Here is a 72089-nt window from a genome sequence, read left to right as displayed (position 1 = left end):
CTCTCATCATTTGGCTCCCACTTACAAGTGAGAACGTGCGGTAGGTATTTTATTCGTCATGCCAAGTTTGAGTCTGAATGGCTTTATGAATTGGAGGAGAGGCAGCAAATGATTCTACTTTCTTCGGCTTCTTGAGGACTAGTCTGAGCTCATACCTTGCCTATAAGCATTTGTCCTAGAGTTGGTACATAATAAGCACCTGGTAGGTGCTGGGTAGTAAAATTGGGTCAATCAAATGAGATAAATGAATAGATACCCAATGACTTGGAGACATATTGGTGGAGGGAAAATTTCTCAGGTATCCTGAACTACATCATGGAAGAGGCGACTGTGTTAAACCAAGGAGCTTGGCTGCTGTGTGACTCCTAGTGAGCCTCCACAGAAGTCTGGCCACACAATCTGAACTTGAAATTCTGAGGGCAGAGAAACTAAGAATGTCTCAGATTCTTATTTGCAAAATATACATATAGATTTTAAACATTTGTATGTACTAAAAATATTTAATGAAGTTTTAGTTTTAGTTAGGATTAATATCATTATTTAGTGCAATGAGATGTGAAAAGCTCACTTTATTTTGTTATACTTAGCCCAGCATATGGTAAAAATTTCAGTTTGTAGATTAATTTACAAACAAATTAACACTTTGAACTCAAGAAGCGAGATGTGAGAGGAAGAAGCGTACTATAGGCTGATGTTCAGAAAAAAAGGCCGGAATAAATTTCTCTTGCAACGGTTGTCCACTTTACTTAACCTCTGGCTTAGAAGACCATTCAAATGAAAATTTTAAGCAAAGGACAAAGTGTTTCCTCAAAAGCTGCAGTAATCTAGAGTTTGAGGGGTCCTCAGTGTTCCAGAATCCCACATTCCTTTCTTCCTTATCTCCTTTGGGAGAGTTTTGATTCACTCCTACAAAGCAATCTCCCCTTTTCTTCAAAAACTGTATCTCAAGCCTTCTCTTTGAATGCCAGGTCTTAGATGCAGCCACACTAGAACTAGTTTAACCAAGTTGGCCAGTTCTGTGGTTACCAGGCAGAAGAGTCTCATTAGCTTTCCTCCTGTCTTGTACACAACAGGGAGGTGGCTATGGGGGTCTCGGTGGTTCTTGGTGAGAGATGGGGCTGTTTAAGCATCATCTGGGGTGGAGCTAGAATTCCCAGGAAGACTGGTTGGAACGAAATGTTCTTTTGTTCAATCTTGATCTTACTTTAAAATCTCTCTGTAACAAGGGAGATGGTGCTGGCTAAGAAACACATGTATTTTCCCTTTCCTGTATATGGTATTCCCATTGAAATAAAAGTGATTGGCTAAGCTTACCATTTTGCATCTTCACTTGCCCTTGCAAGCATGTATCAGTCCTTGTTTTCCTTGTGCCAAAGACCTCTCAGTGCCCTTTCAGGTAGAGAGATAGTCTCCTTTTTCTATTTGCTGCTGACTCCATTTCTCTATTTGGTTTGCTTAATAAACATTGAATTTACACATAACGGGGGATAAGGTTCAGGACAAATAAACAACCACAGTTTAAGGAAGAAAGTGACACAAGACAGAAAGGTTATGGGGTAACATGCACACCTATCATTCAGTTAAAACTATGGGTTTTGATGTTTGCGTCATCTGTGGGGCTTTTGGGGCTTTCTTTTCATGGCGGCAATATCGCAGCTGTGGAGGTGATTTGTGTTCTTCTTCTTCTTTCATTCCGTCACTAATGGTTTGGGAATCTAGTGCATCCACGCCAACTCGGGAATTGCTTGTGTTTTCCAAATGTTTAATTAGAAATCAGAACAAATTTACAGAAGTAAGGCTGAAATAAATTTCTCGGACATGTAAGGTCTTTCTTCAGTTTATTTCTTCATCTCTGTGAATAACGAGAACTGCAGAGAAGTGAAACTGAGAGGTTGAAAACTGACTAGCCAGCTGATAATGTTGCTTTCTCCAATAGCTAATATTTGAGCACTCAGTCTCTCCTAAGCAACTGCTTTTTGTTTTATTTTATTCAATACTCAGGAATCCTAAGAAGAGATATTATTACTTTTTGTATTTAACAAATAATCCAGAGAGATTAGTCGTCTGCTAAGGCCACACAAGGATTTAACTCCAGGCAGTGTGAGCCCAGAGCCCCCTGCATTGCCATGCCACAGCTTTCCCAGGGCCTTTCATTCTCCACCAGCCATTACATTCTTGTCTTCAAAAAAGAGTTAGGTGTTAACCCGTGCCTTCTACTAGATGCTAAATATTCTCAGTCTAAGGATCATTTCCTTAATCAAATGGGTAATCCATGGGCTCTTCCATGCTGACAAATGAATGAGGCTGAAAGCTATGTAATCCCATTTAATTAATGAAATATTTAAATTGATTACTTCAAATATAGTAGATGCTCAATACATTTTTATTAAGTTGAATTTAGCTCTTACCTCAGTCCATCTGGGTTGTTATAACAAAGTAGCATAAACTGAGTGGCTTATAAGTAACATAGATTTATTGCTAGCTGTTCTAAAGGCTAGAAAGTTCAAGATAAAAGCGTCCGCAGATAAAGGCTGATTTCCTGGTTCATCAGTGGTGCCTTCTGGCTGTACCCTCATGTGCTGGAAAGACTGAAAAAGCTCCCTTAGGCTTGGTTTATAAGGGTGCTCATCCCATTCATGACATAATCCAGTTATATCCTGAAAGGCCCCTCTTTCCTTCCTTCCTTCCTTCTTTCTTTCTTTCTTTCTTTCTTTCTTTCTTTCTTTCTTTCTTTCTTCCTTCTTTCTTTCTTTCTTTCTTCTTTCTTTCTCTCTCTCTCTTTCTTCTTCTTTCCTTCTTTCTTTCCTTTCTTTCCTTCTTTTCTTTCTCTCTTCCTCTCTCTTTCCTTCTTTCTCTCTCTCTTTCTTTCCTTCTTTTCTTTCTCTCTCTCTTTCTTTCCTTCTTTCTCTTTCTTTCTTTCCTTCTTTTCTCTCTCTTTCCTTCTTTTCCTTCTCTCTCTCTTTCTTTCTCTCTTTCTTTCCTTCTTTTCTTTCTCTTTTTCCTTCTTTTCCTTCTTTCTCTCTCCCTCTTTCTTTCTTCTCACTGCAAACTCCACCTCCCGGGTTCAAGCGATTCTCCTGCCTCAGCCTCCTGACTACAGGTGCCCACTACCATACCCGGCTACTTTTTGTAATTTTAGTAGAGATGGGGTTTCACTATATTGACCTGGCTGGTCTCAAACTCCTGACCTCGTGATCTGCCTGCCTCGCCTCCCAAAGTGTTGATATTACAGGCATGAGCCACCGTGCCCAGCCGAGGCCCCACTTTCTAATACCATCACCTTGGGAGTTAGGATTTCAACATAAAAATAGGGGTGTAATGAGATGGGACACAAATACTTATATCAAAACAAGTCCTTGGTACTATTCCTAGTCTACATGTTCTCAACATAATGATAAATTAACTCCAAGTTTTCTTTTGAGCTCTCAGCCAATTCTTAAGCTGCCTACTAGACATTTCCAGCAGAAATATCACAAAACTAGTACCTCCAGTGCAGTCTGTCCCAAATTCAGCTCAGGGTCTCTCTCTTTCCCTTTCTTCAGAGTAGTTCTCTGCTGTGTTCTCTGTATCAGTTTATAGACAGTATTCCTGTTGATAGAAATATCCTGCCCTATCCACTGTGGGCCCAACTAAAACTTAGGAGTCATCTTCCACATCTTCATTTCAATACACTTTCCCCATCACCCAGGAAAAGTGAAGCTTTTTGGAAACGCTGTCACACATATCTCATTTTAACATTGATTCATTCCTTTGAAATACATGTATTGAGCACCTGCACTGGGCCAAGTGCTTTTCCAGGGACACAGATGAATCAGATGAGGCCACCCAATGAGAAGACACAATATAGTGAGGAAGGAAAGGTTGGATGTAAAGATGGATTATAGTTATTTATTTCTATTACTCTTGAGAGAATATAGAGGCACGAAGGGAGGATTTTTTAAAGTCTTCAGTATCTAGCACGATCCCTGACATGTAGTTGGTGATATACATAAAGGCTTAACTGATAAATGAATTAAACTACTACCACTATGGTATATTATGGATTCCTTCATGTGTTCTTTTCATAATATGATACTGATGCTTGCACCCACTGAGTTCTTATTTTACCCTGATTTATTCTCTGGTGTGTTGCTGGAGATCATCACTCTATCTATATTGCTAGCTCTCTGAGGCAAGAGGTGGCATCTGTAAACCCAGACAGGTCATCAGAGTGGTTTGGGTCAGCAGGCACTCAATATTTATCAAACTGAGTGGGCTCATGGGCCCTGCTGGTTTGAGGTGTGGGAGTCGCTGGGCACTGAACATTCTTACTTTACCATGAGTTTGTGCTATGTCTGAGTAATGGGTCATTAACATTAGGTTGGTCGTCAGGGTTTCCACCTGAATAATTTTATAGGATTGAGGGTAGGAAACAACCAATTTAGAACAGGATCACTCGCCGAGTTGAGAAAAAGTCACATGCTTCTTTTGAGTTGACATTGGACCCCATTTAGTTAAATGGTGGGTAAACAGTAAGTAGAATGTAGGGAGAAGCTTGATGGTGTCTGCCAATGCCCCTGCTGTTTGCAAGTGAGATCTGCTGCAACCTCACTCGTGTATGAAACAGTAAAGAGGAACCAATCAAGGTATTTATTTATTTAGCACGAGAGTCAGCAAAATCCTGTCTTCCCTCAAGTAGTTAAAAGGAATAGCACACTGGAGAGAGAATTGCAAACACTGGTTCCCATAAAAGAAATGTGAACTGGTTCTGATGATGCCAACGGTTACCTGACATACATTCTTCCTAGAGTGTTTTAACAAGCGGGACTATTTTTAGGGAAATTCTTTGCCTTGAACTAAATTTATGGCCTTAAAGTCTTCTCGTCTATTTTTCGTGTGTGCGTGCTCCAGCGGTCCAATTTATAACTGACACCTTTACTACCTACCAGCATATCAGTTTCATCTCCCAGAGGAAGAGAAAACCAGACCCTGTGACTAGTGAACTGGATTGAAAATCTAGTCTAATGCTGACAGATAAATGCACTAATTTTCTTCTGTGACCGGTTCTGCATTGCAGGGTGAGCCTGCTTCTAACAACTCCCTCAAAAGGCTCTGTAACCCGTCCAAAAGATGATGTCAAGTGCTACAAGGACCCAGGTCAGCCCTGCATCATAGGTAACAGTTACCCCAGTGATAAAGTTACCAGGCAGGTTTTGAATGAGATTGTGTTTTTAAATGAAAGACTGGCTGGAAATGTAGACTTGGACCAAGCCTTAATAGGGGAAAATTTGAGACAAACAGAGGTTAGCATTTGGTTTCTTTGTGGTGTTCAGCAAAGGTCAGGGAAGGTTCTAATACAGAAGGAACCCAAAGTTTCAATGAGGAGTCGTGGTGCTCCAGTAATACACGAGCATGTAGCCTAGACAAAGTGAACTCTAGCTTTAGCCAAGAGCAATTTTAGGACATGGGAGCCCCAGTCATCCAACTGAAACTGGTCGCTTATCTTGGATAAATCCGTGAGCAGTTGTAGACCTGCTGAGTATCTTATTTAATTTTATTCTGAGGAAGAGGTGGTACCCCTCAACCCCCATGCCAACTGTTTAGATCAAATGAGGAGGGAGGACATAAACAGCAGGCATGAGACCTGTCAGTAGCTTCAGAGATTAACTTTATGGGTTTTGTCCTGTACACCAGAGTCATGGCTGTAGAGGCAGCTCATGAATTGACCAGACCCCAAATGGCAACTATGTTCCCATTATCCATCTGTTGTGTTCCTCACAAAGGTTTAAGTACAAGATTGATTATGCATGTCTGACAACGTGAAGTACCTCTGAGTAAAGAAACTAGAAACGGTTTCTCACTCTGGACAAAAGAAAGATGTACATCCGGAAGACAAATGGTGAAAATCGCGGCACTAAGTACATGGGGGATACCTGTGTTGCCATCAAAAACATATGAAAAGTTTTTGAATGGTCTGAAATGTTTAATATCTTGATTTGAAGTGCCGATAGAAGTTGATTTTAAAAACAAATGCGTGAAACTCTCTTCAAAGCAAACACAGTGAGAAACCGCATCCTAAAAACAAGCTTTATGTGGAGAAAAGTAAGGAGTTGTTACGGCACAAATCTAAAATTAAACTCACTGCAACTAAAAGGAAAAACCAGATTGTTTGCTCAAATGAAGAGTTTATTATGTTGGCATGAACAAAATGAAAATATTTTCAATTTTGAAAAGACAGCAGGAAAGGGGCTGTTTTGCATGAATGGTCATGAAGACGGGGATTATCGGCAGAGAGGTGTGGGGCGTAAGAGCTGTTTGGCTTCTCTCTGTGCAAGGTGATTAGATTCGCGGAAACTCTTGCTGCTGTAAACCCGAGGGGACGCGGTTCCTGACTCCTCCACCAGCTGCTGCCCAGCCGGCTCCAGAGCAGGCTGCCCAGGCCATGCTTCCTGGACGAGGGCCCTCCACGTGGGCGCCAGCCTAGTCCGGGAGAGCTGGCGGCCCCTCGATGCTGATGTCTCACCGTGCATCCTTCCCCGGGTGCCACCTGTTTCTTTCTCTGTGACCCTTTTTGATTGGCAAGAAAGATGTTTTGTCAATGATTCCTGACTCCGGAGGATTTTAGAAGGGTCTTCTTTCTTCCCCTCTTCATCCTGAAAGGGGACTTTGCTTGAAATTTCCTCGGTAGGAAGAAGAGAGAAGTCAGAAAAATAATACCTTCGCAGTACAGAACTTTACCTACTTCAAAGCCCTTTCCCATGCTTTATCGCCTTCAATGCTACCCTGTGAGATGGCCGGGCAGGGTTCTTAGGTCCCATTTTGCACATGATGACCCTGAGGCTCAGAGAGGTTAAATGTTTTGCCCAAGCTCGCACAGTTGGTAAGTGATGTCCAGGGCAAGAGCTCTGACTCCTAGTCTCCTCGTTTTTCAGAACAGACCAGATTTTATCACAATGAGCATGTGCTGCTTTCCACAGAGATTTGGAATAATATGGATGACGAGGTGTGTTTTTCAGTTCCTGTTGACTTCTGTGTGTTGCTCCTACTGCCTTATTTTCACATTCCAAAGTAACTTCTTATTATTCACCGTCTTGAAAAGTGGGTAACTGTGTTTTCTCTGTTTTCCTTTAGATAACCATAGCCCTGTTGTAGGTAATATGCTACTTACGTGTCCTTGAGGTCTTTCAGTCGATCAATTGATCGGTCGATCGATCGATAGATGACAAAGATATGCAGACCTGTCCTTTTGGATATTGACAGCACTATATCCTTTTGTATTTGTTTTCCAAAGAAATACTTGATAGTATTTTGTGTTTTTCTCTAACTCTCATTCAAAACTTATACAAACTGTTAATGCCCAAAGGTTTTTGAAGAAAAGAATTTAGGAGGAAACTTCAATCACGTTACACCCAATATCTTCCAATGATTTTAAAGTTTCACTAGAGGGCACTCCCACTTCATGGCCAGAAGGTGGTCAGGACAAAGGACCATAGTGGTTTGGATGCTTAACTTGCTGTACATACTATTTTGTTTTCTCTTTCTCACTCTCTCTCCTCTCCCTCTCGCCCATTGTATAAAAACTAAGTGAAATTATACAGTTCTTCCTTTAAACATATAAATAGAAATGAACTACATTGAAAAACTAGCAAACATTTACAACTGTGAATTATGGTTCACCTTGCAACATAGAGCACATTATTCAAAATCTTCTGCATTGAATTTTTGGTTGTCAACATAAATAAAAGTATGAAATAGAGTGTGAGACATTGGCTTAGTACATTAAGAAATGTGCCTTATTGAGCAACCTGAGGAAGAAAGCCAAGAACTGCCCTGCAATTCTGTCCAGCTTGCACGATCTTCATGGTCATCTTTGCTGGTAAATCTTTGAGTAAATCCAAGTCACAAAGATGTGTGGGGTCAGGAAATGAGAATTCAAGGGAAATCCAAGTGGACAATCAAACAATATTGCTTTAGAGTAAATTAAACTTAGGCCTCACTTTTTAATGTATATATTTTTATGTATAGAAGAATCTGAAGGTTATTTTAAATACAATTTTAGCAAAACAATAGAGCATTTCTTGTGAGAGGAAAATAAGGTATTTCAAAGTTAGAAGGGAAGTAGCTGTTTGCCAAGTATAGAACCCCACAGAGCCCTTGGGCTGGAAGTTTCAAACTGATTTCAACCCGTTGGGGGTTTGAATTTCTTTACTGTTGGCAAAACACAACTTCCTGCTTCAAAGAGAAATGGCATTAAGAAGGCCTGTTACAGAGAGACTCAAAAGACTTGTTGGACACCAAATCACTCTTACAAAACACCATTTTGATGAGTTTAGTAAAGATTAATCAGAAACATATGGATTAAGTTTTTCTTTAAAATTATATTGGCTTATAAAATAAGGGAAAGTGGTCATGGTAAAAATGCTTTGAGCTTTGCAAAACTCCAAAACATTTGAAAAGTGGGTTAAGATGCTGATGGACTCAGGGAAGCAACTGGATTTTCCCTGTGCTAACTTGAACCATCCTTATTTAATTTAGATTTCTGTCAAAGGCAAAATAAACAATACGACTGTGCCATTTTTATCCACATTTGCTTCTTAACCATGCACTTCCATACTTCAGTGGAAATGTAGGCATATGTGTTTATTTCACAATGATGTAAAACTTAATCATTCACATTACCTAAAAGGTTTCATATTGTATGAATAGAAAGTCGTGCCTCTAATGTAGCCTAAGTTGAGGACTCCTTGGGAAACTTATCTCAAACAATTAATTACTGGAATTAAATTCTTCTCCTTTTTTTTTTTTTATTGAGACGAAGTTTCACTCTTGTTACCCAGGCTGGAGTGCAATGGCGCGATCTCGGCTCACCGCAACCTCCGCCTCCTGGGTTCAGGCAATTCTCCTGCCTCAGCCTCCTGAGTAGCTGGGATTACAGGCACGCGCCACCATGCCCAGCTAATTTTTTGTATTTTTAGTAGAGACGGGGTTTCACCATGTTGACCAGGATGGTCTCGATCTCTTGACCTCGTGATCCACTCGCCTCGGCCTCCCAAAGTGCTGGGATTACAGGCGTGAGCCACCGCGCCCGGCCCTGGAATTAAATTCTTTTCGGACAACTCTACAAGTGAAGTGCACCTGCCGTGAAAGACCTACAATGGCCATCGTGTGGGGAACATTCTCACTCCAATGGGCGATACCAAAACAACTTTACTACCAATCACAAAACCAACTAACAGTGAGTAGGCTTAACTATATCGTGTTTTAAAGGCATCAAGGTGAACAACAAAGCAATCGCAGGCAATCAGGAATTGATGACAGAAGTGACTAAAAATTGGCAGAACCTAGTGACGTTTCTCCCCCAATCCAAGTAATCAGAAATGAAACACAATGTTTTTAAAAAAAAGAAATTTGAGATGCAACTAATGGATTTTATAAGTCATGAGATACAAAGTTTCTCTCTTCTGCCAATTAGTTAAGGGATATTATATGAAGTTACCTTTATCATACACACACAGACACACAGGCACACACACACACACATACATACACACACATGCACACACACATCTTTACTCTTATAAATGTTTAATAATCATTTGTAGCAGGATTAGATAAATTTCTGAAGTCCTCTCTTTAGATATATATCTAATACATGTTACCCTTTTATCTAACCAAATAAAAATGTTTTCCCCAGGAAGTGTGGGGAGAACAGTTAGTCTATAATCAAAAGGTTCTTGCTATGAAGCATGTTCAGCTTTCCTTTTAAACATGTACATGGAAAATAATACCAACTTCTATTAAGCGTTGGATTTAGCCTGTTATCATGTGCAAATGTACCTGCCTATTAACTTACAGATTGGGCAGGTATTTTACTAAGGTGCAGTATTTCTGTCCTGGGTCATAGCTTGAGTTATTCTCCCTTTCAAGGTTCCCAATGCTTCATCTGTCACTCTTATTGTCAAATGTTCTATTTTTCCTGTCCCTGCCAGCAGTGATTTCAATTTGGGCTTGACTTCAAGACAGGCCACATTGTATCTGTGATGTCAATGGAAAGGGGATAAAAGTCATTAAAGATATTTGTTATTTTGAAAGGTTAAAAGAGTTTTTCTTGGTGGGTAACACTTTCTCTGGAAAGAACCTCAACTAATTGTCTGGCCAGGGAATGGGCACCTAAGTGAGAAAAAAATATACTTAATAAAGCATTGGCGTCTATTATTTTTCCTCTTTCATTGTCCAGTGCCTCTGGGCCTGGTGGGCTTTCTGGAGGCATCTGAGCTCAATATTCCTTCAAACAGCAGAGCAATGATTACACTGCTGGGCTGATTCTCTTTCTGTCTGCCCTAGGTAAGGGATTCTTGCTTCAAACACCATGTATTGTAGAAACTGTTGCTAGGGATCTAGAAATTGTGTGTGTACCCTTAAAAGAGTCCCAAAAAGTCAGCACTGGAGATTCATATAAAAATACCATTTTGCTGTGCTTAGTACCCGCCTCACCTAACACTCGCTGCTCTATAGCAATAGTCAGAAATTAAGAATAGAATGCTCTCTAAAGGGCCAATGGTACCCACATGATTTGAGTTCTTCTAAGAAAGGCGATGATGGTAAAAAGCATAGGAACTCAAGTACAATGAACCAAACCTACACCAGTACACAACTTCCAACTGTGTAACGCTTTGAAAAGAAGGAAGAACCAATTTGTGTCCTTTCCTTTTGTCAGATTACAGGGCAGAACGCACAAAACAAATAGCATACGTTTAGTTATGTTACATTTGGGGTTTGCTTTAAAAGACCCTCACGGATTAAGAACATTCACAATGAAATAAACTCATCCTTCAATGGGAAAAGTAAGATTTTTCTCTTGATGTCGTGCACATGTGGATGGCAATGAGTCTCTGACAGTCACTGTTTTCTAAAATGTAGTTACCCGAATACATCTGAATAACACAAAAGAGAAAGGAACATTTTGATGTGTTGAGGAAAGTTGTTTTGACAAATGTCAGCGCCTGGGTCTCGCTGGCTGAGGCCTGCTGCTGACGGTGCAGGGCTGCCTGACTGCTATAGCTTATGCCACTCTGTCAGGGGGATTGGACATGCCCAACACAATTCATTTCCATTTCTCTACAACATTACAAGCTTCCTTGGCAGCAAAATCACATATTCTTATCACAGAAATAAATGAGAGAAAAGAAGACATACATTTCTGTCAAGTTATGTCAAGACATATTTGGTGTGTATTTCACTTCACTATCACTGACAGCGAAGATGTCACGTATTCTTCATACAAAGTAAAGAAGTATTTTCCTTTCTTTTTCCCCGCAAGGCATCAATTTCATTTTATTCACTTCTAAGCACTGGTGACAGGAAGGTGTCTTTTTAAAACAAAGCTTCAAAAAAGGCAAAAAAAAGGGAACGGTTGTTGTGTTTTGCTGGATTTCTGAATGGACATATTGTACAGGAGTTTAATTTGACAGTATCACAACAACCACGTTAATAGGCATCTATCACCACTTCGTTATCCATTTTCACAACACACGCTCATTGCTCTGATTTACTCCTTTCTATGCATGTCATAGGATGGTTTAAAATCAGTCATAGTGTTATTGATTTTCCTTTAAAGAAGCCAATGGACTAAAAAAGAAAAAAGAAAGGACAGAAGGAAAGAAAGACAAAGGTAAGAAAGGAAGGAAGGAAAGCAAGACGAAAGGAAAATGAATTAGTTTTCTCAGAAAGAGATACAAGTCCCTAATACTAAGTAAAACAAAAATCTTGGAAGATCTAAGTGTGATATATTGGAGAAAGTTAACATTAGATTATCATTTGGGCAGTTAATATTTGGGTCAGTATTATAATGATTGACCTTTATATTTTACTTCACGATGTTCTAGTTAATTATATTTTGACAAATGCGTGTAAGAATTCAATTCAACAGAAGGATGCTTCCTCTAGCTACCTCACCAGAAGTGGGTGGAGCTCCTACTTCTGCAGTTGACAACCAAATCACACTGAGCTGGGCCACTATCACTCAGAGCAAATAGGAGGTTTCCCAAGCCATTTTTACTCCTGTCTTCAGGGAGAGCCTTCCTTAAGAGTGTTTTGCTTATTGTTCTTTAGATGCCACTGTGCTCATATCTACGACACTTATAAATCTATAGAATGTAGGAGCTAAGAGTTATTTTAGAGATGATTTAGTCAAATAACCTCATTTTACAGCTTAAAAGGAAAACCCCAGAGCAGGTGAAATCAAACAGGCAGCTTGTCATCGAGTTAGACCTAGGAAACAACATTGAACCTGATGGTAATGAAAGATCATCAAAGATTTCTGTGTAAGGAATTAATATAATAAAAGCAATGGGTATACATCACTGTGTTCTAGGCTTTTCAGTTATACAAAAAAGTCCAAAAAAGTTCTTAGAAGTTCATGGACAGCCAGATATACACAACTAAAAACTGGGAAACCAAACGTAGTGTTGCAACTTTTTCACCAAGTGGAGAAACAAAAACAAATACATTACCACTGAATAAATATTTATTAAAATTCTATATAAGAAACATTTTTAGTGGAAAAACTGTTGAGGCCAGGCCTAGGGGCTCATGTCTGTAATCCCAATGCTTGGGAGGCTGAGGTGGGAGGCTCACTTGGACCCGAGGAGTTGGAGGCTGCAGCAAGTTATGATCATGTCACTACATTTCCAGCCTGGATGACAGAGTGAGACCCTGTATCTAAAAAGAAAAAGAAAACATTTTCAAATTTTGAATCTTTTCACAACTGAAATTTAAATCACTCCCTGGAGATTCTGAGTCCACAGGTCTGGGATGAGGCCAGGTATGGGGGAACTACTGATTTATTTCACCTACCCCTCTAAAGCCGGAAGCTTTTCCTAATGTTTGAGAGACAATACCAGAGGTTCTGCTGGATGTCTGTTCTATTTGGGATCCTTCCTCTTTGAAAGAGATTTTTAAAATCTGTCTCTACAAAGGGCTGAAGATTTGGGATCTGAAGATGGGCATACAAGTTCAGCTCATTTTCCTCACATTAAAAAAAAGGGGGAATTATAGTAAGGAATTCCCACTCTACAGGACTGCATGAGGCCTAAATAGGAATATAAATGTGAGAATTTCTGCGTAAACTGTAAAACACTCCACAAATGTCAGTCACTGTAATAGTATTTAGGAACTGGCATTTGATTTGTCAATTTTTCTCAAAGGCTAAATTAAAAGCCAAATAATGCTCCTTACCCCATACCTGAGTACAAAAATTCTCAAAGTAGAACATGCTAAACCAGAGATATTTTGTCCCAGACAAAACCTGAGTTTATTATTTGAGGTTTCATTTCAACATTAAAATGGCTAGAGAACAAAGGGACATTTTAAAATTGCACAGCTATTTCTTGGAATCTTCATCAAGAAGAAACGCCATAATTGTGCCCTTTTCCTGATGCATGTCTATATTGTAGAATTAAAGGGCATTCTTTTTCTAAGAAAACAAAAAGCACAAGAGAATCCAAAGCCAAACTTATTGGCACCTACACTATCAATCGCATTAGAAGCAATGACTGCAATCCATGTTGGAACTGAAAGGTACTTTAGACCTCACAATTCAGCTCCCTTATTCTGTAGATGACGAAACAGAGACCCTTTCAGTGAAGGGTAATGAGGTGCCTAATATACCACAGATCTCCCAGTCTGGTGTCCTTTCTTTTTTTTTTTTTTTTTTTTTTTGAGACGGAGTTTCGCTCTTGTTACCCAGGCTGGAGTGCAATGGCGCAATCTCGGCTCACCGCAACCTCCGCCCCCTGGGTTCAGGCAATTCTCCTGCCTCAGCCTCCTGAGTAGCTGGGATTACAGGCACGCGCCACCATGCCCAGCTAATTTTTTGTAATTTTTAGTAGAGACGGGGTTTCACCATGTTGACCAGGATGGTCTCGATCTCTTGACCTCGTGATCCACCCGCCTCGGCCTCCCAAAGTGCTGGGATTACAGGCTTGAGCCACCGCGCCCGGCCTCTTTTTTTTTTTTTGAGACGGAGTTTCGCTCTTGTTACCCAGGCTGGAGTGCAATGGCGCGATCTCTGCTCACCGCAACCTCCGCCTCCTGGGTTCAGGCAATTCTCCTGCCTCAGCCTCCTGAGTAGCTGGGATTACAGGCACGCGCCACCATGCCCAGCTAATTTTTTGTATTTTTAGTAGAGACGGGGTTTCACCATGTTGACCAGGATGGTCTTGATCTCTTGACCTCGTGATCCACCTGCCTTGGCCTCCCAAACTGCTGGGATTACAGGCTTGTGTCCTTTCTAAGACGATACAACTATGAAGGACTGATCCAGCTGTTTCTATCCCATCTGTGAATGGGCAACTATTGAACACACATAAACAATGCATACACCATCACACATTCATATGTCGGACACACAAAAGCAGCAAAATGGCCCATGATGACGCTGCCCCTTTCCTCCCTCCCTCCTCTAGGGACCAGGTACATTCATTTGTTTGTTTCTTCCTCTGCTGATTCTTTCACTGGTTCATTCATTCAACAATCAAGCGATCCTCAAATATTTGGTGAACAGTTACTATGTGTAAAGCAACAAGCTCAGCAAAGCAAGAAACAGGAAAAGTAAAGCAGTATGAAAGGGGAGACTTATGTTTGTGGAAAATAAACCAGCGCTGGAAGTACAGAGGTCCAGTGTGAAGTGCACGAGTTAGAGCAAGACAGCATATTTCAGTAGCACGAAGAGCGGCATAGATGAGCAGAGAGTAAATTTACAGCAGCTTGGAAAAGAAAAGCTTGGTTAGAAATGAAGACTCATTAAAGACAAAGAAGCAAGAAAAATCAGTGAATGCAGGGCTCCGCAGAAGGGGAGTCCCACGGTGTTGGCCTCTTGTCTGTCTGATGCACTGATGTGCGTGCCGTGAGTGTTGGTAAATGTTCGTGAACAGAGCGGTACAGTGCAGGATGTCTTCTCCTCGAATCTGGACTCTCAGCTCCTAACCTGAGATGGGAACTTTGACCCGCAGTTTAGTGGACTTAAGACACTGTATTCGTTAAAAATTTGGCCCAGAGCTTTCATTACGGTTGCTTTTGAGGAAATAAATCACTGAATTTGAGGAGTGATTTTTGTATTATTTCATTCCTTTAGGAATAAAAATGCCCCCATATTTCAATGTTTCAATAGGTTTAATGTCCCAGGAAGAATTAACTGCTAAAAAGGAAGATAAAAACATGTTTATAGGGTGCACTTTTTTTTTTTTTTTTCACCTTAGGCTCCAGTGTGGCTTGGCGTCTTGGCATGGTACTGGCCTTTTTTCCAAATGTTGATATTTGGTTATCATTGATTTTTACATCAATTTTGATTCTTAAAAATATTACATTAAGATTGTGTTGAGCTGGATTATGATGTCTGTGCTTCCCCCACCTCCTAGCCCTTAAAGTTTACGCCCAAAGCAAGTGTCTCACTTGCCTTAAGTCAATCGCAGCCTCAAGGACAACCCTTTCCAGGCAGTTTCACTGCAGCTCTGCCTGAGCTTCTTTACACATTAGAGCCTTGTCAGTTGGCTGAGGGGAACCTGCAGATTGACAAGAAATGGAGGAAGCCATGGATCCTGAGAAGAGAAGCTGAGGAAACTCATACCTTTAAGAACCATACTGTGGTTGGGCACTGTGGCTTATGCCTGTAAACCCAGCACTTTGGGAGGCCAAGGCAGGTTGATCATTTGAGGTCTGGAGTTCAAGACTAGCCTGGCCAACAAGACAAAACCCCAACTCTACCAAAAATACAAAAATTAGCCCAGCATGGTGGTGGGCCCCTGTAATCCAAGCTACTCAGGTGGCTGAGGCAGGAGAACTGCTTAAACCCCGGAGGTGGATGTTGCAGTGAGCCAAGGTAGTGCCACTGAACTCCAGCCTGGGTGACAGAGTGAAACTCCATCTCAAAAGAGAGAAAAAAAAAGAATCAAATTGTATGTTAAATTCATTGCTGTTGTTTCTAAAGGTGAACTTATAAATGTGAATTATTTGTAAAGCAAGGGATCGATTTTTTTTTTAAATCACGCATTTGTTTTTTAATACTGTTCTGACTCAAAACAAAGCATCCCCTGAGATGGGCAGATCATTCGAGGTGAGGAGTTGGAGACCAGCCTGACCAACACGGTGAAACCCTGTCTCTACTAGAAATACACACAAAAAAATTAGCTGAGCGTGGTGGTGCATGCCTGTAATCCCAGCTATTGGGGAGGCTGAGTGAGGCAGGAGAATCGCTTGAACCCAGGAGGCGGAGGTTGCAGTGAGCCGAGATGGTGCCACTGCACTGCAGCCTGGGCAACAGATCAAGACTCCATCTCAAAACAAAACAACAACCAAAAAACCCCTCAAAGCACCCCTATAACCTTCTCGCTCAGTGTGGCTGTTTATTATCTTTTTTTCTACCTCGTTAATATAAGAGAGAAAGAATAAGGTGGGTTCTAAGACAGAAATTTACCAGTAGATGGAGAAAAAAATGGGGTTGGGGTAGAGTGGGTGGTGCAATTTGTGAATAGCTTTGGAAATCAGAATCTCTCAGGGACTGGGAGATCTAGGGGTGTGAGTGGACTCTGTTCAAAACTCATATTTTAAATAATACAGTTTAGTGGAATTTGTTATCAACAGAAATAATTAATTCCTTTTATAAGGCCAACTATAACTGTGTAGGGTAATTTTATTGTGTTTCTAAACCAATTAAAAAGTGTTTCATACGTATAATAAATAAAGTTAGGAAATACTTACAATAGAAAATAAAATAAAATAAAAATCGTCCATAATCTTACCACCCAAAGATAAGCGCTGTTAAACATTTTAGTGCGGTAGTCGGTAATCCCTTCCAGGTCTTGCTGCTGTAATGTATATTATATCATACTTCATTTGCCGTTCTGCTTCCGTTTTATTTACTATTATATCTTGAGCATTTTCTCATATCTTTAAGATCATTTACATGTATCTTTTATTTTTTGAGATGGAGTCTCACTCTGTCACCCAGGCTGGAGTTTAGTGGCGTGATCTCAACTCACTGCAACCTCTGCCTCCCAGGTTCAAGTGATTCTTCTGCCTCAGCCTCCTGGTAACTGGAATTACAGGCATGCGCCACCACACCCGGCTAATTTTTGTATTTTAGTAGAGATGGGGTTTCACCGTGCTGACCAGGCTGGTCATTTCTAATGACTGTTTAACATTCTATTGCATGGGTTTAACGGGTCTCCTGTGGTTGGACATTTAGTCTAGTTTTAATAATAATTATAATAACTCTATAATAAATATTCATCTTTGTACATAATTAATTGCTTTAATTTCTCTCCATTGGCTTGGGCTAGATTTTTAAAGGTGACTATCAAATGTTTTTATTTTTGAAGAACATATACATTTTTATTTATGTATTTATTTGTTTAGCTCTGTTTTTTAAGGTATAACTTAAATACAATTTCACACTTTATTATATATGCTCTCAACTGATCTTTCTACTGATTTAGTGTCTTTGAGAAATACCAAGTTTCTTACAGTAATTGAAAAAAATGTATCAGTGCAAATGCTGGTGAGTAAATATTTCATTCAAATTTTTTCTGGAGAAATCCATTATATTTTTTCTTTTGAATAAAGGTTCTTTGAGTCATTGAAAGTGAGTAAGAATTTGTCTGGTTTTCTACTACTTTTGAATGCCTTGTTTACTCCTGTATGTGACGTCCACATCCACGATAAACAGGATGATGGAAGAAATCCAGTCCCCTTTGTACTTCAACTCATCGAATTTTCCTGGGTCACAGTTAGGGCTGATGCTCTGGATAGGCTGCCTTTGAAGAATGACTCTATTTCTTTTGCTTCCTAGTTTGGGTTAGTCTGGTATGTTTTACAAAATAATTATGCAGACAAATTTCCAAGCGTTCCCTCCAGCTGCTGGCTGTTGCTTTCGTGGGTGGCCACCTCAGGGGTTCCCAGGGCCTCCCGTTGGTTCTACTCGCTGGCCGTGGCCAAGGCCTTCCCTCTTCCAGGGATCGTTACAGTGGAGCCCGATCCCTCAGCCCCACCAGGAGCAGATATAGACAGAAGGGCAGTTTCCCAAGAGCCATCTGGTGGCCAATTACGAAGTTTTAATGTCGTTATTGAGAAATGCATCTCTGAGGCCATCAATTATTGGTTCCATGACCGTCTCCCCTCCCCAGCTCCTGAGAATAATCAATACAAATGTTTTTTTCCTTGCCTAACTTGTGTCAGACACTTATGCTGAACTCTTTACAAACATCATCTATTAACTCTTCAGAGCAACTTTCTAAAGTGGGTATTATTATTTCCATTCTGCAGATGAGGAAACTGAGGCCAAGGGATCCCAGAGCTCAGATTCAAGAGCGCATGCAGCCCTGTGCCATGCAGCCTTTGCTACCTTCGTATACCTCACTTCTGCATTCTGGGTAGGCAGGAGCTGGTGGGTGCTGATGACAAAAGGAACTCACTAGACAAAGATGGAAGGTCAAAAGCTCCTCTCTGCCTTTTGGGGAGAGGGGTGGGGAGGGTGCAGATCAGCAACAAAATGTCAGAGCAGGACTCCTCCTACCTCCTAACCTAGTTTCCTCCTACTTTCTAGAAAATTCTCTGTCTCCCTCCCACCTCTCCCAAGAGCTTAATGACCTCTCTCTGACTCTAGATTGCCCAAAGTCCTCCTCTTTAGCAACCTACTAGCTGCAGCTTCTGAATGCCTCACACTCTCACAATGCACTGGAGACTAAAAGGAACACTTGTCTTTTACCTCTTTAACCCCTCTCAACACTGGCCTGCTCCACTCATTACTCACGAAGGGTCTAATGGTGCTGGGCTTTGCCACACAAAACTGCTACCCCCGCCTTTAATCATTTCCAAAATAAAACTCCCTTGGGAAACCACTGTGTGGGTACAGAAACAGCTCTAGGTCAGAGCACTGGAAAGCTGATTCCTCACCCTAGATTTGCCATTGATTCAGCAGCCAGTTTGCAAGTGCCTGCTACGGACTAGGATTGTCTGGACAAAGGAAAACACTAAGGTAAAAAGCATGACTCCCTGTCCTAAGAAGGTCCACTGCGGAGCCTTGAGAATTTGGCTGTGAAACTAACAGTCCTCGAACATGCATCATCTGCAGGATGGTAACTGATAGTGTTTTCATTGTCTGCCTCACAGACTTGCGGTATCTTCCTGCCCCATCATCACTTCCGCTTTTCAGCTGCCAAAAGATTGCTTTAAAACACAATACTGATTATGCCACTTCCTTGCTGAAGACCTTCAGCGATGCCCTATTTCCTTCAAGATAAAAACTCTGTCTCGTCGGCCTGCTGGGCAAGACCCTTGATGGCCTGGTGTCTGCTTGCCTGTCCTGCTTCAGCGCTCTGTCCCACATGTCCTCACACGCAACCACGTCAGCTTTTCCATTGTGTTTTCTGTCTCCTCTGCCAGGAAACCTCTCCTGATGCCAAGGTACACTCCTCTGGCCTCTCTCCATGTTTCATGCTTATTTCTACCAGTACTTCTCACTCTTAACCCTGAGCTTTTGATGATGGAAACCGTACCTAGCATTATGTTTAGCTCATAATAGATGCTTAATAAATGTTGGATAAAAGAAGGGAAACTCCAGGCCGGGCGCGGTGGCTCAAGCCTGTAATCCCAGCACTTTGGGAAGCCAAGGTGGGTGGATCACGAGGCCAAGAGATTGAGACCATCCTGGTCAACATGGTGAAACCTTGTCTCTACTAAAAATACAAAAAATTAGCTGGGCACGGTGGCGTGTGCCTGTAATCCCAGCTATTCAGGAGGCTGAGTCAGGAGAATTGCCTGAGCCCAGCAGGCGGAGGTTGCGGTGAGCCGAGGTCGCGCCAATGCACTCCAGCCTGGGTAACAAGAGGGAAACTCCGTTTCAAAAAAAAAAAAAAAAAAAAGAGAAGAGAAACTCTAAATGAGTGGAGTGGTTGTATATTTCAATAGCTTACTCTCTCCAATGCCACTTAAATAGCCTCACAGAAGAACTGCTGTTTGGTAATGTTCAGTCCCAGTGGTGGGAGAAGCGGATGTCCCCAGGTCTCTTGACACTAAGGGAAGAAGCTCATGATGGCTCATACTTTTTTTTCTTCAAAGGAGCACTGGTTAGACTGAAGAGCTTCTGAACTACTGGAGCTCAGAGATTACCATCAATAAACATGGATAATTCCATGAGATAGAGCCTTGGATGACCCTGTCCAGAATGATCCAGAACCTCAACAGCTTTCCTGTTCCTGGCCTGGCATGCAGGGCAGACAGCCACACCAGCAGGGATGAGCCAACACAAGAAATGACTTAAAGAAGCAGAGGACGTGCTGGGCATTGGACTGGGATTTAGGGGTCTTCAGAAAGTCTCAAAGCAGTGCCTCGAACTAGTTCCTTTCTCCCGGCCAGTTCCAAAAATGCCATTTGTGTCCCAATCCCCGTAGTCCTTTTATGCTCCCCCCAGACCCAGTGCTTGGCTGATGGGTCCTGCTGCAGAGGCTTGGGCCCAGATGTCTGCATTTGCTTTCCTGGCTAGTTTCTAAGACAAAGCCTTGATGAGAAAATCAACTCACACAAAAAAAAATCTCTCTTGGTTCCAGCCGCACTCTGGTCGATCCCAGCAGCCTGTGAAATTTCTTTGAGAAGGAGTGTGTTCAAATGTGAGTAAACTGCATAGCTCACTTGCTAAAGCCATACTCTCAAATCCTCAGCCTTCCTAACCTGCTGACCATGACCGTCATCGTGTGGTCATCAGCCACATCAATAAAAAGAAAGAGAAGAATTTAGAATAAGTTCCTCTTTAAGTCTTGGATCTAATTTTACACCTGTGTGTCTGTGTGTCGGGATGCCCCCACCCCATCCTGACATACAGACATACATGCACACACAGGGTACCTGGCTGGTTTCCCCACTGCTATACCTTCGTTCATGCTGATCCATTCGCCTAGGACTTACTTAGACCCAATTCATCCTGCAAAGCCAACTGAAGCCTTTTTTCCTCCACGTTCTCACAATATTCTCCTTCCCAAGAACCATTCCTAGCACTCACTACACAATTTAAAAGCTGCATGTTAATAGTCTTTCTTCACTGGTTCCCAGCACCTTAGGGCAACGGCTGCACCTTACTTGGCTCTGCCTCAGTATCAGGTTCACCGAAGTCACTCACTGTGAGACACTCTCCAAACCCAACATTTCCTGTGGCTTTCCCTGATCACGGCAGCCCATGCCGATCCCCCTCCTGGCTCTCAGATCCCACTGTGCACACTCAGAACTGTGCAACTCGATGTCTACACTCTTCTTGAGTTGGGTCATGCTCTTTCTATGCTGTTCTCGCAGTCAGATCCTCAAGGATGTAGAACCTGTCGCATGTCCCTTCTGTCGGCTGCACAGGTTCTGGAAGTGCTGGGTGAGAGAGATACAAACATTAGTTGTGCGTTACTTGTTTTCTGAGAAAGGAAGGGGCAGTAACAAACCGATCATAAACCACCACAAAAAAAGAGGGATTTCAGGAATCCTGTGGGCAGGGATTTTCTCAGGAGTGGTACTCCCCTGGTAAAACATGGTAGGTTCTATTTGTTTTTGTAATTAATGCTCATTTCCTGAGGGCCTTCTATAAGGCAGACTTCATTTTATTCAACATGTTTACATGCATTAAGTCGTTTAATTTTCATGAAAATACTGCAGGTTAGATATCTTTGTCCTCACTTCACATATGAGGAAATTGAAGCTTGAGAGGGTTTGGTGACTTGCAAAGGTCACCCAGCTAGTTGGAGAAGATCCAAGAGCCCAATCCAGTTCTGTGAGGCTTTAGACCCTGTGTGCTCTTTCCAGGTACTGCTGAGTTTAGCCTGGCCAAGCACTCCTGGAGCCTTCTTTCCTATTGTTCCTTCATCATAGCAACGATCCCACCACTTGGGTCTCTCCTCTGGCTCATGGGTCTTCTCCTCCTCTGGACGAGGCCATGTTGGTTTGGGTGCTTTAAGGCAACTAAATTTCCATTGGTGAGCCTGAATGTCCAGTTCATCTTGGGACTATGGAAAGCTTGGAGGCTCTTAAAGCAATCTGGTTTACCCAGAGTTCAAGAGATTGGGAGCAGCCTAGAGCCAGCAAGGAGGCCCCCAAGGGTCAGTGCTAATTGGGGCAGATGCCCCAGGGGTACATAGCCCAGACTGTTCCCAAGGAGTTCAGCTGGAACCAGATTGCCTCAGGAATGTGAGTGAGGCAAACAACTGCTTGATTGTTTGAGCCCCTGCCCTTGGTACTGGGTACTGCTTCCCAGCTAAATGTAGGCCAACAGGATTTCTGAAAACTGTTTGTAAAGCTGAACGCAACACTTCCTTCATTTGCATTTAAAAAATAAACTCAGCCTTGAAATGGGCATTAGGCAAGCCCTTCCTGAAAACTGAGAAAGAGTGTAATGGGATAGATCGCTGCTGTCCAAATTGAGGGACTTGCAGGTAACACTAGAGCTTTTCTCTAGCATTGGTTTAAACCCTCCATCCTGAATGTCCTACATTTAAGCACTTGTTCACAATCCTTCCCAATCCATAGTGTCCATTATTTATGAATTAAGTTTAGGACAGACAGTGGAAAGGCTCGTATCAATCTCTGTTATCTAGCCTATCTGCTGCTGTCCTCTCAGTCTCCAGCCACCCACACTATGTATTTAGTGAAATGAAAGTTTTGAATAACATTGACTACCTTTTGAGAAAGAGATTACATTTCTACTGCAAGTCCTCTGTATCTCCTGCATCAGATCTGATCTAATGATACTGAAGCTGGGTGCAGTGGCTCACGACTGTAATCCCAACACTTTAGGAAGCCGAGGCAGGTGGACCACTTGAGCCCAGGACTTTGAGACCAGCCTGGGCAGCATAGTGAGATTCTGTCTCTACAGAATGATTTTTTTAAAAAAATTAGCTGGTCATCGTAGTGCATGCCAGTAGTCCCAGCTATTCAATAGGCTGAGGTAGAAGGATTTCTTGAGCCAGGGAGGTCAAGGCCGCAGTGAGCCCGATAATAATATGAGAATAATAAGATAAAAACTTGCCAGATTTAATCTCGTCAGATGCCTACTTTTTAAAAACCAAATTCTTTGTAAAAGTACCGTGACATGCCATTCTGGGCTTCATGGATTTGCTCTCAGGGAAAAATACATCTGCATACATAGTGAGTTAATACATATGAATGAAGGTTTCTAGATGAGTTTTGAAGATGACCTCCACCTTTTCTTCTCCTTCTGGACTTTATCCACAGAGCCATTTTTTTTTTTAAAGGAATCAAGAATGACTGTTGTTACTGTGAGCAGATGTAGCTAAAATGAACAATATTTCAACATGTGGCCGATACACTTATATATTAAATGACAGGGAACACTTTCAGAAATACGCTTTTTTTCTCCCAAACTTAAAACATTTTTCCTCCTTTTGAAAGCTCCATTGAAAAGGACTGTTTTAAGAAAACAGTGGGTAGAGTCATGCCTTCAGTATTCTTTCCTCTGATGACTAAATAAAATTATTGTAGTTCACTGGTTTGAATGCAGTGTTGGGTTGGGTTTGCATGTTTGCCTGCTGGTATTATTTATAAAAACCATGCCTCTGTTGGAATACCAGGGGGGTAAAGACCTATCTGGAGAAGTTTGATTTGTTTTCTGTGTCTGTAATCAAATCACTCATAAATGATATGACATGGGGCATAATGCTTGAAATTTTGCCGTCAGAAACATATATATGCACTTTGTGGTTGAATTCGCCCAGGTTTCCTTTTAAATCATGTAGGTCTCTGAGCCATTTCCACCAAAATGTGGTAAAATGCAGAAGTTGGCAATTCAATTTTATTCAGCCTTTCAAGAAGGAAGGCCCAGATAAGCTTTGCTTGTTCGTGTCAGTGATAATATTCATCAGTGAGGCCTAAATGCAATTCTGTAGGCTTGCTACTGCTTTGTTGTGCTGTCATTTCTGAACCTCAATCTCCTCTCTCTCTCCTCTCTCTCTCCCTCTCTTTTTTAATCACAGCAAAAAAGTTTCTTAAGAGCTTAACTCACAGCCAAGTGCCAGCTCCCCTTTTAATTTGTCCTGCTTCCCCACAGCACTTGTACTTTATGTTCAGGCAGAGGTGAGGTCAGTTCTCAGGGCCCGGCTCGCTGGACACCCTCAATGATGACCTCATTAGAGTCACAGATGTTTGCTGCACTTTGGGAGATGTGGAGAAAACAGAGCAGTAAACTAGGCCAGCTTGCAGTAAGGCTGTTACCCACAATTCAAGATAAAATGCTGGATAGTTCCCACTAGGTTCTGGTCGGCTAGGAAACGGCAACGTATTAATCTTGTGTCAGAGAGCCAGCTGCAGCCGTGGCAGTTACCATATTTCACCACCAACTCCATGTCTGGACAACCATTGTCTTTTTTTTTATGAAAAAACTCTACAAATCAGCTGCGTTCTCTCCCTCTCCCTCTCCTTTCCCCCTTTAACTTCGCAAAGCCCCCCGCTTGTCCTCCTTGGAGAAATTGCAGCCCGGCGCTGATGGAGTCCGGTGCATCGCCAGTCCTGCGGCTGGTTTACTAATTCAGGGAGACTGCTTACTTTCCAACGTTAATGATATTCCCTCAGCATATCACTTTGGTTGCCTGGCGACCGGATTTGAGCTGGGCCTCTCATTTGATTCCCACACATCAGACCCTGAAAAGCACTTTTTTTCCCCCGTCCCTCAGCTTTTGATTCTTTCTGTTCTGAAACCCTTCCCCCTGCGGTGTCAGTATGGGTGGGCAGAGCCGTGGTGGAGGAAGGGCAAGGGTGAAGGGCGGCCCGAACTGCAGTGGTCACACATCAAGGCCTCAAAACAAAGCCTCCAGGAACCCTTCCTGACGAACACAAATTCCCCTCAGAAAAAGCAAATTTGGCTTTCCCTTCATAGTGTGGGTGTCATTTTAAGACTTTCCTTAGATACTTTATTAAATCTGATGCTTTTGATTGTTTTTCGTGCCATATCTCACAAAAGACTTCCTATTATCAACAAGTTGCTATAGGAGGAAGCACACAGATAATGAAGAACTGAAATGGCCCAATAAACACCAGCCTCGCACCCACCTGCGAATATGTTTTAATATTATGATGCACGTGTTAGTATAAGAATTATCTGTCTTAATTTGTACTAGAATGCACCACTTTTCCCACAGTGAGAAGATGTCTTATGCTAAAATCTGCATGTGAAAATCCACCGTGTTGCTTGCAAAGGAAAATGGAAAATTTGCTTCTTTTGGTCTTTTTGAAGAAAAATGCTTTATCTATTGTTGTAAAGGCTCCACTGAGGAAAAAAATGTAATGAATGTATTTTTGGGTGTTTTATGGTTGAGCCTCTTAAAAAATAGGGAAAAAAGAAAGTAAAAGAAAAATCCACATGATGTATACATTTGAGTTTTTCTGTAGTATTATCTCAGTTGTTTAAATTAAATCTTATATGCTGTCATTATGTCCTCAAAACAGTACACACACACGATACTAGGAGCACTTAATGAGCTGTCTTACTGACTAAAATTAGTGCCTAGTCATATAGACACATACAGATTTCTAATATATATGTGTATTTTATAGAGATATATAAAATGCATGCCTCTATAGACACGTACTTATACATGGTTCTTGAAATATTAAAATTTCTATATGCATATCTATTCTGATGATCCATCTACTATAAAAGGTAGTTCAAATATTCTTGTTAGAGTTTATTTTCTCACAGATCTCTGAAGGATTTGATCATGTAACTCCCATTCATTCTCGTGTGCAAATCCCCTGTGTATTGATGGGCGAATGGACGTCTAATTCCACACTAGAACTGAAAGTAGGATTCTTAACCTTTACTCTCTTGTTGTTGAACTTATATAAGGCTAACAAAAGTTCTTTACCCCTTTCTCAGCAATGATTGAAAGTGTGTACAAAGTTACTGCTTTTCCAAAACTCTCTATGGATTTCCCCCCACACTCCCACAACTCCCTCCATTTCTGTACTTACAAGATCTATTACCTGCTACCTTAATCCTTACTAAGTTCTTAAGTGGCTGAGCTGAGAGAGGCAGTTTCATACTGCACATCCCTACGTGCAAACAAAGAATGTTTTCAGATTAGCATTTAAGCTTCATTTTTCTTTCCATTCAAAGTTTTAACTAATATGTTATTTGCATTTTAGTGATATAGATGGGCAAAGCAGATATCTATTTATAAATTCTATTGATTCAGTTATTTTAATATTTGGTAGTTTTATACTTCATATATGCCAAGAACTTTCTTATTTTTAAAAATATCATTATAAACATACATACATCTCTCAGAAGATACTGAATGGGTACTATATAAAATATTTCTATGATAAGAGCTACTATTATTAAAAAGATAAGTAGGCTCCATTCATACTTTTTTCTTCTGAGTGGAATGATTGCTAGATGAGAGCAAAAAGATGCTTTTAAAAGTCCAGTGCCACCACACTAATATCAGCATCCCATATTTGGGTTGTGTCTAAGGAGGCAAAGGGACATGTAGAAAAGAAAAATTCAATTGTTTGTAGGGGGAAAAAACCTATCAGGATACTCAACACACAGTTAATGAAATGACTTAAACAACTGTAAAGGATATCTCAAGTATACTAACCAAAAAAAAAAAAGTTTAAAACCATCAATAAAGAATTTACCTGAGTTTGCGACTTTTCATTAACAAATGTTAAAAATCAATGCCAGATAATCAGTGTTCCTTGATTTAATGCAAAGCACAATTATTATTCTATTAGCTCTTCCCTTTTCTTTCTCACTCTAATTTGATGTAGGCTAGAAATGTGGGGTGAGGGGGGGAAGAAACACCTTAAAAATTTTCCAATCTTGCCACTATCAAGTTTCTAAAAATCTTGTGATGGAAACCTGATCATTTCTAGTTCCTTCTCAGGAACTGGATTACTGGACAGATACGTGCTTTTGGATGCTGGCCTAAACCGTTTTGTGCACATTCCTGCCACTAATAGCAAATCGCCTAGGCTGCAGGATGGTCCTGGGTCTGTGTCAGAGAGCAGGCTGAGGAATGGGTGAGGTTTTACTCTTTCTTTGCATAAAGGACAAAACAGAGTCAAGTCTGAGTTTGGGGAAAAAAGAAGCTGATAAATCTTGTTAATAAATGGATGGTCTTTAGAATCTTACAGTTATGCTGTGTTGGTTATGTTCACATGACAAGTGCATTTATGTAAGATGATGTAATAGATCCGTGATTGTTGACCCAAATGAGTGCCTCATTTGTTAAGAACACATCAGTTTCCATCGTCACTGTCACCCACATGTATGCATAGCATAGTTCCTACGTTATAAGTAGTTAAGTATGCCACATTCCCAACTGGTACCTGGCTCTTACATACATGCTCTTCTTATAAATAATCCCTGTAAATGATGGACTGAGTAAAAGGAGAAATCTGGAGTCATGTCCTCATTCTTGTCCTGGCACCACATTGAACCTCAGTTTCCTCACCTGCAAAGCCAGGAAATTGGGTCACAGAAAATCTCAAGTAGTCCTTACTATTTGGTTCATACCACATGGTTCTGTGGCCTCTAGGAAGAAGGACCATAAGGATAGTTTTTGTTTCTGTGTCATGGAGAGAAAGAGAAGGTTTCTGTTTATCCGCGTGTGTGGGTGTGTGTGTGTGGGGGGGGTGTACACCCAGACGCATGTGTCAGCCTTTCTAAAACGATACTACTCAAATAGGTCTACATGGTGAATATCTGTATGGTCGCAGCCGTGAAACAAAGGCTCATGATGTGGGGTGGGGGGAGTAGAAAAAGCAATCACTGCCCGATGTAGACTCCCAGAAGAAACTGGAAACCCTTCCGTGTATTGCTGTTTGTGCATCTAACAGCTTTTCAAAGTCACCACAGACTTCTTTTGGAACGTTTCTAGCAGATCTCGCTGTTCCTGTTGTTGCATGCACCGAGTTTAAATTCTCAGCACAGATGAACACAGCCCAGCGGAAGTTCTAATCCTCCAAAAGTAGACAAATAACAGGGGAACTCCAACGGCCCCTTAATACAGCTGAACCCTCAGGCCTCCCGGGATGCGGGGTTCTGAGGAGTCCCGGAGTTGGGGTTGCTATTTTGTTTGTCCCCATGAGCCCCACCTCGGCATGCCGATGCACTGATGTAAGAATTCCAAATGAGCTTGCTCAGAAGGGCCCAGATTAGCTGGGTTGCTAGGATCTGGCCATTCCAACCCCCTTTTCCACTTCAGTGGACTGAGCTTTTGACACTATGAAAAGCACCATTTAAAATTAATTAAAGCTTCTTATTTGGTACCAAATCTCATCACTGCTGACTACATTTAATATGTTTTATGTGTGGCTTTAAGTCTCTGTCGCATCATGTGTTGCATGATCCTGCAATGAAGCAGCTGCAAGTTAGAAAACACAGAAGCAACCTGAATTTAGCGCTGTGGTAGTGTGTGTGTGTGTGTGTGCGCGTGTGTGTGCGCGCGTGTGTGTGCGCGCGCACGTGTGCATGCGTGTGTGTGAAACTGCACAGCTAGGTTTCTAGTCTCCTGGGTCATGCAAATTTTGTTAAATGATAGAATGGCATTCCATCTGGAACGAAAGGTGAGACCTGAGTTCTAGGCCTGCCCAATCATTCATTTGTTATTAGGATGATGGGCAAGGCATAGTTCCTTTTTAACCCTTCCGTTTTCTCATGTGTACAGAAAGGGGCTGGACTGCAGTCTCAGAGGTTGCTTTCGGCTTGACTACTTTAGGATTTAGAGTGTGGAAGCCAAGGTTGTGCTGTAGATTAGACCCATAGGTTTTGGGGTCAGAGAGATCTGGGTTTAAATCTCAGCTTAACACCTTACTCTGTAGCACTGAGCAAGTGACTTGATCTCTCTAAGCCTCGTTTTCTCCATCTGTAGAGTGGGGTCAGTAATAATACTCTCTCATAGAGATCGCTGTGAAGTATAATGAGATAATGCGTGTCAGTGCTCGGAACGGTGCTATGTGCATAGGAAGCCCTCAGTAAATGGGAACTGGTATCATTATAACAAGGGATTACTTATTACCGTTTCATTTAGACTCAATACCATTAGTGAAGAGTCCTGTGGGTTCTCAACTCCCAAACATTTGCTATAAGCAATGTCTTCATGTTGAAGATATTTTGTCACTTATATGGGCCCCTAATTATTTTTCCAGTCTATTAGTGTCCAATGACTAATAGCCCCCTCCAAGAGCCAGAGACCCTCTTGTATCTCTCATTATTGTTCTTTCAAAAGACTACCTGTGTCAATTAGATTAAATGACAATAGTAATAATAATAAACTCTGTTTAAGGTAGAAGGAAGTCTGTGAGCAGACAAAAAGGAAGTAAAATTACTAAAACCGTGACAAAGATGCCATGAATATTCTGACGACTAACCACGTCTGAGGTTTTATCTGCCGCTAGAGTCTTGATTTTTTTTATGGTGCCATTCATTTTAGTGTGCTATGAAAATGTTTATTCTTGTTTTGTTTTCCCTGAATTTAAAAAAAATGGTGCCATTTTTAATAGCAGTCTGTTTGCATGTTGCCTGTCTGTTTGGACTAGGGAATTTTCCCCCAATCTTGTTTGCACTTTGGGGTTAACAGGAGGGAAAAAGTAAAGTCTGAGAAGGAATGATTATTCTAATTGCATTTTAAGAGAATTTTGTCTTACTGGTGACTCAAATAAGAAATAGATGCTCGTATAGAACCAGTCTTCGTGTATAAGTAATCCAAGACTTGAACGTTTCTGGAAGACTTAACAAAACACGCTCTATTTGCTAACCACGAAAAACTTCTAACATTTCAACCAATAGGGTGTTTCTTAAAACACTACTGTATCCTTGTATTTTTATATTTTTATCTTGCTCACACTCTGAAAAAAAGAGTTTTAGAGAACCATCAACATGAAAACTACACAGTGGGAGAAAAATAGACCGTCACACATTGAGTGGTGAGTGGACTTCCATTTACTGGGTGGAGCAGCGGAAAACACAGGCTGGCTGCTCTGTTAGCACCTGGAGCAGGGTCAGGAATCATCCCATGTTTCAAACAAGTGACTTACTCAAGCTGGAAAATTCTCCAGTTACAGTAGTTTGTTGAACTATCCTGAAGGAAAATGCTTTTCAGAGCCTTTCCACAGGCTGAGGCTTTTATTTTTAGGTATCAATTGGCAAGTTCATCAGATCTGTGTAAGGTCTCAATTCAAACAATTTTGGAAAGTTGCTACATCTGAATCTCAGTTTCTTTATCTGCAAAATGGGAAGCAAAATAACGGTGTCTCGCTCATAAGGTTGTTGTGGTGTGACAACAATGTATTTGTTGTCTATGAAATGTATTTGCGGTATCTGCAATGCATGCCGTGCCTGTCATAGGGCAGGTCTTCGGTAAACGGTATTTCTCATCCCCATTGTTACAGCAGGGTATTAAAAAGGGTTTAGATATTATTGTGTATTACCACAAAGTTGATCAGCTCTAAGCCATCCCCACCAATATTACATGCAGTTGAGCTTAATAGAAAAATCATAGGAAAACCCTGAGAAGCATATTATTATCTCAGAAAGCACCAGAAGGCTTTTCTCAGTGTAGGAATGCAACAAATACAAGGGGTTTTCTTGGAAGAGAAAATAAAACTATGTCCTTGCATAGAACCAGCCTTAACATTTAATAGCCAGCATACAGCTCCTTTCAAAAGAAAGCCCTACTGTTCTGGACCTTTTGTTTCCTGGGTATGACTGAGAATCTCTGTGTATGACTGAGATCAACAGCCAGATATCTAGGAGCTACAGATCAATTACTAGTTCCCTCTAACGTGGCTGTCTGCAACTTAGCAAAATGCTGGTGTGTTTGTGTGGTCCTCTACCTAAGAAAAGCTATTAATTAATTAATAAGAGAACCAAATAGAAGTGAGCAGGGAAAGCTACACAGTTACCAGGTATACTTAAAAAAGAAAATAAATATGAAAATCTTTATTTCCTCTGGCAGGCAACAACAGAATATTCATTAAATTTAAATTTCATTTGTGTTGTTTCTTTGTGCCTTTTCCTTCAACGTTTTCCATAAAATGTTTTATGAAATTCAAATTGACTGTTAAGTGTTTTCAGTAACAAAGATATGTTGTGTTTCTTACTGTATTGCTCTAACAATGTAATTTATTTGGTAACAGTAGGGGACAATAATGAACATGAGATTTGGGAAAAAATTAAAGTGTGTCTCCCAACAGAACATTTTGTTGCTAAATATTCTTTTATTTAAAATTGGAAATTATTACACATGAATGTCTTTGTAAATGTATATGTACAAAAGTCTTAGCATATCACTCACCTAATATTGTGTAATGCAAAAAATAAGTACTAATTGCTTTTTTTTTCTTTCACTTGGTCATTTAAGAAATGTTTTAAACCAAAAAAGAATAATCAAATTACTTTAGCTCTGGTACCAAGTAAACTGTGAATAAATGTTTCTGTCTGTGCCCTAAGAATTTATAATAACATGAAGATAATTAATGACTATAGATCAATCTTTGCTCCAGTAACCACAGAAGAAAGTTTATTTTATTTCTCCTAAGTCTGATAAGGACAAAGTAAAGCTACTCATACCTGCTATAGGCTGGTAAAAAGTTCTCTCTCAAATAACCTCAACCCAAAGTCAAGCCGTCACTAACAAAGAGATCCAAACCATGTAACCTGCACTGAATAGAATACAAGTGAATAGAGATTCTATAAGCAAACATGCTGTAAAACTGTGCATTTACACATCATTTTCCAAATTAATGTTGTCGCTGGAGACCACCTGAATGAAACTGGTAGATCTCTTCTGTCACTAATACACATTTTCATACACTAATAATAAAATTAAGAATATCTGTCATAACTGTCGCTAAATAATTGGCCATACTGAGTCTAAATTTAAATGCTAGATTAGTTTGATATGTAACTGATCAATTTATAATTCCTCAGATGATATTTTGGTATTTGCCACTCACAAGACCAATATCTTCCCTCTTTTGCTAAGCCCAGTGTTGAACACAGATTTACCTTAAATAAATCTTTAAGGAGAAAAACAATGTAAGGATATATTCTGCTTTCCTGTCAAAATAAAATCAACAGGGAAATAATTCCTTGCTGCATTTAAAAATTTCTCCCTATGCCTCCTTCTGCCCCAAAGATTAGGAACATTTGCTTTTCTTGTTTTCCTGAACAACTCTTTGAAAATCACCACTCTCCCAGTAGGCTGCAGGAAGTTTGCTGATCCTATCAGCTTAAGAGCAGCTAAGGTCACAGGAAGGACAGTTCTGGAAACTGGGGGAAGACATTGTCATCAGACTCATCTGCTTGTCATGGAGTATGACTGAGATTAAATAACTGAATATTGAGAACTAATAGGTCGATTAATATTTAACCCCTGTGTTGCCAAAATAGTTTCCACCTTGTGCCAACTGCCAATTGCCTCTCTTTAAATACTGGCTCGAATATTAGAGTAACTATGGATTAAGGTGATGTTTCCTGGTCTCTGAGACAAATCCCATAATTTCGAATTCATCGTGCATAATCAAGATTCTCAGAACATTCTCAGTTCAAAGGATGGGTTGCAACAGTTGAATTGAAAACGAGGAATCTCAGTGATTTCACATTTAGAAGAAGTTATATCTGAAAAGAGACGTGTTTCCTCTGAAACTGGGGGAAACCTTCATTAGCTCTCATGAAAAATATATTCCCAGGTTTCAGCATTTGGAAAGAGAGGAAGGGAAAGGGCATCATTGCAATGACAATGTCAGATCTAAAGCTATGGGGCATTTCACCTGTGCCAGAAGAGAATGAAGGAAGGAAATTACCTTATTTGGCCAGAGAAATGAATCAGAACTTCTGCTGGTTAATTAGGCAGTTTGTGTAAATAGCTACTGTGGAACAAACAGCTGTAGCAGAAAAGTCCTTAGAACTGCGAATAGGTAGAGTGTGCTTTCATTGACTTCATAAAGGCACTAGAAGAGAGCTAAGGGAAAAATTGAGTTGTCCTCATTGTGTGTACTTAGCCTCTATAGAAATACGCAAACAGTAAAATCAACTTGTTTTCTGATAATAAACAAGCTAGCATCTTCTAATTTCCTGAAGAAATAGGCTGTAATCATGGACAAAGAGGAGCATATCCAAAAAGAAAACCAGATAATCCTTCTTCTGAGATGGATCATGCAGTAGTACACTTAAAGCCCCCTCTGCCCCACTCATGCCTGTGCCCTAACATAATAGAATCCTAATACATCTGCTAGTTTATGAGTACTCACACCCCAAAAGACCCTTATTTATGTCATATGCAGAATTTCCTTACTTTACGACCAGTCAGAAGGTCACTATATCAAAATGCACATAGAAGCACTTATGCCTCTTGTTTGGTATGGATGGAACTTGACATTGAAGTTAAAACATAAAAAGGAGATGAATTTTTATAAGCCAGGTAAATGCTAAGAGAATTTACGAGGGAACATTTTTTTAAAATGTCAAACGTGTTGCCAATTAAGGGAACATTGCAATTTAATTGTTCTAAGTGTTTATTTTCACTAGGAAATCAAATGATCGCTTCAAGAAGAAATTTAGGTTTCTTTGTAGATTATGTCTTATTTAGCAGTAGGGAAAGACAAGAACTAAATACTTAAAATAACGAAAAACTAAAACTATATTCCATTGGTGTCATTCGAATTCTGTATTCTTTGCAGGAATTTTACATTGCATGGCAGACTCCATGTTCTTTAAGTGACTTCTACTTGACACCTAAATCACAATAAATGGTTTGGGAATGGATTACTTAAATGCACTTGATTTTCTGAGAAAATCATTAAACCAAATATTAACTAACTTACACGAAGAGTAGACGGTCAATTATATTTTTCAAAATCACCATTTCAACACTCCTCCCTCAACAAGTCAATTCTCAGTATAGAATGAGATAAAAAAGGCTCTACTTAACTCAATTAATACTATTAAATTCTATAGATGGTCATACCTCGTTTTATCACACTTCACAACATTGCACTTAGCAGATGTGTTTTTTACAGATTAAAAGTTTGTGGCACCATTTTTTTTTCCAGCAGCAAGTGCCTACTTCATGTCTCTGTGTCACATGTGAACAGTTCTCACAAAACTTCAAACTGTATTATTGTTATTTTATCTAGTGTGCTGATCTGTGATCAGTGCTCTTGATATTACTCTTATAAGAACAAATGTTACTATCAGGGTGCGATGAATTGCACCCATGTAAGATGATCATCTTAATCGATGAATGTTGTGTGTGCTCCGACTGCTCCTGGCCATTCCTCTGTCTGTCTCTCTCCCTCTCCCTCGGCCTCCCTATTCCCTGAGACACCACAATATTGACATTAGGCCCATGAATGACCCTACAGTGGTCTCGAAGTGTTCATGTAAAAGAAAGAGTCACATATCTCTCATTTTAAATCACAAGCGGGAAATGATGAAGCTTAGTGAGGAAGGCAGGTTGAAAGCTGAGACAGGCCAAAAGCTAAGACTTGCACCAAACAGTTAACTAAGCTGTGAATGTAAAGGAAAAGTCCTTGAAGGAAGTTAAAAGTACTACTCCAGTGAACACACAAATGATAAGAAAGCAAAACAGCCTTATTGCTGATATGAAGAAAGACTTCATGATCTGAATAGAAGATCAAACCAGCCACAAAACTCCCGTAAGCCAAAGCCTAATCCAGTGCAAGGCCTTAACTGTCTTCAATTGTGCGAAATCTGGGAGAGGTGAGGAAGCTGTAGAGGTTTGTTCATGAGGTTTAAGGAAAAGCGTTACGTCTATAACATAACAGTGCAGGGTGAAGCAGTAAGTGCTGATGGAGAAGCTGCAGCAGGTTCTCCAGAAGATCCAGCTAAGATCACGGATGAAGGTGGCTACTCTACACAACAGGTTTCCAGGGTAGATGAAACAGCCTTCTATGGGAAGAAGATGCCATCTGGGGCTTTCACAGCTAGAGAGGAGAAGTCAATGCCTGGCTTAAAAGCTTTAAAGCAATAGGCTGACTCTTATTAGGAGCCAAGGCAGCTGGGGACTTTCAGTTAAAGCCAATGCTCATTTACCATTCTAAAAATCCTAAGGCCCTTAAGAATGATGCTAAATCTACTCTGCCTGGGCTCTGTAAATGGAGCAACAGAGCCTGGATGGGAGCACATCTGTTTATGGTTTATTGAGTGTTTTAAGCCCACTATTGAGGCCGATTATTCACAAAAAGAATTCTTCTTAAAATATTGCTGTGCATTGACAACACGCTTAGTCGCAGAAGAACTCTGATGGAAATGTACAAGGAGATTAGTGTTGTTTTTACACCTGCTAACACAACATTTACTCTGCATCTATGCAGATCAAGGAGTAATTTTGACTTTCAAATCTTATTCTTTAAGAAATACATTTTGAAAGAAGATAGCTGCCATAGCTGGTGGTTCCTCTGATGAATTTGGGTAAAACAAATTGAAAACCTTCTGGAAAATTTTCCCCATTCTAGTGCAGTTAAGAACATTTGTGGGTCATGGGCGGAGGTCAAAGTATCAATGCTAACAGAAGTTTGCAAGAAGTTGATTCCCACCTTCATGAATGACTTTGAGACGTTCAGCTCTTCAGTAGAGGAATTAGCCACAGATGTGGTAGAAATAGCAAGAAAACTTTAGAAATGGAGCCTGAAGATGTGGTTTAACTGCTGTGATGTTACGAGAAAACTAATGAATGAGGAGTTGTTTATTACGGATGGGCAGAAGAAAGTGGTTTCTTGAGATGGAATCTACTCCTGGTGAAAATGCTACAGTTGAAATGACAATGAAGGATTTAGAATGTTACATAAACTGGTTGATAAGGCAGCAGCAGGGTTTAAAAGGAGTCCAATTTTCAAAGAAGTTCTGCTGTGGGTAAAATGTCAAACAGCATCCCATGCTATAGGGAAATTGTTCGTGGAAGGAAGAGACAGTTAATCTGGTAAACTTCATTGTTGTCTTACTTTATGAAATTGCCACAGCCACCCTAGCCTTCCGTAGCCACCTCCCTGATCGGTCAGCAGCCATCAGCTGATGTCAAGGTAAGATCTCCACTAGCAAAAGATTCACTATTGCTGAAGGCCCAGATGGTCATTAACATTTTTTAGCCATCAAGTATTTTTAAATTTAGGTATGTACATTGGTATTTTTAAAGACATAATTCTATTGCACACGTAACACTACAGTATAGTGTAAACATAACTTGTGTACTGGGAAACCACAAAATTTGTGTGACTTGCTTTATTGTGATATTTGCTTTATTGTGACGGTCTGGAACCAAATCCGCAATATCTCTAAGGTTTGCCTGTATTTTTCAAAACGTTTAATTTAGAGGTAATAATTTAGTTTAAAAACAGTTGTTGAGACTAACTAGATGTGTGAAAGAAGTTGATACGAAAAATGTTGAGTGTCAGTGAAACTTAGCTGAAAGCCAATAGGATTGGCCATCTAATGGCGATTAAGTATGCTATAAATTTAAATCTTTGAAATACTTGTAGAGATTTATTCAGGCAGACAAACAAAGATAACAAAAGTCTTTTGTGTGTTTGTCAGTCATTTCCACTCCTCTGTTGTTGTAGTGTCAAATAATGTCAGTTATTTAAGGGCAATTACTGTAATTTTAAATTCTCAACAAATTAAACTATAAAGACTACAAGTCCAAGAAGGACCTTACTCATTTTTCAAGCACATTTTTCATCTTCCATTTTTTAAAGATGTTTTAATTGCTTGAATGTGTAGAAAGAAAAAGGAGATTTTTTTTTGTCTGTTGGTGCTTTTTAATTTTTTAAAATAAAACAACCATGTTTGGATATTTCTTTTTCATTGAGCTATGTTTTATAAAGATTTTCCAGTGGTGCCATGGTTTTTCAGATGGGTAGGTGGAATTATTTTTGATTAGATTTTATCTTTTTTTTAAATATTGGAGTAGCTACATTTTTAGCCCTCTTTTTATATTATATGCTATATATATAATCTAATAAATTTAGGTTAGAGGCCAGAAAAAAAAGTCCATGGAAGCAAAATAAAGCCCAAAATGGGTGGAAAAAAAAGCAGCTAAATTGTGTTTGATAATAAAATGTTCTACCAATGAAAATATTGAAAATAAAATGTAAGCATAATTAATTTGAATGAGATTAAGGTGGTTTCATAAAATAACTTAAGTAAAGCAAGAAAATAATTACCTCCCCTAATCTTTAAGTTCCGCTGACAAAGTTTAAATGTTATATAATTTAAGAGGAAGGATTCGATACATTTTATATTTTATGAGGTCTGTTTTTAAGATTTAGAGCAGCATCTAGGATTTCTTTGCAGTAATAAAGACAATGACCCATTATGTTCTTCTATTACTAATTATTCTGTAAAGATTGTCTGTTCCAAAAGATAATTAGAAGGGGTGAAATTTAATTCCATTAAACAGAACTCAACTGGGACATAATGAAATTTTGCTGTGAAGTTGAAGACTTTGAAGCCAAATAAAAAGCTTTTACATAGAGAAATGAGATTGTAGATCTCACACCTTATTCATGCAGGGCATATTTAAGACATACAAGGATAATACTATATTTAGTCGTGACTTTTAAGTGTTCAGTCAGCCCAAACATTCATAAAGAGTGTTTCTTCCCTTATTTAAATGGGAAGTTTAGTGATAAACAAAGGTATTTTAGATTCCAAGTTTGTTCATTCATTTATTCAACAATAATGTTTTCAGTGGCTACTACGCATCTGACTCTAGACAAGATACTAAGCATATCTGGATAAATAGGGAAGCAGTGACTGCCATGAAACAGCCCAAAATGTAGTCCTTTTATGATGATTGAGTTTATTTCATTTAGCAATAAAATTTGAAGTGTCCCCCATGAAAACCTGGACTTAGCAGATTTCCATTAAGTTCTTGCTTTTTATGGTGGAGAAACTTATGCAAATGAAGAGGACTGAGTTCTTGCTCTCAAAGAACTTATCATCCAGCAGAGGCAAACATGTACATTTACCACTGCAGCAAACTCTAGAAAAATTAAAGACATTTGATTCCCTTAAATTCTTGTCTATCACCCTTTACTTAAGTGACCATTGCACGCAACTTATTACACTGTCCTTAGATTTTTAATACGTCTTCCCCTGTAGGTTGGAGGCAACATGAGGGCAATCTACTATATAGATTATGTTTGCCTTTGTGTTCTTCATACCAACTAAGAACTTAGCACACAGTAGGTGTTTGATGGATGAACAGGAGAAAACAATGACGGATAACTGGCCTTCATGGCAAAGACAAAGCCCACTCTAACCTATGAACAGGTGAAAGCAGACCTCCAAGAAGTTTAACTTTTCAAAAAGCACAAAGTTGTTAAAAAGCAGAAACAGAATTTGAAATCAGGTCTAGGTGGTTCCAAAGACCTGTTCTTCCCAAGTACTGAAGAGTCATACCACTCGAGGGAGCCATAAGCAGCAGAGAAGGTGAGTCCGGGTGCTTTGTTTTGCGTTGCCTTTTGGAATAATGGAACATTTTCCATTATTCTGCTGCTCTTGTGCAGCAGAGTAGAACAAGGGCCCTCAATAGGACGGGTAGCAGGAAGAAGGACGAAGTGGACCTTTATACAAAAAATACAGACTCACGATATAAAAGAAAAACAAAATCCCTGTTACCTAACACTGCTCACTAAACCTAGGAGAGAAGAAAGGGAAAGTTCCTAGTACAAGGGAGAATAAGAGTTCACAGCTTCTAATGAAGTCAGTGTGACCAGCACTAGAGAAGCCAGTTTCTGAACGCCTCCCTCTGGGTTCGAGAGAAGCCTGGAATACCTTGTATTTAATCATTAATAGGTATGTGAGTTAGTAAGATCTCCTCTAAAAAATCCATTTCTGATGGTCAGTTTGGAATGATACTTTATTTCCTTGGTCCTTGAATTCATTGAAGTCTGCAGGCCTTCAACGTAAAGAACGATATTATAGCAGCTTACATTTTGGCTCAAGGTTACTTGTACAGTCTGGGCACTGAATGTCTGGTCATTCTCAATAATGTCTCAGAATTAAACTCATTTGACCCCTGAAATAAAGAGGGCCAAGTGCTATGTGTCAGCGTCCCATGTACAAACTAATTCTATTGTTTTACACCTGTTCAGGGTGCTAGGATTGTTTTCTTTGTCTTTTTCTCTCTTTTTCTTTCTTTCTCCCAGTGCCCACCATGAAAAATTTATAGCTGTGTGTAATAGATAATGTCTCCCAAAGATGTCTTCATCCTAATTCCTGAAACTGTGACTACAATGCATTACACAGGAAAAGGGAATTAAGGTTGTGGATGAAACTAAGTTTGCTAATCAACTGACCTTGAGATGGAGAGAGTAACCTGGATTATCCTTGTGAACCCAGTGTAATTACAAAGGTCTTCCTTATATGTGAGAGAGGGAAGCAGAAGCGGGAGAACCAGACAGATTGCTGTACGAGATGGTCTTGGCCAGACACTGCTGACATTGAAGATGGAGGGTGAAGCCATGAATTAAGGAATGTCGTGACCTCTAGAAGCTGGAAAAGTCACGGTAATGGATTTTGCCTTACAGCTTCCAGAAGGAGCACAGCTCTGCCAACACCTCAAGTTTAGCCCAGTGAGATCCATTTCAGAACTTTGACTTCCAGAAATGTAAGATAATAAAGTCACATCGTTTAAAGCCGCCAAATTTCTAGTACTTTGCCACTGCAGAATCGAAAACTAATATAGCCTGGGAGCCTTTGTGCCATCACAGGAAAAGCGACAGCACAGAAAGCAGAGCAGATAAAGAGATTAGGCCTTTGGGGACATTGTTTAGCCACTGAAGTCAAATGTATTTCGGAGAGAGAAGGGACATATGTTTTTTACAGAAAGATTTCATGTAATAAATGTAGAAAGGAAATGGAATAACCTGCTCCTGCATGAATTTTGGGTAAATAATGAAATTAAGGCAGAAATTAAGAAGTTGTTTGAAGCTAATGAAAACAGCGATACAGTGTACCCAATCTCTGGGACACAGCCAAGGCCGTGTTAAGAGGGAAAACCATAGCACTAAATGTTCATGTCAAAAAGTTAGAAAGATCTCAGTCTAACAAACTAACATCAAACTAAAAGAATGAGAGAACCAAGAGCAAACAAATCCCAAAGTTAGCGGAAGACAAGAAATAACCCAAATCAGAGGTGAACTGAAGGAGAGAGAGACACACAAAGATCCATTCAAAAGATCAGCAAACCCAGAAGCTGTTTTTTTGAGAAAATTAATAAAATAGAGAGCTAGACTAGTAAAGCTAGTGAGCTAGACTAATAAAGAAGAAAAAAGACAAGATTCAAATAAACACAATCAGAAATGACAAGGAGGATATTACCACTGACACCACAGAAATACAAACAATCATCAGAGAATGTTATGAACACCTCTATGTACATAAACTAGAAAATCTAGAAGAAATGGATAAATTCCTGGACACATACATCCTTCCAACACTGAACCAGGAAGAAACAGAATCCAATAATGAGTTCTGAAATTGAGGCAGTAATAAATAGCATACCAGCCAAAAAAAGCCCAGGACAAGGTGGATTCACAGCCAAATTCTACAACATGTACAAAGAGGAGCTGGTACAATTTCTACAGAAACTATCCCAAAAAATTGAGGAGGGACTCCACCCTAACCCATTCTACAAGACCAGCATTATTCTGATACCATAACCTGGCAGAGATACAACAAAAAGAAAACTTCAGAATATCCTTGATGAATATTGATGTAAAAATCCTCGCCAAAATGCTGAATCCAGCAGCATATCAAAAAGCCTATCCACAGTGGTCAAATAGGCTTCATCCCTGTGATGCAAGCTTGGTTCAACATAAACAAATCAATAAATGTGATTCATCACATAAACAGAACTAAAGACAAAAAACACATGATTATCTCAATATATGCAGAAAAGGTTTTGATAAAATTTAATATCCATCCATGTTAAAAACTCTCGATAAACTAGGTATTGAAGGAACATATCTCAAAATAATAAAAGCTATTATCTGTGATGAACCCACAGCCAATATCATACTAATGGGCTAAAGCTGGAAGTATTCCTCTTGAAAGCCAGCCCAATTCAAAGATTCCTTCTCATACCACTCCTATTTAACATAGTATTGGAAGTTCTGGCCAGGGCAATCAGGAAAGAGAAAGAAATAAAAGTCATCCAAATGGGAAGAGAGAAACCAAACTATCCCTGTTTGCAGATGACATGGTCATATACCTGGAAAATCTCACAGTCTCAGCCCAAAAGCTTCTTAAGCTGATAAGCAACTTCAACAAAGTCTTAAGATACAAAATCAATGTGCATATATCACTAGCTTTCCTATATACCAACAACAGTCAAGCCAAGAACCAAATCAGAAAGAAACTCCCATTTGCAATTGCCACAAGAAGAATAAAATACCTAGGAATGCAGCTAACTAGGAAGGTAAAAGATCTCTACAAGGAGAACTACAAACCACTGCTCAAAGAAATCAGAGATGGCACAAACAAATAGAAAAACATGAGTAGGAAGAATCAATATCATTGAAATAACCATACTGCCCAAAGCAATTTATTGATTCAATGCTGTTTTTATTAAATGAACACTGGCATTCTTCATAGAACTAGAGAAAACTATTTTTAAAATTCACATGAAACCAAAAGAGAGCCCACATAGCCAAGGCAATCCTAGGCTAAAAGAACAAAGCTGGAGGCATTATGCTATCCAACTTCAAATTATACTACAGGATTACAATAACCAAAACAGCATGGTTCCAGTACAAAAACAGACACATAGACCAATGGAACAGAATAGAGAACACAAAAATAAGTCTGCTCACCTACAACCATCTGATATTTGACAAACTTCACAAAAACAAGCAATGGGGAAAGGATTCCTTATTCAGTAGATGGTGCTGGGATAGCTGGCTAGCCATATACAGAAGGTAGAATCTGGACCCTTTCCTTCTACTATGTACAAAAATTAAGTCAACATGGATTAAAGACTTAAATGTAAAACCCAAAGCTACAAAAACCCTGGAAGACAACCGAGGCAATACCACTCAGGACATAGGCACTGGCAAAGATTTCATGACCAAGTGCCAAAAACGAAAATCGACAAATGGGATCTAACTAAACTAAAGAGCTTAGTTTAATTAGAAAGAAAAAGTAAAATCAACAGAATAAACAGACAACTTAGAGAATAGGAGAAAAATTTTGCAAACTAGACGAAGGTCTAATATCCAGTGTCTATAAGGAATTTGAAGAATTTACAAGAAAATAAACAACCCTACAAAAAAGTGGGCAAAGGACATAAATAGACATTTTTCAAAAGAAGACATATATGTGGCCAACAATTGTATGAAAAAAACGTCAACATCACTGATCATGAGCGAAATACAAACCAAAACTTCAATGAGGTCTTATACCAGTAAGAATGGCTTTTATTAAAAAGTCAAACATGACAGATGCTGATGAGATTGTGGAGAAAAAAGGAATGCTTATACACTGTCGATGAGAGTGTAAATTAGTTTAGCCATTGTGGAAGACAGTGTCATGATTCCTTGAATACCTAAAATCAGAAATACCATTCAACCCAGTGATCCCATAACTGGGCATATACCCAAAGGAAGACACAGGCACACGTATATTCATTGCAGCACTATTGACAATAGCAAAGATATATGGATTCAACCTAAATGCCCATCAATGGTAGACTGGTTAAAGAAAATGTGGTACATAAACACCATGGAATACTATGCAGCCATAAAAAAGAATAAGATCATGTCCTTTGCAAGAACATGGATGAAACTGGAGCCCATCATCCCTATCAAACTAACACAGGGAGAGAAAACCGAATACCTCATGTTCTCGTTTATAAGTGAGAGCTAAATGATTAGAACACAGAGACACATAAAGGGGAATAACACACACTGGGGCCTATCAGAGGGTGGCAGGTGGGAGGAGGGAGAGGATCAGGGAAAATAACTAGTGGATACTAGGCTTAATACCTGGGTGATGAAATAATCTGTACAACAAACACCTATGCAACAAGTTTACCTGTATGATAAACCTGCACTTGTACCCCTGAAATTAAAATAAAAGTTAAATGAATAAATAAATAAATGTAGAAGCAATGAGGAAAAATGGAAAACCACCTTTAGAACTCCACGGTAATAATTTATCTAAGCAAGATCCAGTAATGAACACTACAATTAGTTGGTGAAATTTTAATGAGAAACGGAACATTTCTGTAGCCTCAAATTATCTCCACTCCCAAATGTTTATTACTTGATGTGATCGTTTTAACATATCCCCACAAATGATTTGCTATTCCTCCTTCTAGAAGGTGGAGATCGGCTCACCTCTTTGAGTACAGGTTGGACTTACAGACTCCCTTCTAACAACTGAGTATGGCAAGAGAAAAATGGTAACTTTCACAGTGGAGAAACTCAAACTGAGTGACGTTCTACAAAACATTTGACGAGTACTCTTCAAAAGTGTCAAGGTCATGAAAATTAAGGAAAGATTAAAATTGTTATAAATTGGAGGAGAGAAAGGAGACATGACAACAAAATACAACATGGTATCCTGAGCTGGATCCTCGGACAGAAAAATATAGTGGAAAATACCGCTGAAATCTAAATAAAGATACAACGCTGTTAGTGGTATTGTACCAATGTTAATTCTGTTAATGGTATTGTGATTATGTAAGTTAACAGAGAAACCCAGAGAAAGGGTATATGGGAACTTCTTGTTCTACTTGTGAGCTTCTCCTATAAATGTAAAACTGTTTAAAAATAAAAAGTTAAAAACAAACAAACAATTAAAAGACAACAAATGCATGAAAATGATTAATATAGATGGCAGAAAAAATGATTAATAGTCTTACTAAAAGGGGCTTTTATGAATCCATTGAAAAGTAAGCAAACAAAATAAGCAATATAGAGTGACAAATGCAAATGTGAGAATTATAGTGGGAAATACAAATAGACATAGAGGAATAATCAGCCTTACTAAGACTCGAAGTCATAATAAATAAAATCATATTTTCCTTTTGTCAGCCTGTCTAATTAGGAAGCATTAGTAAGAGGTCGGTCATACTGTGTCTTTGAGGTTACGAAAGGACTAGACACTCTCACATTTTCCTGTTACAGTAAATAATTACACAAAGTGGAACACTATAATGACAGAAAAATGATATTGTAAAAACTTTTAATGGCATAGAAAGATGCTCATATTTTATAAAGTGATTAAAAAACCCCTTGAGGCCAGGCGCGATGGCTCAAGCCTGTAATCCCAGCACTTTGGGAGGCCGAGGCGGGTGGATCACGAGGTCAACAGATCGAGACCATCCTGGTCAACATGGTGAAACCCCGTCTCTACTAAAAATACAAAAAATTAGCTGGGCATGGTGGCGCATGCCTGTAATCCCAGCTACTCAGGAGGCTGAGGCAAGAGAATCGCCTGAACCCAGGAGGTGGAGGTTGCGGTGAGCCGAGATCGCGCCATTGCACTCCAGCCTGGGTAACAAGAGCGAAACTCCGTCTCAAAACAAACACACAAACAAACCAACCCTTGATTTAAAAAATGTTAACTGTGGTTATGTTTGTACAGCAGGACACAGAATTTTCATGTTTTTCTTTCTCTTTATCTCCCTTTTCTAAATTTTCTGTAAGAAATACGTATTAATTTTTCTTTCTTTTTTTTTTTGAGGCGGAGTTTTGCTCTTGTTACCCAGGCTGGAGTGCAATGGCGCGATCTCGGCTCACTGCAACCTCTGCCTCCTGGGATCAGGCAATTCTCCTGCCTCAGCCTCCTGAGTAGCTGGGATTACAGGCATGCGCCACCATGCCCGGCTAATTTTTTGTATTTTTAGTAGAGACGGGGTTTCACCATGTTGACCAGGATGGTCTCTATCTCTTGACCTCGTGATCCACCCGCCTCCGCCTCCCAAAGTGCTGGTAATTTTTCTTTTAAGATTTTTCCATAAACAAATGAAAAGTGGCAAAAAGATGGCAGTCAATCCGTCTCAACCGGTCATATTTATCATTAAAACTGTTGTGGAGTGCCTGTCTCTGTGTGCAGCCCTTCCTGTCTTCAAGTTTATGGCTCTGTCCACCTATGTATTAAAGGCTTTGGTTATAAGTTTTTGAAAGGGGCATCTTTTATCCAGGCTCACAAGCCATAGGGAGTGGACTTTGAGTTGATATTGGTTATGTTTGGGAACAAAAATAATCTTTTGTTGAAAACATCCCTGTTTTTATTGAGATAAAGATGAGCTTAAATGGATAATGAGCAAAAGATTCGTATCAGGCATCTGCAAGGGGAGTGGAAATCGCTCTTTCATTTTTTAGAAGCAGTTTGCTCAGCCACTAACTTAGAAAAGAACGGCTGGCGAAATACAAAGCCGTGCCAGTTCATGTGGAAACGGGGCATTCCACAAAAGAGCTGACTTGCTAATGCAGGTCTGAGTACTCATCGCAGAATCTTGGTGGCATCTCTGACTCCTACCCTGGCCTCAAAATTCCTCTAGGCACAAGCTACAGAACCACGGGTTAGTTGAAGAACACTCACAGGCTTCTGGCATATAAAGGGCTAATTAACTCCTGATTGGATCCTGCTAATGGGGATCATTTCCCTTTGAATTACCTCCAGGCTTTGCCTCTACCCCCTAAAAGAGTGAAAGTACTGTAAAAAAAAAAACAAAAAAAAAACAAAAAATTGCAACCGAGGGTCTTAATTTAATAATCTGACTTCCGCAATGGTATTTGAAAACACTGGTGTTTGAACACAGTATGTTTACCTTTCTGTTTCACAGTCACTTAAATTGTTCATGGCAGGGATCTGCCAGGCAAAACATGCACAAATCCAGACCTGAACCAACGGTCTCCAACGGGAAAAAGATTCCCATGGGGAAAGATGATGTTTGCATTGCACAAGTGATGGTAAAGCAGAGTGTTTATGGAGGTGGGCAAAGTGGGTCGGGTTAACAGCAAGGGCGTGTTTCAGAGGAAACGCTCGGTGCAAGTATCCATTTCTACATTCGGGCCACAGGTGCTGAGGGCCACCTCTGATGCTTCACGCCTTTTGGCAACTTGTCCCTGTTTTCAGAAAGGAAAAGCTAAGGCAAAACAGGGCTTTGAATTCAGTGAGGCCTGCCTTTGGCACCTGTAACCTATTAGCAATGTGCCTCAGCAAGTCAGTAAAATCCCTTTTTGGTCCTCAATTTCCTCATCTGTGAAATGTAAACTAAATAAAATAAAATAAAATGAAGACATTTTAGCAATAATTCCCTTAAAAGATTATTGTGAGCACTCAGCATGGTTCTGTGTTAAAATGACAGGTACCCTTAAAATGGTAGTTATCATCACTGTGAACTTCACATGCATGAGCTGACTCTCCACCTGAAAATATGGTTCCTACATGGACACAGCGAGGGGAGCATCACACGCTGGGGTCTGTTACAGGGGGCTAGGGGAGGGACAGTAGAGGGTGGGGAGGTTGGGGAGAAATAACATGGGGAGAAATGCCAGATATAGGTGACGGGGGGATGGAGGCAGCAAACCACCTTGCCATGTATGTACCTATGCAACAATCCTGCAACATCTGCACATGTAACCTAGAACCTAAAGTATAATAAAATATATATATATATATATGGTTCCTAATACCCTGCCCTGAAATATTTAAAAGCAACTTGCACAGAGCTGAGGACATGCGGTTGCTTTTCTCCATTACGTAAGCGGAAAGAAGTGCCTGAATATAAACAGCGTTAGAAGCACTACCATAACGTTCTAATGATCAAGCATTGTCTAGCTAAAGATATGAAAAATTCTTGCAATTTTTAACATTGAAATTTGACTTACCTCTTGTGCTCCACTGCCTTAAATCCGTTTTGGAAACAGGCAGAGTATAAATAAAAACAGTCAACTTTTCTCTGGATGTTTGGGTGAAAGCAGGTGGTGACTGAGAAGACATGGGTCAATGTGAGTGAGAGAGTTAAAAACAAATGTCTTTTGAGGCAAATAACTTGAACAATAAGGAGGGACATCTTTTTTGAAAGGGAACCCAGGTCACCGGGGTCTGACTCTGGGAGCCTCTTTGTTATCAACATTCGGGTAAGTTGCAAAGCACAGTCCTCCAAGTGTGGCCACTTTCTCTGTCCCTGTCTTATCCACTTCCCTTTCCATTCCCTTTTTCGTGTGGCAGGATTTTTCTCTCACTTGATTCATCTTTCCCTGTTTCCCTCCTGTTTGCTCACAGCTTTGTGTTGGCTCGCACATTACTTCACCCAATCCTCACCATCAGTAGGTGTTCAATGGTATCTTTTGTTGGAAAACAGGACAGAACAGCTGATGCTACCCAAATGCCTTTCCCTTTTTGTTCTCCATGCCAGCCTCACGTATGCCCTTTTTAACTGGTTAGCCCAAAGGAATTGTGGAGGACACCCTGGGGATGCTGCCTGTTAACCGAGAGTCATTTCCTTCCCTTAGCAGCACTAACAGAACCTTCCATTTGAGCTCAGAACTTATATTTGGATAAGCGTGTTGAGACGACACTTTCTTCCCCATGCCCCCTGCTCTGTACTCCCAGATCATTCTCAGAACTTGTAGCATCCTATATTGTAATGTAATAAATATGTGTGGAGACCGATGCTTCCCTCCAGCTTAATGCAAAATTATCCACAGGAAAATTAAATACACGCTTTGGGCTCTGGCAAAGCAGAAGCATAAACAAAACAAGCTACTAAAACCATCAACACCAACACCAAACAAACGGAGACAGAAGTGGGCAGTCAGAAGACCTCAAAAGATGCAAGTTTAATGTAGAACGCTTATGTCGTTATAACAGTTACATTATATTTTGAAACACCCGTGGGAAGGGAACACCACCAACCTTCCAGAATTCAGAGCCTCCTCAATTCATACTCTGTGTCTGCCTTGATGAGAGATTCTCAAGTGAGGTCTCCACCAGTCCCCTGAAACCATATTCAAAATCAAGTGTTGGTGTATATGTACATTTTTTCCAGGTAAAATCTTATGAGCCTCATCAGACTCTCAAAGGCTCTGGAAGCCTGTACTGTTTAAGAATCACTGTACTTGTGAGCTGGAGAGAACTACCTTTGATTCATCTTTGTACGTTAAGGGCTAGGGCAGTGTCCAGCAGGGTGGGCACACAATATTGGTTAATATACAGTAAGTCTTCCTGAGTATTGAGATTACTGGTTATTCTGTGACCCTATTCTTTTATGGTTATTTAACATTTTGGTCTGACTGACTGTAATACATGTGCGCGCACACACACACACACACACACACACACACACACTTTTATCTTTCTAAATTATTAGATGGTCCCTAAGACATTAGGAAGCTTAGACTAGCCCTAGAATCAAACTTGGTAAATGGTTGTTTGCAAATCGGGATTTGCTACTACAGTCGCCCCTTTATACTCATGGTTTTGTTTCCTCAGGTTCTGCATCTGCGAATCCTGCAGATCAAACATATTTTTTAAAATAACAAAAACAAAAACAATACAACATTAAAAGCAGTATATCAACTATTTACATTTGCATTTATATTGTATAGATACTATAAGTAATGTAGAGGTGATTTAAAGGGCACAGGAGGTGGTACACAGGTGATATGCAAATACTACACCATTTCACAAGAGGGGCTTGAGCAACCTCAGATTGGTGTGTGTGTGCTATGGCCAGGGGGTTCCTGAAACAGTCCCCAACAGATATCAAAGGACAACTGGGTTTAAGTCAGAAATGTTTTTAGGTATCCCATCTTCTCGTTTGTCAATTTTAAATCAACCTGTTATTGCTTTGTTTTAAAAATTAGCCGGTGTCATTTGCAGGCAAAAAAGTCCAGAAAATTTTATCTTCATTTATCAGAGTTTCTCCAATATCTTTGTGTGTGAGAGTCAGTCCCCCGGGAAGCCTGTTAAACATGGGGATTCCAGCACCCCATCTCCAGAGGGTCAAGATAACTAGTCTGGAATCCACATTTTTAACAAAGACCTCAATTGATTCTGAGAAGGATCTCTATCAGTCTTTGAAAAACACTATTTTATATTGGCTCACTCTCTCCATTAATATTCATTGAGGTTTACATCTAAATTTAGGGGAAAAAATGGGCATGCATCACTTTTAAAACTTTCCTTTGAATCTTCATTTCCATGGGACAAAGAGTATGTGGAAAAATGCTTTAGGGGAGAAGGAACTAACCCTATTTTAGACTTGCTGTGTTTTGTTTTTCATTTTTAATATGTCGGTGATTTCTGAGCTAATCAGCGAAAACGTAGGTAGCACTGTGGAAAAACTTTTCACGTTTGCTTTATCTTCGGTGCCAGAGCACATTAAATGTTAACGCTGGGACTTGCAAGGACCCCACCTGGTGGATCCCTGAGGACAAGGACAGAAGTTCACCACGCCTGGCCCCTCTGTTAAGTTTGTCTTCATGGAGCCACAGCCTCAGTATATTATGGCGATTTATTGAGCTCTGCCTGTTGTTACAGATAAATGTGTTGACAGGGCAGAGACTTTCTCCTCACAAACCCTCCTGACAAGGAGGTACTACGCTTGTTTGTTTTAAGGGTGGTTACTGAGTCCTTGTATGAGATAACTACAGATAGCTGGTTTTACATACACTTCATTTAATTCTCACAGCAACTCTGCAAATTAGGGCTGTAGTTGTTAGATGTGACATATATGGGAGATGATATAAGGTATATAATGATTGAGAGGATTTGGCTCTGTGTCCCCACCCAAATCTCGTCTCGACAGAGGAACCTGTAATCCCCACATGTCAAGGGAGGGAGGTGATTGGATCATGAGGGTGGTTTGTGATACACTGTTTTCATGCTAGCAAGTGAGTTCTTACGAGATCTGATGTTTTTGTTTGACAGTTCCTCCTTCACACATTCACACTCGCTGCTGCCTCCTGCTTCCCCTTCTGCCATGACTGTAAGTTTCCTGAGGCCTCCCCAGCCATGTGGAACTGTGTCAATTAAACCTCTTTTGTTTATAAATTACCCAGTCTCAGTAGTATCTTTATAGCAGTGTGAGAATGGACTAATACAATGATGACGATGATGATGATGATGATAACGATGATTCCCCATTCACCCCATGGACTCTGCAGCCCAGATGCTGTGCACAGCTGTCTCCTTGTTAGGCACCACATTGTAAAGTGCAACATAAGCATCTCCTTTTGATGCAATAATAATGAAAACATGAACATTTTAAAGTAAAAATTAAAAATATTATTCCTATTCCACAGAGAAGGAAGCTGAACTGAACAAGGTTAAGTGACTTGGCCAAAGTCACAGGCACTAACTACGACAGCTGAAAGGTCAGTGCTTGTCTCATGACTTCTGTCCCATGGCTTGTATGGTTGTGCAAGAGGCGTGGGTTCCAGGCCTGTCGTGGATGTTTTCCCGTAGCTAGAAACGCCTTCCCTGCAAAACAGAGGGTGGTCCTCAAGGAAAGCAGCATGTCTTTTGGAGCAGAGTCTTCCAAAGAGCACAGGAGTCTAAGAGCTCCTTCAAGGAAGCAAGTTTGCATTATTTCTATTTGAGTCTTTTAGCATCTGCCACAATATATGCTTGTCTCTATATTTGTCAAGATGGGTACACAGATGCTGTTTATTGCAATATCTTCTGTTTCCTTAAGTTTGGTATTTGAGTGACAATAATAGTGACTAACATTTACGGAGCTCTTGCCAGTTGCTTTACTGACAGTACCTGTTATGGTGTGGATGTTTATGTCCTCCCCCAAATTCCTGTGTTGAAACCCTGATTCTCAATGCCATGATATAAGGAGCCAGGGCCTTTGGGAGGTAGTAAAGTTTACACGATGTCCTCATGATGAGATTGGTGCCCTTATAAAATGAGACCAGAGCACTCTTTTTCTCTCTGTCCTGCCATGTGACGATACAGCAAGATGATGGCCCTGTGCAGGCTAGGAAGAAGACAGCACTCACCAGAGACTGAAGTGGCCAGTACTCTGTGCGTCCATATCTGTGAGAAACACATTTTGGTTGTTTAAGCAACCCAGTCTATGGTGTTTTCTTACAGCAGCCCGAGTGAACTAAGACAATCTACCATGAGCCGACACTATTGTATCAGTGAAGAAACTGAGGCACAGGGAGCTTAGCAACTTTCTCAAAGTCACACAGCTGGCATTTGGACCAGGCTAGTCTGACTCCCTGAGGGAAGGAAGGGTTGTTTCTCTGTGCTAAGCTGTTTCCCTGCCCCTTTCTGTCTGAGCGGGAACTAAAACATAAAGCAACAACCTGTTGCAGAAATATTTGAGTAATCAAACTTCAGAGTGTTAGAACCCAAACTAGCTTTCAAGTAGAAAAATCACACAGGCACCCATATATTTTAGAACCCAAACTAGCTTTCAAGTAGAAAAATCACACATGCACCCATATTGCAGCACTGTTCACAATAGCAAAGACTTGGAAGCAACCGAAATGCCCATCAGTGATATACTGGATAATGAAAATGTGGCACATATACACCATGGAATACTATGCAGCCATAAAAAAGGATGAGTTCATGTCCTTTGCAGGGACATGGATGAAACTGGAAACCATCATTCTCAGCAAACTGACACAAGAACAGAAAACCAAACACCGCATGTTCTCACTCATAAGTGGGTGTTGAACAATGAGAACATGTGGACATAGGGAGGGGAACATTACACACTGGGCCTGTTGGGGGGTGGGGAGATAGCAGAGGGATAGCAGGGGTGTGGGGATTGGGGAGGGATAGCATTAGGAGAAATACGTAATGTAGATGATGGGGTGATGGGTGCAGCAAACCACCATGGCACATGTATGTATACCAATGTAATAAACCTGCACATTCTGCACAGGTACCCCAGAACTTAAAGTATAATAAATAAATTTTTTTAAAAAAGAAAACTCAAGGTGGTCCCAGTGCTGTTAGTGTGAGAATACAGGAAATGTCATTGGACCCATTTATGGGAATTACGGACAGGTCTCACAGAACAGGCACCTGGAAAATAGTCATCAGGAAAACACTTCTTTCCACGAGGACACTCACTCCCCCTGATTTCTGTATGTCGCGTCCTTTACTGGCCTGTTTTCCTCTTCACTTTATTCCTCTGCTGGTTCTTTGGGTGTGCAGCCCTACAAGGAACATCAACCTACATTCTGCTTCTCTCCACTCATCTGCTCTGTCTTTGAATATTTCCACTTCTAGAAATTGGTAGAAAGCCAGCTCCTATGAGGGAGACCTCCTGTACACAGGCAGCTGGCCAGCTACTTCTCTGGTTCTTTATCAAAACTGTTGGATACATGTAGCTCAATCAATGGCCGTGTCTGCACAAAAAAACCCAGGCCTGAACCCTTTCTGAGAATGGGAAGCAATGTACCGAGCATAATAAGCCAAGAGATAGGTAAGGCAGAAAGTCGAAAGAGGATGTCTGTCATTGATTTGGTATGAGTTAAAGGTATATGGCTCTGTTTTAGATATTTTATAATAATACAAATGGAAAAGAGAAAGGGATTGCTCCATAATTAGGTTTTCAAAATATGTTTATTGTTTCCTCTAATTTTTCTTGAGGTTATTTAGATATTTCTTGACAAATGTTCATGGTAACATATGTGAAACAGACATGTTTATTTTCTTTGATTTGGTGGAATGAATTATTGAAATACTGGTTTTTAACATTGGTAAAACTTCTGAGTAAAAAATTCTAATAAACAAAATGTTAATACAAAAGAAAAGTGTTGGCTATGTGTGGGGTGTAAACAAAGTATAAAAATATCCTCAATAATGCTGTGAAATAGAGCTCATGAACCGACCTGGAAACTAAAACTTGTATGGATTTATAGACAGCCATTGATGCTACCAGTTTTCCATCCTTCCCTAATTCTGATCACCGTTTTCTTGGGATTATTATAATAAGACAAATGTTGCTCCCAAAGAAACTGCTGATTCTGGTGCAAGGACAGGAGCTCACCAAGAACTCCAGCTACCAAAACATTTTCCCTGGTCACCGGCCACAGGGAGCTGATGGCCAAATCACAGACTTGAAATGTAATGGCTTGCCCATCTGCCTGCTATTATTATGCCATTTGTGGAAAGCCATGGTCTCTACATCAGATTGTTTTTTTTTTTTTTGGCAAAATAAGAAATAATACTGGGGTCTTGCCTCAAAAACATCAGTGAAGATCAGCTCATAGAAATGCTTGAAATCTGGATGCAGTATACTCCCAGCACTTTGGGAGGCCAGGGAAGGCAGGCAGATCACCTGAAATCAGGAGTTCGAGACCAGCCTGGCCAACATGGAGACACCCTGTCTCCACTAAAAATACAAAAATTAGCCGGGTGTGGTAATGGGCACCTGTAATCCCAGCTACATGGGAGGCTGAGGCAGGAGAATTGCTTGAACTCAGGAGGTGGAAGTTGTAGTGAGCTGAGATCGCACCATTGCACTCCAGCCTGGGAGACAAGAGGGAAACTCCATCTCAAAAAAAAAAAAAAAAAAGAAAGAAAGAAAGAAAGAAAGAAAGAAAAAGAAAAGAAAAAAAGAAATGTTTGAAATCTCTGTACGAGTGCAGATTTCTGGATGCTAGAGAATGACTGTAAGAAGTGACCTTAGTGGGGAGTTAGATGTCGGCTTGTGCTCCACTTTGCCAGTTCCCAAACTTGCCGTTTTGGACAGGTTATTAAACCCGTAAGTGTGCTTCCATTTCATCACATACAAAACAGAAATATGAAAACCTGCCTTTGAGCGTTGTCCTGGGGATTAAATGAGATAACTTCAGCCTGTCACATACCAATGCACAAATAAGCTTAGCAAATGTTTTTAACGAGACAAAGATAAGTTTTTCCAGTGGTATATATTTTTTTTCTTTTTCTTTCTTTCTTTCTTTCTTTCTTTCTTTCTTTCTTTCTTTCTTTCTTTATTTTTCTTTCTTTCTTCTTTCTTTCTTTCTTTTTCTTTCTTTCTTTCCTTCTTTCTTTCTCTCTCTCTCTCTCTTTCTTTCTTTCTTGCGTTTAGGTTTTGGGGTACATGTGAAGAACATGCAAGATAGTTGTATAGGTACACACATGGCAGTGTGATTTGCTGCCTTCCTCCCCATCACCTGTTTCTGGCATTTCTCCCCATGCTATCTCTTCAACTCCCCACCCCCCACTGTCCCTCCCCTACTTCCCCCCAACAGACCCCAGTGTGTGATGCTCCCCTCCCTGTGTCCATCACATCACAATGTGTCCCTGTACTCTCATTGTTCAACACCCACCTATGAGTGAGAACATGTGGTGTTTGATTTTCTGTTCTTGCATCAGTTTGCTGAGAATGATGGTTTCCAGGTTCATCCATGTCCCTACAAAGGACATGAACTCATTGTTTTTTATGGCTGTATAGTATTCCATGGTGTATATGTGCCACATTTTCCCTGTCCAGTCTATCATCGATGGGCATTTGAGTTGGTTCCAGGTCTTTGCTATTGTAAACAGTGCCACAATGAACATACATGTACATGTGTCTTTATAATAGAATGATTGATAATCCTTTGGATATATACCCAGTAATGTGATTGCTGGGTCAAATGGAATTTCTATTGCTAGGTCCTTCAGGAAGTGCCACACTGTCTTCCACAATGGTTGAACTAACTTACACTCCCACCAACAGTGTAAAAGTGTTCCTATTTCTCCACATCCTCTCCAGTATCTGTTGTCTCCAGATTTTTTAATGATCACCATTCTAACTGGCATGAGATGGTATCTCAATGTGGTTTTGATTTGCATTTCTCTAATGACCAGTGGTGATGAGCATTTTTTCATATGTTTGTTGGCCTCATATAAGTGTTCTTTTGGAAAAGTGTCTGTTCACGTCCTTCACCCACTTTTAAATGGATTTGTTTGCTTTTTTTTCTTGTAAATCTGTTTTCGTTCGTTGTAGATTGTGGATATTAGCCCTTGGTCAGATGGGTAGATTACAAAAATTTTTTCCCATTCTGTTGGTTACCAATTCTCTATAATGATTGTTTATTTTGCTGTACAGAAGCTTTGGAGTTTAATCAGATCCCTTTTGTCTATTTTGGCTTTTGTTGCCAATGCTTTTGGTGTTTTAGTCATGAAGTCCTTGCCTAGGCCTATGTCCTGAATGGTTTTGCCTAGGTTTTCTTCTATGGTTTTTATGGTGTTAGGTCTTATGCTTAAATCTTTAGGCCGGGCGTGGTGGCTCACGCCTGTAATCCCAGCACTTTGGGAGGTCGAGGTGGGTGGATCACGAGGTCAAGAGATCGAGATTATCCTGGTCAACATGGTGAAACCCCATCTCTACTAAAAATACAAAAAATTAGCTGGGCATGGTGGTGCGTGCCTGTAATCCCAGCTACTCAGAAGGCTTAGGCAGGAGAATTGCCTGAACCCAGGAGGCGGAGGTTGCGGTGAGCTGAGATCGTGCCATTGCATTCCAGACTGGGTAACAAGAGCGAAACTCCATCTCAAAAAAAAAAAAAAATCTTTAATCCATCTAGAGTTAATTTTAGTGTAAGGTGTCAGAAAGGGGTCCAGTTTCTTCTTTCTGCACATGGCTAGCCAGTTTTCCCAACACCATTTATTAAACAGGGAATCCTTTCCCCATTGCTTGTTTTTGTCAGGTTTGTCAAAGACCAGATGGTTACAGATGTGTGGTGTTGCCTCTGAGGCCTCTGTTCTGTTCCATTGGTCTATATCTCTGTTTTGGTATCAGCACCATGCTGTTTTGCTTACTGTAATCTTGTAGTATAGTTTGAGGTCAGGTATTGTGACGCCTCCATCTTTGTTCTTTTTACTTAGGATCATATTGGCTATGCAGGCTCTCTTTTGGTTCCATATGAAGTTTAAGGTGGTTTTTTTCCAGTTCTGTGAAGAGGGTCACAGAACTGGACGTTGAATCTATAAATTACTCTGGGCAGTATGGCCATTATCACAATATTGACTCTTCCTAACCATGAGCATGGAATGTTTTTCCCTCTGTTTGTGTCCTCTCTTATTTCCTTGAGCAGTGGTTCATAGTTCTCCTTGAAGAGGTCCTTTACATCCTTTGTTAGTTGTATTCCTAGGCATTTTATTCTCTTTATATCAATTATTAATGGGAGTTCGCTCTTGATTTGGTTCTCTCTTAGTCTGTTATTGTTGTATAGGAATGCTTGTGAGTGATTTACTTCCAATTATGTAGTCAATTTTAGAGTAGGTGCAATGTGGTGCTGAGGAGAATGTATATTCTGTGGATTTGGGGTGGAGAGTTCTATAGAAGTCTATCAGATTTGCTTGGTCCAAATCTGAGTTTAAGTCCTGGATATCCTCATTAATTTTCTGTCTCATTGATCTGTCTAATATTGACAATGGAGTGTTAAAGTCTCCCACTGTTATTGTGTGGGAGTCTAAGTCTCTTTGTAGCTCATTAAGAACTTGCTTTATGCATCTGGGTGCTCCTGTATTGGGTGCATATATAAGGATCATTAGCTCTTTTTGTTGCATTGATCCTTTCACCATTATGTAATGCCCTTCTTTGTCACTTTTGATGTTTGTTGCTTTAAAGTCTATTTTATCAGAGACTAGGATGGCAACTCCTGCTTTTTTTTGCTCTCCATTTGCTTGGTAAATCTTCCTCCATCCCTTTATTTTGAGCCTATGTGTGTCCTTGCATGTGAGATGGGTTTCCTGGATACAGCACACTGATGGGTTTTGACTTTTTATCCAATTTACTAGTCTGTGTCTTTTGATTGGGGCATTTAGCCCATTTACATTTAACGTTAATATTGTTATGTGATAATTTGATACTGCCATTTTGATGCTAGCTGGCTGTTTTGCTTGTTAGTTGATGCAGATTCTTCATTTTGTTGATGTTCTTTAGCATTTGGTATGTTTTCAGAATGGCTGGTACCAGTTGTTCCTTTCTATGTTTAGCACTTCTTTCAGGAACTCTTGTAAGGCAGGTCTGGTGGTGACGAAATCTCACAGCAATTGCTTGTTCATAAAGGATTTTCTTTCTCCTTTGCTTATGAAGCTTAGTTTGGCTGGATATGAAATTCTAGTCTGAAAGTTCTTTTCTTTAAGGATGTTGAATATTGGCCCCCACTCTCTTCTGCCTTGTAGGGTTTCTGCTTAGTGGTTGCTGTGAGTCTGATGGGCTTCTCTTAGTGGGTAGCCTGACCTTTCTCTCTGGCTGCTCTTGGCATTTTTTCCTTCATTTCAACACTGGTGAATCTGATGATTATGTGCCTTGGAGTTGCTCTTCTTGAGGAACATCTTTGTGGTGTTCTCTGTACTTCCTGTGCCTTGCTGGGTTGGGGAAGTTCCCCTGGTTAATATCCTGAAGAGTGTTTTCCAGCTTGGATTCATTCTCTCTGTCACATTCAGGTACACCTATCAAACCTATGTTAGGTCTTTTCACATACTCCCACATTTCTTGGAAGCTTTGTTTATTTCTTTTTACTCTTTTTTTCTCTAATCTTACCTTCTCATTTTATTTCATTGAGTTGATCTTCGATCTTTGATATCCTTACTTCTGCTTGGTTGATTCGGCTATTGAAACTTATATATGCTTCATGAAGTTCTCTTGTTGTGTTTTTCAGCTCCATCAGGTCATTCTTCTATAGGCTGTTTATTCTCATTAGCATTTTGTCTAACCTTTTTTCAATGTTCTTAGTTTCTTTGCATTGGATTAGAACATGTTCTTTTAGCTTGGAGAAGTTTGTTATTACCCACCTTCTGAATCCCATTTCTGTCCATTCATGACTCATTCTCTATCCAGCTTTGTTCCCTTCCTGATGTGGAGTTGTGATCCCTTGGAGGAGAAGAGACATTCTGGGTTTTGGTGTTTTCATTGTTTTTGTGCTGGTTTCTTACCATTTTTGTGGATTTATCCACCTGTGGTCTTTGTAGTTGGTGAGTTTTGGATGGGGTCTCTAAAATGGACTTCCTTTTTGTTGCTGCTTAAGTTATTTCTTTCTGTTTTTTAGTTTCCTTCTAACTGTCAGGCCCTTCTGCTTTAGGCTTGCTGGAGGTCCACTCTAGTCCCTGCTTGCCTGGGAATCACCTGCAGGGGCTGCAGAACAGTAATGGTTGCTGCCAGTTTCTTCTTCTGTTATCTTGTTCCAGAAGGGTACTCCCCAGATGTCAGCCTGAGCTCTCCTTTACAAGTGCCTCTTTGGATATACGGGGGTCAGGCAGCTGCTTGAGAAGACAGTCCGTCCCTTATAGGAGCTCAAGTGCTGAGCTGGGAGCTCCATTGTTCCATTTAGAGCTTCTGGGCAGGTATGTTTAAGCCTGCTGCAGCAGAACTCATAAGCATCTTTTTCCTCAGGTGCTCTGACTGGGAAGGTGGGGCTTTATTTATAAGTTTCTGACATACTGTTGCCTTTTTTCAGAGATTCCCTGACTGATGAGGAGGTAGCCTAATCACAGTCTGCCAGCAGAGGCATTACTGAGCTGCTGTGGGCTCTGCCCAACTGCTGTGTGAACTTCCTGTTAGAACTGCCTTGGTAATGGTGCACTGCCTCAATATAGGTGGATTGCCTAGGTAATGGAGGACTGCCTTGGTAATGGTGGACTGCCTCATTAATGGCTGATGCCCTTCCCCGCACCGAGCTGGACTGTCCCAGTTCCAGCTGCACTTGTGCACTTGTGCGTTTCAGATTGCTGGTCTTTGTGGGGGATGGGACCCGCTGAGTCAGATCACCTGGCTCCCTGTTTCAGCCCCCTTTATTTCAGCTGAGTGCATTGCTCTGTCTCCCAGGCATTCCAGGCACCTATTGAAGTGGCTGCCGGGATTTGTGCGAGTTTTTGTGTGGCGACCCACAGCACCGGCTAAAACAGCCATGCTGGAAACTTGTGGCACTATTCAGCCTGGGAATCTCCTGGTCTGTGGGCAGTAAAAACTCATTTGGAAATGCAGTGATCACTCACCCTCTGTGTTCTTCTCGCTGCGAACTGCACTCCAGAGCTGTTCCTCTTTGGCCATCTTGAAAGTATAGTCCTCCTTAGTATCTTAAAGAGACGTCTCTTTTACAAACAGGAGTATTTGCTGGTCAGTGCCCAAATTTTTCTTTCTTTTGATGTACATTAAAAAAGTAAAAGAAATATTCTTAGAAAGACATCTGTGCCTGGGGTGACTCACATTTGATCAGTCCCTGTGAACTGAGCTTTTCAGGGGATGTGCAATTATTTGCTCAGTTAGGCTTAAACTTTTTATTTATCTAATCACCCCTCTGTAATGCTTTGATCTGAACTTCCAAGGCCTATTTTTCAACCACTTTAGCTACATATTTTAAGTCTTATAGTCTAACCAACCCTAGCCCATAAAACATGCAATGTCCTGTTTAATGCATCCTATTAGGAAATCAGCTGCCACATGAATTTTATAATCTCCCACTTTGTGACTGGGTGAGCTGTTTGGAAGTGTCATTAATGTCATTATTCCAGGAGAGTGAGAGAGAGCCAGCAGCCGAGTGCATCCTCTGCATCCCGGGTGGCTTCCCGTGCAAGCGTTTGCTAAGTGACTCAGAGGTGAATCATCGATTTCTGCAGGTGTATGCTTGGGAGTTCTGGAAGTCTTCCACATTCCATTGGGGGCAAATGTTTACCTCATCAATTCATGGGGTTACTCAGTAGTTCTAGCCAACTTAGTTTGACTGTATAATAGTTAAAAATATGTGTATGTGTGTGTGTGTGTGTATTTACTTATATCCCAGGAGTGTGCTACAGATTAAATTTAAAAATAAAACCTGTCATTGACTAATTAGAAAATGTTGTGGGTATTTGAAATATTTAGAAAGAACAATTTCTGTGTATGTCATTTTACTGTAACACATACATTTGATAATGACATTCCTCACTTTTCTCTCTCTGCCGGGCTGATGTGGGGGACTGAGGTCATTACAGCTGGTGAATTAGCCAACTCTAATTCCCTTCCCAGCCTTGTGGCTTATTTAGTTAAATGTTGTCAGAAACTTTAGCTTTTCAGAGACTTTTTTCTTTTTAAAGGACACTCAATTTTTGGTTGTAAAAACAAAAAAAAAGTAAATCTATTTCTTCACTTCATTCATCTCTGAACAAATCTTGCTCTTACGTGTTAGTGGTGCCTAATGAAGATAGCCATCAATTAAATAAATAAATTATAAGATGTAAGATGTAACAACAGTTACAGCACCAATTTGCTGCAAATTAAGAGTCATGAATCCAAACCTATGATGCAATAGCTAAGCTCTGATTTCCTCCTGTGTTCTAGGACAATTTAAAATGCTTTACAAATACTAATTTACTTAATGATCAGAACGCCCTACAACATTGGTGCTCTTACTGTCTCCCCTTTACAGATGCGAAACTCCAGGCAGAGACAGGTTAGGCTGCTGGCCTGAGGTCACACACAGATAATAAATGATGAAGCCAGAATTTAAATCTAGAGAGTCAGACCTCAGAACCTGAATTATAAAACACTATGTTATTGGGGTCTAATGACAAAGTTTTAAACAAACACCAGCAGAATCTATGCACGTAAATGAATCCAGTCCATCCTAAAGCAGCCACCTATGTATGCTCTGTACTGATTTCAAATGTTGCCATGGCTTAACACTTCCAGAACTCTCTCTTTTCTTTCATTTCTAAAAAAAGTTCTTGTGGAAACTATGCCTTGTTGGTCTAAATATCACCAGTAAAAGCTTCACTCTTTGAGGTTGAATTTGACTTTGGGAAATAGTTGAAAGTGATTCAAAACTCAGGTTGGTGAAGAGAGGAGGAAGCAAGTTTGGTAAGATCGCTGTAAGTTAAACTGTCTCTAAGTATAATTTTCAAACAGGGATTCTAGAATTCCAAAAATGTTTTGTGTAATGGCAGCATCATTAAAATGAATGTAAAAGCCTGCAAAGGTCATTCTGAAGAGCATGAGAAAGACAGAGAACAGCAGCATAGATGTTTCTGCTGCAGTGATTCATCCTCTAAACATATGAAACCATCCTATTAGGTCACAATTCAATAGATGCTATCTGACTACCTGACCTGCCTGAAGCCCCTTTCGATTCTTCTGTATCCAAATTTATATAGGGGACATCATCGGTCAAGACCCTGGTGAGAGAGTGACTCAAAATGGGTAATTGAGGAGAGTTAAATAAAGAAACAGTTTACAGGGTTATAAGCAGGGTTTGTGGAAACCAGTGACAGAAAGTGCAGATGCCTGGATGGGCAGCATGGAGGCAGCATCAATGCCCTCGGCCTGAAGGGGCAAGAAGAGGAGCAGGGGCAAGAACCAGGGAGGGTAGCTCTGTGAACAGGGCTGCGTGCAAGGGGCCGCGTTGGGGGAGGCAGCTAGCCTGTGTCGCCTAAATGTGGGGGGAGCCCAGCTCAGAGCAAATACCCCATCTCACTCTCCTCCTGCCCTCTGAACTTGTGCTACTGCCCCACACACCAAACCCCACAAGAACCCACAGCAAAGAGACTGCCTGTTGTCACTTGCCACAGAGATGACATTTTGGGGGCACATTGTGGGGTCAAGCCTGCCTTCTCTCTGGTTCCCACCTTTCCTAGAGGAGAGGAACTGACATGTAGCAAAGACATTTCATATACAAATGATTTTCTGGTTTCCAAACTGGCCTGGAAAAGGGAGGAGAAGAAGAATCTGACATTTACTGACATTGGTTACGTTGATTGAGCACTTGCTGTGTACTCAATGTGACAGGTGTTTTGCTGATGTTAAAAATGACAACTTACTGTGTGAAGAGAATTTCACTTCTGTGGTTTCCCTCTCCTCACAATTACATTCTAATTATCAGAAAAACATCAGATAAATCTTATCTCTATTGACGGGCACTCGATAAAATATCTGAGCAGTATTCCTCAAAACTGTTAAGACCTTCCAAAATAAAGAATACCGAAAAACGATCACAGCCAATAGGAGCCTAAGGAGACGTGACCAACATGACCAACAAATGTAATATGGTGTCCCAGATGGGACCCTGGAAAAGCAAAAGGGCATTCGATAAAAACGATGGAAATCTTGTAATCCCAGCTACTCGGGAGGCTGAGGCGGGAGAATTGCCTGAACCCAGGAGGCGGAGCTTGCGGTGAGCTGAGACCACACCATTGCACTCCAGCCTGGGTAACGAGAGCGAAACTCCCCCTCAAAAAAACAAAAACTATGAAAATCTGGGCTGGGAGCAGTGGGTCACGTCTGTAATCCCAGCACTTTGAGAGGCTGAGGCGGGCAGATCACTTGAGGTCGGCAGTTCGAGACAAGTCCGACCAACATGGAGAAACCCCGTCTCTACTAAAAATACAAAATTAGCTGGGCGTGGTGGCGCGTGCCTATAATCCCAGCTACTTTGGAGGCTGAGGCAGGAGAATTGCTTAACCCAGGAGGTGGAGCTTGTGGTGAGCTGAGATCGTGCCATTGCACTCCAGCCTGGGCAACAAGAGCAAAACTTCATCTCAATAATAATAATAAAATAAAAACCATGGAAGTCTGAATTAAGTGTGGGCTTTAGTTAATAACAATGTATCAGTATTGGTTGATTGATTGTGACAAGTGTATGTACTAATGTAAGATGCTAATAATAGGGGAGGCAGTGCGGGGTGTGTGGAAACTCTGTTATCTTTGCAATATTTCTGTAAATCTAAAACTATTCTAAAATGAAAATTTAATTTAGAAAATAAAAGCCTAGTGCTTCACTTTGCTTGGAGAATAAGAATAAAGTGAAGGAGGAAGAGAAAAGGACTCCTCTGTCATGCTTCCTTCACGCCATCGCTGTGCCATAATGCCAGCAAGCATTGTGCTCCTCAGGAGGCCCTGCCTCGCTTCACCTGGCACCTACACAAACTGCCTAAACAGTCTCCTCTAACCGTGTGAGGCGTTCAGTTGAATTACCAAACTTTAAATTTTCTGAGGTCTCAGGGCATCAAACAATAATCATTTAATATGAGGACACCATTAATACCGTTCTCACAAAATTAACTCCTACTCTTTTAAAAGCAACAATAGGCCGGGCGCAGTGGCTCACACATATAGCCAGCATTTTGAGGGGCCAAGGCGGATGAATCACTTGAGGTCAGGAGTTCAAGACCAGCCTGGCCAACCTGGCGAACCCTGGTTCTACTAAAAATACAAAAAAATAGCTGGGTGTGGTGCGGGTGCCTGTAATCCCAGCTACTTGGGTGGCTGAGGCAGGAGAATCGCTTGAACCTGGGAGGTGGAGGTTGCAGTGAGCTGAGATAGCACCACTGCCCTCCAGCCTGGGTGACAAAGCAAGACTCTGCCTCAAAAACAACAAAGTATGACTAGGAAAAATAAAATAAGGGCACTTAAGTATTTTAGCAATGAAAAATTAACATTATTCTGATTTAACATAGAAATAATAAATTCTACTCCTAAAGCCAGTTTTTGCCAGTGAACATTTATCAGAAGAATGTTGTTTTATAGATAAGCTGTCTTCTAGTGATGTCGACCACTCCTATTTCTAACATGTATATGAAAATGTGTGTGCGTCATTATATACCATGTCATGAATCATATGCAGTACTATGTATGGGACATGTAAACATGGGGTATCAGAGAATTGCCTGTTGCTGGGTAGGCTGCTGGTCCACCATCACAGCCCCAGAGGCCCTAGGATGGGGCCTTATGTTTTTATTTTACTTTGTGTCAAGTCTGGGTCTTTCCTAGCGGCACGAGAGACATGGAGGGTTCCAAGGCTGAGGGAGTGCCTTGTTACCCACCGTGTGTGTCTGCGCAGAGCAAAGTCTCTGACACGGACAGGCTGCCCTGGCAAAGCCTACTCAGCCCCTTCTAGCTCAGCTCACTCCCAGCCTGGAATTTCTCCCCTCTTACTAGCATCCTCCCAAACCTGCCACTCTGCTCTGTCTCCTGGTACCTGTGTGTGTCCCATGGAGGCCACAGGAAGGGAGAGCATGTCCCTGGCCATGAGCCTCTTCTTTTTTTCTGAGGAGTGGAAGGTAGTGAAGGAGTGCAGAGGAGCCATGGGGAGGTGGAAGTGTGAGGACCTTGCGGTCTGCAGGGCTGGTGTGGGTGCAGTTTTGTCTTCAGCTTCTGTGTACCCTGAGGCACATGTCTGCTTTCTCACCTTAGAAGGAAGGATGTGAACCAGGGATAACATCTATAAAGTGCCCGGCACATGATGGGAGTTCAGGGAACAGCAGCAAGTGCTCACAGCTAAAGACCCGGCTTCCTCTGGTATGAGGCCCTGAGAACTGTTATTTTTCTCTCCATAACAAGTCTGACCACCCATTTGCCACAGATTAACTAATAGCACTTCTCAGTTAGGTACTTCATATTTTATTTTCCTCTGGCTTCTTTCCCTTAATAGACTGGATCTGAGGATTCCTTGAATGCCATACAGTTGTCTAGAGGGGATGCACGTGGGGTGTGCCAGGTAATATTTGCTTAATGAATGAATTAATAAACCTCTAGAAGGCAATTCCACAGCACAGGTACCCACGAATGCGAAAGTGTGTATGTGTTTGTGGGGATGCACACAGACTTAGATCTGTGCTGTCCTGTGCACACACACATCTGGACTCAACAAACATCGTTATGAGAAGCAACATAAGCAGATTTGTGACTCAGTTAGTGGGAGCTACAAGTCCTATGGATTTCAAATGCTTCTTTGCGCAACTTTAAATTAATTCTTTAAACGCGTGAATGAACGAAGGCTGAATTGGTATGATTGTGCTGGAGAGCCTCTGAAATGGAATATTAAAGCATTCTACGAAAAAGTGCCAAAGAACAGAAACATATATCCATGAACAAATTTCTCACAATAAGCGGGCTTTTGAAGTTTTTAGGAAAACATTGTTTCCAGTGCCTACTTCAAACATAGAAGTGAAGATGTGCCAGATTCTGAAGTACTCTTCCTACTTCCATTCATGGAAATTCAATTCTGTCAAGATAATGCTATTCTAATTGCTCACCAAAAATAATGGCCACATCGTATTTATTATTAGTTCTTTTGAATTCTAAAGAATCTGTTCTAAAACATTAGGTTCGTATTACTTTTCCCAGCCTAGACCTGATCAGCGTTTTTCTTCTTCAGTTTCAGAACGTTCTCTCCAGCTGTGACAAGGAGGTGCACGTGAAGTGTGCCTCCAGCCAGCCCCATATGTCCAGAAACATCAATAAAAGAAGGGAACCATGAAAAGGCATGGGCACAGAACGACGTGGTCAAAACCAAAAGCAAAACAAAACACAGCTTTGTTCCCAAACCTGCTTTACACTTACAGACTGAGGAACCTTGGGAAAGCTGCTTAACATCTGTTTTTGTTTCTCGTTGGTAAACTGTGGGGGGAACATCCATCTCACGTGGGGTCACTGAGCATTTAAATGAGACGATTAACAGAAATTAGCTTCAACATCTTGAAAAATGTTTTTTAATGAGGGTTTCTTTCATATGTTTAGGCAGGGACCTATAATACGACAGGTTTTGTTTATACAAAGTGAAATTAGACAACGGTCCTACCCTCAGAATGGGTAGGACCTTGGCAGGGAAGGCAAGGTGTCAAGTAGAAAGTGAAGCGTGCTGAGCGACTGATGTCAATAAAGGGGTGACAGGAGAAAGGGGAGGACCGTTGTCTCTCCCGGATGGCTCCATCGAGGGTACTGCTGGGGGAGGCACCATTTGAGTCAGGCCTGGAAATACGGTAGAGAAAAGTGCTGCTGGCAGAGGAGAAAACGCAAAGGCACAGAGGAGAGAGGGAGGCGTGTGCGGCAAACACCTACATCACACTTCGCAGCCTTCAAAGGGCCTTTGCACTCTCTCGTTTATTCCGCACAGCAGTCATTGAAGAGGACAAGAGGGACAGTGGACGTTCCCAGCACAAAGTAATGGTCAATGTTTTGGATGATGGATAAGCTAATACCCTGATCTGATCCCTACACATTAGATGCGTGGAAGCATCACTACGATACACACATCCCTGCGTATCCTGTTATGCATTAATAGGTATCATTAGTATGTGCAATTTAAAAAATGAAATTTAAATTATAAAAACAGGACAAGTCAGAGATTTCCTGGCTGCTTCCCTGGGGGTACAGAGAAGCGAAAGGGACTCACCCAGGCTAAGGACTGTTCCAGGACAGGACATGGCAGCTGGCGGAACTGATGTGTGACTCCAAGTCTGATGGTAAAAACTCCCTCTCTGGATAGAGAAATGGCCCCACGGAAATCAGGCAGGGATTGTTTATTGATGACGAGTGGCTTGGATGTGGGAAATGGTGAACTCCTTGCTTCTGATAGGGCAACATTCCACGACAGTCTGTGGGTACCTGGAGGGACCTTAAGAGCACTGGGTACCAAGAATGGACTCGAAGCCACCAGCTGTGAATGGTACAGGACTTGGTAAGGCCAGGGACCCCACCAGGTGGGAAGCCAACAATAAGAAGGGTTTGCGTCCGAGAGCCTGACTCTGCGAGGCACTGTGCTCTGTGCATTGTGGGCGTCACCGTGCTCCATGTGTGGCAGGTGTCACCGTGCTCTGTTTGTTGTGGGTGTCACTCTGCTCCATTTGTTGCAGGTGTCACGATGCTCCATGTGTTGCAGGTGTCACCGTGCTCCATGTGTTGTGGGTGTCACTGTGCTCCATTTGTTGTGGGTGTCACTCTGCTCCATTTGTTGTGGGTGTCACCGTGCTCCATGTGTTGTGGGTGTCACTCTGCTTCGTTTGTTGCGGGTGTCACCATGCTCCATGTGTTGTGGGTGTCACCGTGCTCCATGTGTTGTGGGTGTCACCGTGCTCCATGTGTTGTGGGTGTCACTGTGCTCCATTTGTTGTGGGTGTCACTCTGCTCCGTTTGTTGCGGGTGTCACTGTGCTCCATGTGTTGCGGGTGTCACCATGCTCCATGTGTTGTGGGTGTCACTGTGCTCCGTTTGTTGTGGGTGTCACTGTGCTCCATGCCTGGTGGGTGTCACCATGTTCCATGCATTGCGGGTGTCACCATGCTCCGTTTGTTGTGGGTGTCACTGTGCTCTGTGTGTGGCGGGTGTCACTGTGCTCCGTGTGTTGTGGGTGTCACCATGCTCCGTGCATGGTGGATGTCACCGTGCTCCATGCGTGGCGGGTGTCACTATGCTCCGTGTGTTGCGGCGTCACCATGCTCCGTGCCTGGCGGGTGTCACTGTGCTCCATGCATTGCACATGTCATCTTGTTTGAGCTTCACAACAGATCTGTGAGGCTTAGACACCAGCAGTTACTTCCTGGGCCACTCAGCTGGTGACAGGATTCAGATGCACCCTAACTGACTGCCCCTTTAGTCTCGGGACCAGGGGATTTTAACTCTTTCAGTGCCACAGATCCCTTTGGCTATCTGACAAAGCCCATGGTCCGCGTCTCAGAAAAATGCTTTTAAATGTATAAAATAAAATTATACGGGCTGAACAAAAACCCAAATGCATTAAAATTTTAAATATTAAAAATAAAATTGTTGTTATTATAACGGATGTGCTTGTTTGTCAGTAAATTAAATAGTAACAGCTGGTGGCCGGTCATGATTGGGAAGTTGTAATGAATGTAACAGTATTTCAGCAATAACTGGAATTGGAATTGAAAATATCTGTGACTTCCATTGATGACAAAGTTATAGATACTGAATACCACTGTTTTATTCCATTCAAAACAGAAGAAAATGCCACATTTCAGTGGAAATTTCATGAAAATTAAAATGTCATTTCTATTCAAGTTAAAAAGCCACCTAACTTTTAAATACTCTGTAGTGAACCTTGGTTAAGGATTCCCAGGCCAGGCTATACTGTCCTGTGGCCAGGGACGGGACTAGCAGGGTCTGTGAGGCCCAGTCCTCAGGTCATCCTTATTTGGGGGCCAGCAGGTAGACGGAGAGGAGGGGATGCTTAGGTAAAGAAGGATGACTCTCTCTCTCAGGGAACTTCTCAGGTAGAGCCAGACCTGGGATCAGAGGGCTCAATGGATAAACCCAAGAGAGCAATGGGGGAATGGAGATGGGGACCTCCATGAAGGCTTGATGGATGGTGCAGGGTTATGGAGGTCATTGTCATGGGCTCCGTGCCAGAACACCATGCACCATGAGCACCTGGTGCCCAGCACCGGAGAGGCTGAGGGAAGGTGAAATGGAGAGGAAGTGGGGAATGAGCGGCGGGAAGGGGAAAACACGAGGGAACAAGGAATGAATGAGCCCAAATTGACCAAATCCTGTCACGCTCCCTCCGCAGCCCTGTGGTTTAGGTAAACCTCATTGCCTTTCTGAGCCTTTGCTGCCTCATCTGTTCAGGAGGGACCAAAACATTGAACTCACTGATGATGTGGAGTTGACTTACGGAGGGACCAAAACATTGAACTCACTGATGATGTGGAGTTGACTTACGGAGGGACCAAAACATTGAACTCACTGATGATGTGGAGTTGACTTACGGAGGGACCAAAACATTGAACTCACTGATGATGTGGAGTTGACTTACGGAGGGACCAAAACATTGAACTCACTGATGATGTGGAGTTGACTTACGGAGGGACCAAAACATTGAACTCACTGATGATGTGGAGTTGACTTACTGATGGATGTTTGACAGACTTCCTGGCATGTAGTGGGCTGCTCAACACGATTTAGGTCGAACTGTATGCAATTGCTGTTTTTGTAGGTCAAAAATGGTTGAATGCGGTGGTTTCACATGGCTCAAATTACAGTTCCCAGCAAGCAGGTATTGCAGTTGTGAGCATATCCAGCTCCATTTGGTGGCTTCAACTGTAACATGGAATTAAAGGAATCCAATCGCCTATACTCCTCACTTCTCCTCCTTTGCAGGAGGGAGTGTTATTGGAACTTCCTTGCCCCCCTCCCTCCCTCCTCTCTGCCCCATAACCAGAGTGACTTTGGAAAAGGGATGCTTATGGCAGCGTTCTCTTGGGCATTCCAGGGAGTGATGAGTCACGAACCACAGTGTGGCATGAGAAGGACTCCTGTGACCTGTCAGTGGATGAAGAGGCAGAAGAAGGAAAAAAAGCACTTTGTGTTCCTTGAACAAACACTCTTCTTTTTCTGGTATGAACAAGTAGTCCAGAGAGGTGAAACGGAAAACCCCATGCACCAGACCCAGGCTCTAACCCATACTCTCTACTTAGCACTTAATGACCTGCATGAGTTTGGGTGCACCACAGTCACCCTGAATTTCAATCTCCTTATTCATAAGAGGGGGCACTGGGCCAGAGTGTCACCAAAATCCATCCACAGGGAGCTCTGGCAATGGAGGCTCTGCTGCCAGGATGCCACACATCCGTTTGGAGTCTTAGGTTAGCCATCAGCTCAGCAGTGGAACAATACCTCCACCAGTATGATGGGCCGAGGCAACCCAGATTAGGAGGTGCGTTCCTTGATCTGAAGCCTGCAGAACTGGACAGCTGTCTGCAGAGCGGCAGGACACGGCTCTCAGATGAAGCAAAGTGAGAGACAGTGGTGGCCTCTGTGGTCAGTGGGGTGAGGTGGAGTAATAACTGTGCAGATTTGTTGTGAAGTGTAGTTTTTCTAAAAAGTTCATTTCATATTAAATTATAAAAACCTCATGGAAAAGTGATTACAGGCTCTTTCTGTGGTAAGAAAACAGCCCCCAGGGCAAAGAAGCACTAAGGCTTGTTACATCTAAAAATATTTTTCTCTGGCTTGATTGGGACTGGTGGAGGTGTGCTGGCATTTGACTCGGGGAGGTCGTACCTTTTCCTCTTCCTCTAATACCGCTTGGCAGCTTTTCACTCTATCTTGCCACAGATCTTTGCCAAAACTTGAATTTACTTCCGTCAGATTAACTGTCTCCAAAAACAAACTGGCATTTCTCTAAGGGCTCTGCTGAAAAGGATCAGCCTGAGTGACACCCCTAAATGGCTGGATGTTCTCACAAAGCTAGAAAATCAACTGGAAAAGCGGCAGCGGCTGAGTTTAATCACACGGCAGTGCAGGCGTCTGCACGGTGAGAGGGGCTGTTGTTTCCCCGTGTTGCGTTTAGAAACGACGGGTGAATTATGATTTTTGAATACACATCCCTCAAAAACCTGGCAGAAGAAATTCTTTCAAATCTCTCAACCCCTGTTTTGTTCTGGGTCTCAGCCCTTCTGCTCTTTGCTTATGTTAAATGTCACCTTCAATAATTTTACCGATCAAATGATGTTAGCTTCCCCAAAGCTCCAGGGAAACAGAGGGCCTCTTCCACGGCAGAGCTGAATGCATATGGAATTTGAATGAGCCAGCTATGCATGGGCCAAAGAACTTCCTGTCTTTAACATTCCAGTAGATGGAGAGGAGAGTCCACGAAGGCAGAACGTGAGAAAAGATAAGAGACACTTTGTCCCGTTCTTCTCTTGCTCTTATATATTTTTCTTAAACACAAAGAAAAATACCCATTGGGAAAATAATTTTGACCCTGAGTCTTCGTCTCCCTCTCCTTCTTCTTCTTGAGGAAGAAGAAGACTCAGGGTCAAAATTATTTTCCCAATAGGTATGTTTCATTGTGTTTGTTTGTTTACTAATTTCCTTTTAAATGTCCATATATTGAGGAAGAAAATAAGGAGGGGATAGGGAAGAAAGAGAGAAGGTTGCTAATTTACTTAACAGGTTACAAATACGAATGCTTAACAGACACATTTAGATGAGATAACACTTCAGGAGTTGAAATGTGGGTCCTGAATATTCTCTAGCTGTGAATTTCTCCTTCTCCCTCTTTCTCACAACGGTCTGTCTCCCTCCGTGTCACCATGCCTTGAATACAGGGGCTCCGTGGCAAAGCTGGGGAAGAACTATGCTAAATTCTCTAATCCTGTATTGAAGCCACCTAATAGTGGAGGGCAAAATCACTATTATTGCTTATTTTTTAAGAACTTTTACTACTTGAACTGAGAAGATGTACCATCAATAAATAATGTTTTAATTCATCTGAGAAAAAATATTTTTGCTATAGAAGGATATAAGCCAATTGCTATATTTACTGAAACTTTTTCATTCCCCAAATCCAAATTTCTCTGAGTTAGATACTGATTGGGCTTATCGAAGCATCGTTGTATTACATTTTTATTTTATACCACTTGTCACTTTTGTTGCTGGAAATGAAATCATTGTCACTTCTCTGGATAAGTTATCTGGATGAGTCAGAAATCAACCAGCTTCAAGCCTGTCAAGTTACCATGCCTCCTTCCGTTCTCTCTGTACCGGCGAAAGTGGGGTTAGCCCGTGGATCACTGGGTACTCCTCCGGTGGCCTCAGATGTGATATAAATATCCCACCAGAATGAGGTTGTTCATAAAGACGTGGTATAAACTGAAGTGAATTTAAAAATATCTCTTAGTTCCCACTGACGGTCACCTCAGTAGAATTCCCTTAGTGCATTAGATTGAAAACCACTGGTGACAACTGCTATTCCTGGGACTTTATACACATTTCCAGATCCAGCCCTTGAAACCAGGGGTTGCCAGACTTCTTTGATCACATGCCCCAACAATGTCACAACGCGGGACATGTATCTACAACATATGCATGCTCATTGATTTATTACGTATATTTTCTGCACTGCCACTATAGTGCAAACATTATAAAATGTGCACAAAATAGGGATTTTTAAAAGAATCGGATACATATAAAACAAATTTTATTTTAAATAATAAATTAGAATAATATTTTGCTTATAATTATTTATAATAAGATTCCGCCTTCAAAACTATAACAATATTTTAACAACATAACATTTTAACAAGAACAATTGAGTATGCTTCATGTTTTTCTAAGATCCTGACGAATCAGTTTATAATAGGATCTAAATTTGTTTTTAAGCTCGCTGTTAATGATATCAAAGCTTAAACATAGCGTCATTATGCTTAGCTTAGTGTGGCTGTTTCAGTAGGAGACGTGCTGGTTTTGCCATTTCCTTGTTCATTTGTATTCACATTATTATTATTAATTTCAATACGTGGTTTTACTGTAGGGATCTTTGTAAGCCACTCATTCAGTTTGTGAGGCATACTTTAGTTACACCTGATAATATAATCCACAATTCCTATTAGCCGAACACAGGAAAAC

At 41.0% G+C, this 72089-nt stretch overlaps 1 long non-coding RNA gene across 1 annotated transcript; it reads left to right on the top strand.

Annotated features, from left to right (window-relative positions):
* Window positions 1-35892: 35892 nt before the first annotated feature.
* Window positions 35893-67493, top strand: LOC118147779 (uncharacterized). Its single transcript, XR_004734346.3, has 3 exons — window positions 35893-36066; window positions 50311-50382; window positions 65098-67493. It is a non-coding gene; the product is annotated as an uncharacterized LOC118147779 (long non-coding RNA).
* The last annotated feature ends 4596 nt before the right edge of the window (window positions 67494-72089 follow it).

This window comes from Callithrix jacchus, chromosome 15, assembly GCF_049354715.1.
Source record: "Callithrix jacchus isolate 240 chromosome 15, calJac240_pri, whole genome shotgun sequence".
Classification (NCBI taxonomy): Eukaryota; Metazoa; Chordata; class Mammalia; order Primates; family Cebidae; genus Callithrix; species Callithrix jacchus.
Note: the sequence above shows the minus strand (reverse complement) of the source record. Positions and strands in the feature narration are given on the sequence as shown.